This window comes from Tachypleus tridentatus, unplaced genomic scaffold (genome assembly GCF_004210375.1).
Source record: "Tachypleus tridentatus isolate NWPU-2018 unplaced genomic scaffold, ASM421037v1 Hic_cluster_1, whole genome shotgun sequence".
NCBI classification, from domain to species: domain Eukaryota; kingdom Metazoa; phylum Arthropoda; class Merostomata; order Xiphosura; family Limulidae; genus Tachypleus; species Tachypleus tridentatus.
This window is the reverse complement of record NW_027467777.1, coordinates 21,207,104-21,263,710: the sequence shown is the minus strand read 5'-3', so window position 1 is coordinate 21,263,710 and position 56,607 is coordinate 21,207,104. Positions and strand designations below refer to the sequence as shown.

Here is a 56,607-nt window from a genome sequence, read left to right as displayed (position 1 = left end):
GGCAGTTGTTTGAATATATAATTTTATTTTATTATATTTAATATAGGTATAAAGGCGTTCCTTTATATTGGTTTATTTTCAAACATCTAACACCGCCCTCTCACATTCCGACACTCAGTTACACAACACCTTCCAAACATGTGGTCAGCTTCTGGTCAGTTACCTCTTTCTTTCTTTGTGTACCTGACGATGACCGAAGAAGGTCGAAACGTTGTTCGCTCTTCTACGTAAAATATTTTCTCAACCCAAACGAGCCGTTTTTACATAGACATTTCTCAACAAGTGGGTTTCTCGACATCACTGATAATATATACGAAGTAGAACCATTTTCGTGAACTAATGAACTTTTATTTCTTACAAAAATAAATAATTATTTCCAATGTGACTAAAATAGAACGTTGCTCAAGAAAGATGATCCACATGGGTGTTGTTTGCCCAATCTGGAAATGTGTTGACGTGGAACATCACCACACCAAGAGTGTTGACCATTAGTAAGGTCACCAGGAGACATATGATTTTCGCAATTATTCCTGGTAAAATCTAGAAATAAGAGAAACATGACTTATATCAAGTTTAATCTTGTATATCAGGATGTAAATACGTCAGCAAAACTACGTGTGTGTTGTTTTCTCTTGTGTGTGAAGGAAAACTGTTCCACGATGTTTTTAATTCGACAAAGTATTAATAAAGAAGTTCTTACTTACAAGTTCGGTTACCAAGAAACAAAGTCTTGTGTATCTATTTGTGAAGTATAAATTGGCATTTTAGACTTAAGTAATACATTACTCATTACCAAACGGCTTGTTTGTAAAATACGTCAATAAACTTTCATTAACAAACGGCTTGTTTGTAAAATATGTTAATAAACTTTCATTACCAAACGGTTTGTCTGTAAAATATGTTAATAAACTTTCATTACCAAACGGTTTGTTTGTAAAATATGTTAATAAGCCAGACGGGTAATGGAATGTTTCTGATACTAGTAACAAACCAACCACCAAACTTTTAATTTAAAATGTTTCACTATCATAAATCTATTGGATACTAGTAACAAACCAACCACCAAACTTTTAATTTAAAATGTTTCACTATCATAAATCTATTGGATACTAGTAACAAACCAACCACCAAACTTTTAATTTAAAATGTTTCACTATCATAAATCTATTGTTATTGAACTCCTTGTTAAGTAGCTCATGTTCTTCAATATTCACTATACAGTCTCTCTTCTTGTGGTATTGTTCATCAATAGTAAAATATGAATCTAGTAACAAACCAACCACCAAACTTTTAATTTAAAATGTTTCACTATCATAAATCTATTGTTATTGAACTCCTTGTTAAGTAGCTAATGTTCTTCAATATTCACTATACAGTCTCTCTTCTTGTGGTATTGTTCATCAATAGTAAAATATGATGCTAGTAACAAACCAACCACCAAACTTTTAATTTAAAATGTTTCACTATCATAAATCTATTGTTATTGAACTCCTTGTTAAGTAGCTCATGTTCTTCAATATTCACTATTCAGTCTCTCTTCTTGTGGTATTGTTCATCAATAGTAAAATATGAATCTAATTTTGGCATTAATGTAAAAATTTGTTGTGAGTAGCTTCAGTAACTATCACGAGCGGTGTAGCTTTCTAGAATGTTATTTAATAACTTCTAGCAGTCAATTAAATGTTTGATTGCATTTGTTATTGTTCGTGGTTTTAACTGTGTGTTTACAGTTGTAGTAATTATTACCTGTTTTAACAAAAGCCGTATTACAAACTATATTCATACAATCAAGTGAACCTTTCAGTTTAATGGAGTTTGGGATAATATTGCTTATGGCTGAAATACGACACATAATAAATAATAGATCTAAATAAACAAAAAACATCTTGTTTAAAGATATTTTTGATATTCCCAAGTGTATAATAATAAAAATAAATGTTCGAAGACGGTAGCATGCATATGATATTACGAGGGACATAGAAAGTTTAGGTTTCAAGTGTTAATTTAGTTATAATATTGAGATAAGTAAACACATCCTGTTTTCTACCCGATCTCATAAACTATTCAAATCTAAAACTAAATTGTGTATCGACACTTATCACCTTCTTATGATTTGGAAAGACATAAAGTCTCCTGTGTTTCCTATTGTTTAATCCTTTATCTACTAATTCACAGCACAAAACTTGTTGAATCAAGTGTATCTTTCAATTGTTGTTGATAATTTCCATGACTGAGAAAAACGACTTAAAGGTCAGGAAACTGAGACCTCCTTACACTTGTGCGTGCCATTACTCAAAGGTTGAACACAAATTATAGCTGTTCGCACTTCTTACATTAGTATTAGTTTTATTTGCTGTTAGTCATGAACTGTTAACACATAACTCACCATATCTTTTATTTTCATTTTGCTCCTTCAAATACTAAGGCTGTTGGTCCTGAGGACACTGGAAACATGAAGGCAAAAGAACAGCTAATAGCGGCTGGAAGCATCACAGCTAGTGGATTTATGTGAACTTTGCTGGCCTAGAGAGAGACATAAAAACAACCATGGACCATAAACAACTAGAATCAAATATGCAAATGTAAAGAGAAGAGGCTAAAGTTATTACACAAGACTGTGTTGTAACAATGTTATCACCATGATGTGACACAAGACTGTGTTGTAACAATGTTATCACCATGACGTGACACAAGACTGTGTTGTAACAATGTTATCACCATGAAGTGACACAAGAATGTGTTGTAACAATGTTATCACCATGATGTGACACAAGACAGTATTGTAACAATGTTATAACCATGATGTGACACAAGACAGTGCTGTAACAATGTTATGATCATGATGTGACACAAGACAGTGCTGTAACAATGTCATCACCATGATGTGACACAAGACACTGTTGTAACAATGTTATCACCATGATGTGACACAAGACTGTGTTGTAACAATGTTATCACCATGATGTGACACAAGACAGTATTGTAACAATGTTATCACCATGATGTGACACAAGACAGTATTGTAACAATGTTATCACCATGATGTGACACAAGACTGTGTTGTAACAATGTTATCACCATGATGTGACACAAGACACTTGTAACAATGTTATCACCATGATGTGACACAAGACTGTGTTGTAACAATGTTATCACCATGATGTGACACAAGACAGTGTTGTAACAATGTTATCACCATGATGTGACACAAGACAGTGCTGTAACAATGTTATGATCATGATGTGATACAAGACACTGTTGTAACAATGTTATCACCATGATGTGACACAAGACAGTATTGTAACAATGTTATCACCATGATGTGACACAAGACAGTGCTGTAACAATGTTATGATCATGATGTGATACAAGACACTGTTGTAACAATGTTATCACCATGATGTGACACAAGACTGTGTTGTAGCAATGTTATCACCATGATGTGATACAAGACTGTGTTGTAACAATGTTATCACCGTGATGTGACACAAGACAGTATTGTAACAATGTTATCACCATGATGTGACACAAGACTGTGTTGTAACAATGTTATCACCATGATGTGACACAAGATTGTATTGTAACAATGATATCACCATGATGTGACACAAGACAGTATTGTAACAATGTTATCACCATGATGTGACACAAGACAGTGCTGTAACAATGTTATGATCATGATGTGACACAAGACAGTGTTGTAACAATGTCATCACCATGATATGACACAAGACACTGTTGTAACAATGTTATCACCATGATGTGACACAAGATTGTGTTGTAACAATGTTATCACCATGATGTGACACAAGACAGTGCTGTAACAATGTTATCACCATGATGTGACACAAGACAGTATTGTAACAATGTTATCACCATGATGTGACACAAGACTGTGTTGTAGCAATGTTATCACCATGATGTGATACAAGACTGTGTTGTAACAATGTTATCACCATGATGTGACACAAGACAGTATTGTAACAATGTTATCACCATGATGTGACACAAGACTGTGTTGTGACAATGTTATCACCATGATGTGACACAAGATTGTATTGTAACAATGATATCACCATGATGTGACACAAGACAGTATTGTAACAATGTTATCACCATGATGTGACACAAGACAGTGCTGTAACAATGTTATGATCATGATGTGACACAAGACATTGTTGTAACAATGTCATCACCATGATGTGACACAAGACACTGTTGTAACAATGTTATCACCATGATGTGACACAAGACTGTGTTGTAACAATGTTATCACCATGATGTGACACAAGACAGTATTGTAACAATGTTATCACCATGATGTGACACAAGACTGTGTTGTAACAATGTTATCACCATGATGTGACACAAGATTGTGTTGTAACAATGATATCACCATGATGTGACACAAGACAGTATTGTAACAATGTTATCACCATGATGTGACACAAGACAGTGTTGTAACAATGTTATGATCATGATGTGAAACAATGAATTATTACATATTTTGTCGTTACAATCACTGATGCAATAAAATATACCATTTATTCATGTAAGAAGTAAAACAAATACTTTCTAGAACTAAATATCAGTGTTACCACTCATTTATTTTACTTTCGTTTAAAGATAATGTCAAAGTTGTGTGATAGTTTATAGTCATTTACCTTGATATTTACGAAAGACAATTTTGGAAAGATTGTTATTGGAAAGATAAGTTATTTTACGTAACTGTGAACGTTTGAAAATCATGGTAACTGGTGTATTTTGAGACATGTTTAATTAACCTGCTAAGGTGGGTAAGTTGCAGTTTTTGAGTGTAAATAATTATTACACAAAACTTTGTTCCACTTATCAAAAACAGCAAATGGAACTTAGATGTTATAGAACTTACCAGATCGCCAATCACGGGAAGGATTATTGTCGCTGCGGCTGTGTTTCCTGCTATTTCAATAAACACCAACATGAAACAACTCAGAAACAAAACTACAACTATCTCGGGGAAATTTTCCAGGAAACCCAGCTGACCTCCGAGCCAAGTGGACAAGCCAGATTTCTGTCGGGGAGAGACATTCTATTATAATTAGTTATTTAGACAGTCTGCTAACTTTGAGAAGACTTGGTTCATATTAGACGTGCCCAAACGTAAACATGCATGCTTTATATAATCTATTCATATTAAAAAACAAAACCAATATAAACTATTCTGGCTTAGTTTGTATAGCTACAGTCTACGTATACGTGTTTCCTTTGTTAAATGATGGGTTTGGAAGTTTCATTACAACGTAATATTAGCCGCTGAGGTATTATACTACCTGAACGCCCTCTGCCAGGGAAAATCCTCCACCAATGAGAAGTAATACTCCCCATGGCATCTTTGCTTCGGCCGTCTTCCAGTCCAATAAAGGAATGCGAGCACTCTTGTGCCATGGATTGGCAGGAACAATGAACAACAAGGTTCCCACAAGAAGGGTTGACGTAGCATCGTCTATTTTACTAGGGGAAAAACGTTTCGCTTTATTACGGCAGCGCCTTTGAGAATACTTCAAACAACCTTTATAAACAGTACTTAATTTTTAGAAGAAAACAAAGAAAGAATGTACTCCCTCGTGTTGATGGGAGTGTGGGTGTGTAATATTTCGTGTTGTGGAAAATAACTGTTAGGGTGATGGGAGGTAATGCTGTTCATACGTCATTCAGACGTCCGTTTGTAAGGACTTCTTGACAACACTGTAGTGTTTTCATCTTTACCTTTAAAAATTAAAGATTCAAAACAGATCCAGCAGAAATTAAGCACTGGTTACATAAATATCGACAAAGTTAAACAGACTATAAAATATAATAAACTTGAAATACCACTATAAACCTGATTTGGTGAAAAATATAAAATTTCCGAAACGTAATATTACCACATTCTCAGTTATTACGTAATATTACCACATTCTCAGTTATTTGTTTATGGTTGAGTTGGTGTGAGCTGAGTGGTTAAGAATTTACTGAAACAAATAAGATACTAGATATGTACGTAAAGAATATCTAATGTAAATACATGTAATATAAGTAACAAATAAGATACTAGTTATGTACGTACAGAATATCTAATGTAAATACATGCAATATAAGTAACAAATAAGATACTAGTTATGTACGTACAGAATATCTAATGTAAATACATGCAATATAAGTAACAAATAAGATACTAGTTATGTACGTACAGAATATCTAATGTAAATACATGTAATATAAGTAACAAATAAGATACTAGTTATGTACGTACAGAATATCTAATGTAATACAAGTAACATATAAGATACTCACGTGTTTACTGGAATCAGAGTTTCCCAACCTTTCATAAATTCTGATTTCGAAACAACCAAAGTATAGCGAGAATAGTAAACAGAACAATGACTGAAATCTGGTGAAAACTGAAGGAAGTGGAAGTTGTGGTCAGTTACGTCACACTGAATAAAATACACAGCTTGAGGTATAAATACAAGTTAGTTACTTTACAATAAACAAAACACATGAGGAGACTTCAAATTATACATGTATTTATTATGTGACTGTGATACGTGTCCTTTAATTTTTACAGTCTATGTATTAGAAAAGACAGATTTATTAATACGTTATTCTTATTACTTACGTCCAACTTCCAAGTTCTTTGTACTTTAACCGAATAAAGTTCTTCACCTGAGACTGTTGCTCATGTGTGGAAGTTTGTGGTCTGGATATGAACAAACATAATGTTGTTAGTCAGTTATCTCATTAACCATGAAATACAACACACGAAGCACCATATACAACACTGTCTGAACAATTTCAGTTTTTTATTAACTGAGAGTAAAAGACTTTATCGTACATGTCATTAACGCAAGTGTTTTTTCACATCATAACTTGATACTTACATTTTCCGAAGTACGAAGAAAACAGTTAAAAACCAAATAATTCCTACACATAATATTATTCCCGGAGTGTTGAATACCATCCATGTTGTGAAGCTTACCCATAAAACTTGGGTATAAACTGTGGAAGAAACCATCTACATGTCACTAAAACGTGGCACGCATAACAATATGAATTGTAACTCTAATCACGCACAAATTCAACATCTTAAAGGTTATCCTACACATGTGTGAGCAGAACCTCATAAGTGAGAAATTTAACTGTACACATATGTAAATAGAACCTAGTAAGTGTGAAACGTTACTGTACGTAGATATAAACAGAACCTAGTAATTGTACATAGATGTAAACAGAACCTAGTAAGTGTGAAACGTTACTGTACATAGATATAAACAGAACCTAGTAATTGTACATAGATGTAAACAGAACCTAGTAAGTGTGAAACGTTACTGTACACAGATGTAAACAGAACCTAGTAATTGTTAAACTTAACTGTACATAGATGTAAACAGAACCTAGTATTGTACATAGATGTAAACAGAACCTAGTAAGTGTGAAACGTTACTGTACACAGATGTAAACAGAACCTAGTAAGTGTGAAACGTTACTGTACACAGATGTAAACAGAACCTAGTACTTGTACACAGATGTAAACAGAACCTAGTAATTGTACACAGATGTAAACAGAACCTAGTAATTGTACACAGATGTAAACAGAACCTTTATATTGAGAACGGTTAATGTTATATTTTGTCCCATATAAAGAACATGAGAGGTCTCCTTCACTTACTCTTCCAAAACAAATTTGAAAACTAAGTTTGGGGCGGTTGCTGGTAGTGTTCCGGCCCCTCCAACATTAGCTGCATAACACATTGTTAGCATCATTACATTTCTTAGCTTCCTCACGTTTTGTTCCTGCGGTGTCTGACATCTAAAGGAAGATAACATTTGTCATCATTTTTACACACATGAAAACGTTACTTTGTATATAGTTTTACTAGTTCTTGTGTTAGTTGCGAGGTGAATATGTCTTTTAGAATACAAATATATTACAATACATAGTAATAGATGATACACAATGAATTATAATAGAATACAAATATATTACAATACACAGTAATAGATGACACACAATGAATTATAATAGAATACAAATATATTACAATACACAGTAATAGATGATACACAATGAATTATAATAGAATACAAACATATTACAATACACAGTAATAGATGATACACAATGAATTATAATAGAATACAAATATATTACAATACACAGTAACAGATGATACACAATGAATTATAATAGAATACAAATATATTACAATACACAGTAACAGATGATACACAATGAATTATAATAGAATACAAATATATTACAATACACAGTAATAGATGATACACAATGAATTATAATAGAATACAAATATATTACAATACACAGTAACAGATGATACACAATGAATTATAATAGAATACAAATATATTACAATACACAGTAACAGATGATACACAATGAATTATAATAGAATACAAATATATTACAATACACAGTAATAGATGATACACAATGAATTATAATAGAATACAAATATATTACAATACACAGTAATAGATGATACACAATGAATTATAATAGAATACAAATATATTACAATACACAGTAATAGATGATACACAATGAGTTATAAGCGTGAAGGTGAAACACACTATATGTTTCGACATTATATTGGTCTGTCTTTGTTTTCCAGTTTATTATTATAACACATTAATTGTCTCCAATAATCAAATATTACTCTAAACATAAAAGTTCATATGAAGCCTATTCTATTATTCAATTCACCATTGCCTCTCAGTTTTCTGATTTCAGGGAATATCACCCTGACCCCCAGCGGCACGTCTGCGAAATTACAACGCTAGAAATGGAGTTTCAATACCCATTGTGGGCAGAGCACAGATAGCCCTTTGTATAACTTGGTGCTCAATTAAAAATAAATAAATAAACAATTTCATCCAAGAGTACATGATCAGTCTGAAAGGTTCTTTCGCACAGGACGCCATCACAACTCGATGCTGTACTGATTTTAACTGTCATCACAAATAAGTACTGTCCTGATTTCAACTCTTATCACAGGGCGTCATCACAAATCAGTACTGTCCTGATTTCAACTCTTATCACAGGGTGTCATCACAAATCGGTACTGTCCTGATTTCAACTCTTATCGCAGGGCGCCATCACAAATCGGTACTGTCCTGATTTAAACTGTCATCAGTAATCATAAAAAAGAGAAAGTTCTAGGGATAATGGCTCAACATGGCCAGGTGTGTCAAGGGGCGCTCGACTAGTAATCTGAGGGTCGCGTTTTTGAATCTCCGTCACACCATACATGCTCGCCCTTTGAGCTGTGAGGGCGTTATAATGTGATGGTCAATCCCACTATTAGTTGATAAAAGAGTAACTCAAGAGTTGGCGGTGGGTGGTAATGACTAGTTGTCTTCCCTCTCTCTAGTCTTACACTGCTAAATTAGAGAGGACGAGCACAGATAGCCCTCGTGTAGCTTTGCGCGAAATTCAAAAACAAAGTCCGAAAATTTTCTCACTAAATTTTTTCTGAGAATGAATTTTACAATACTGTATAAATACGAGGTCACAGACGTCAACTCGACAATCCTTGATTTATACCTACAGACTGCGTCTTTCTACACAGAAGTGTTATATAATTATACTATAGAAAAGTTTAGCTAACATAAGGAACATCGTCGATTTTTGTTTGTCAAGTAACCGGCGTCGTTAGAAATTCAAAGGTCACCGTCACAAATACTTGTATGAAAACGTGTGGACATTAAAAGCATGACCCAGTATTTTTAATGGCCTGAGCTGACCACAAATGTTCGATACTTACTCTATATGTAATACATTCAGTGCTTCAGTACTGTCTCCGAGTTCACTGCCTTCACGGTCTGGAGTTGGTGTGTCAAATCCTGAAAGGTGAACAAATGTCTGTCTCATTTGGTGAAAACGAGAAGTAATGTTTGTTTGTTTGTTTATATTCGAGTTCTTCAAACAATATGCTTCAGAACAGGTAAAACATGGTTCTTTTTTTGTCAATCTTCACAATTTTGACAAAAATTGTCTTCAAAACGACAGTTAAATTTGAAAACTGAAAAGGATAAATTAATGTAAAATTGATATTGGAATGTTAAAGGTAAGAACAGAATACACGTGTTAAAGGTAAGAACAGAATACAGTGTTAAAGGTAAGAACAGAATACAGTGTTAAAGGTAAGAACAGAATACAGTGTTAAAGGTAACGGTAAAAAGTGATAATTACATCCAGTTATACTAAAGGATGGTAAGAGAATATCATAGAGAAACAGAAGTAAGATGACAGAAGAAATGAAAGCAACAGCAGGAGTGAAGAAAGAAGATGGTAAGATAATATAATGATAGAAAGAAGAGTAGAGAAACTGAATGTTTGTAAAGTAAAAAATTTCAGCAAAAAGAAAGTAAAAATAATTTCAGTAAAATGAACACCATACATAAATATTGGAAAAGACCTGAATTAAACAAAAATATTCGTGCCTTAAGGCACTAGAATAGAAAGTGAAGGAAAGTATTTAAAATGTATGTTAAATCAGATGTATGAAATCACTGAGAGAAAACTTTGGAAGGCCTAAACTCATCCATAAGTCACTGAATGTTTGAAACTGTATATGTTCAACGTCTCACAAATGATTTGTTTAAGGTCATACCTGGGAGGTCAATGGAATTGTCCAGTTCTTTTAATACAGCGTCTACAATGGGGATCATCATAGCTACAGTAGGAGTTGGTCCAATCCACATGGACAACGTTGAACTAGTCATCATAAACCCCAACATCAACCTGAAATTTATTAATGTTATTAACATAGACCTACATATCAACCTAAAATTTATTAATGTTATTAACATAGACCTACATATCAACCTGAAATTTATTAATGTTATTAACATAGACCAATATATCAACCTGAAATTTATTAATATTATTAACATAGACCTACATATCAACCTGAAATTTATTAATGTTATTAACATAGACCTAAATCTCAACCTACAATTTATTAATGTTATTAACATAGACCTACATATCAACCTGAAATTTATTAATGTTATTAACATAGACCTACATATCAACCTGAAATTTATTAATGTTATTAACATAGACCTACATATCAACCTGAAATTTATTAATGTTATTAACATAGACCTAAATATCAAAATGAAATTTATTAATGTTATTAACATAGACCTACATATCAACCTGAAATTTATTAATGTTATTAACATAGACCTACATATCAACCTGAAATTTATTAATGTTATTAACATAGACCTACATATCAACCTGAAATTTATTACTGTTATTAACATAGACCTACATATCAACCTGAAATTTATTAAATGTTATTAACATAGACCTAAATATCAACCTGAAATTTATTAATGTTATTAACATAGACCTACATATCAACCTGAAATTTATTAATGTTATTAATATAGACCTACATATCAACCTGAAACTTATTAATGTTATTAACATAGATCTACATATCAACCTGAAATTTATTAATGTTATTATCATAGACCTAATTATTAACTTCAATTGTTTTAATATTATTAACATAAACCAAATTATCAATTACAATTGTTTTAATATTATTAACATAAACCTAATTATCAACTTCAAATTTATTAATGTTATTAACATAGACCTATATATCAACTTCAAATTTATTAACGTCAATCTAACCGTGATCAGCAGCAATACAAGTGATAAGTGAATACTTATGGGGTTAATCTAACAGTGAACAGCAATACAAGAAGTGATAACTGATTACGTATTAAGTTAATCTAAGTATAAACAGCGATATAAGAACTGATTACGTATTAGGTTAATCTTGGTGTGAACGCCAATTGACATTCTGATAACTGACCACCAAAGAGAGAAATCGAAATATAAACAGCGACTTAAAATAAAATATTTAATCTATTTGTCATTAAAACTAAAGTAATTTACGTAAAAGTTAGTCGCATATTTAGTTTGCTGTCATTCGCTAAAACTTGGAAATAAATCGACTTGTATTTTATTTTCAGATCATTTTTTATATCCAGTTTTACCAATATTAATTTTCATCATGAAGATAATCTCCACAGATAACTTTTCTTCCTGGAAATAGCTGCACCAAATATTAACGAAAATGTTTTTAGAATATGTAAAAATCACACATTTTGTATATTAATCATTACTGCTGTATAACATTTATAAAAGTGTGTCAGCATAACTCCAAACAGTAAACTTATGATTTCAAAATCTGTCATTCACTTAGACTTACGAGTGCAAATTTCTTCTCGAACGTAAAAGAAACATTACCAAACAAGACATTGAAATAGACACACAGTGGGCAGACACTAGATGGAGCCACATAATGTATTGGCATTGGTTTGTTTTTGAATTTCGCGCAAAATACTAGGGCTATCTGTACTAGTCGTCCCTAATTTAGTAGTGTAAAACTAGAGGGAAGGCAACTAGTCCACAGCCATCTCCTGGACTACTCTTTTACCAACGAATAGTGGGATTGACCGTAACATTATAACGCCCCCACGGCTGAAAGGGCGAGCATGTTTGGCACGATGGGGATGCGAACCTACGATCCTCGGATTACGAGCCAAGCGCCATAACCAACTACCTATGTCAGGCCATTCACATTGGCAACTATCAAGTTGTACACAATCTAGACACTAGAGGGAGTTACATAATGTTCTGTTGTTGATAACTATCAAGTTGTACACAATCTAGACACTAGAGGGAGTCACATAATATATTGACATTTATCAAGTTGTGCAGATACCTGTCAAACTGTTTTCGGTGTGGGGCTTGAATCTCATCACCAAACATAATTGATCTTTCAGCCGTAGAATTCTATTATGTGACAGTCAGTCAATTACACTATTCAATAAGATTAGAACAATATGACAAGCATGGGTTATTTACATCGAGCACCTTAGGCTAAAAGAAGTCTACTTGTTACCTACAAAAAATAACAGCAAAAAAGATGTCTCCTTAGCTCACAGAGCACGAACCCAGTAGTTTTGGTATAGCTCAGGGCAGAAAGCATGATACCAACAAGCTTCCTATTTCTTAGGACATAACCAGCCGCCTTCTTCTTGTTTAGTGCGTGCAACATCAGACCGGAGGCCTTCCTATTGGTTAGGCCAAAATACATGACACAAGCATTTTAGATAATACTTAAGAGAGAGAACATAAGACCAGTGGTCTTGTCTGTAAAACAGAGAATATTAAACCAGTGGTCTTATTTATAGGACAGATAATATGAAACCAGTGGTCTTATTTGAAGGACAGAGAATATGAAACCAGTGTCTTATTTATAGGACAGAAAACGTGAGACCAGAGGTCTTATTTATAGGACAGTGAACATGAAACCATTGGTATATTTACTACCTCAACACCAAAAACAAAAGATTATTACACATTAATTATCTCAGACGGAGTAACATACCATCTGGGTGTTGTTCCAACACTTAAGAGAACACGTAAAGCAATTCTTTGGTGGAGGTTGCAGTGTTCTACAGCTATAGCCACCAGGATTCCACCCAAACCAATCATTATCGCATCCTGTAAGAATAACAATAAAAAACAGGTAACTAAGATAAGAAACCAGCACAGAGACAAGTAAAACAGACTTAAAATCACTGTCTCTAATTCAGAACTGCGTATTAAACGTCTTTCAGTACAGAAAGCTTGTTATTATCCGTTTGTTTGTAGTTTAGCATAAACGTAGAGAATAGGACTATCTGTGCTCAGCCCACTACGGATATGGATCAAAACCCGGTTTCTAGCGTTCTAAGTCCACAGGCACACTGCTGTACTACTGGGAAGCTATTGCTATCAGAGAGAGGTTGCTATAAAAATTAGTATTATTTGGTACCGCTAGGAAAAAAAAATTTAGGAAATATTTAATAAAAGAAAGGTAAGCCTCCCTACGAGCATAGCGGTATGTCTACAAGGAAATATTTAATAAAAGAAAGGTAAGCCTCCCTACGAGCACAGCGGTATGTCTACTAGGAAATATTTAATAAAGAAAGGTAAGCCTCCCTACGAGCATAGCGGTATGTCTACAAGGAAATATTTAACAAAGAAAAGTAAGCCTCCCTACGAGCATAGCGGTATGTCTACAAGGAAATATTTAATAAAAGAAAGGTAAGCCTCCCTACGAGCATAGCGGTATGTCTACTAGGAAATATTTAATAAAGAAAGGTAAGCCTCCCTACGAGGATAGCGGTATGTCTACTACGAAATATTTAATAAAAGAAAGGTAAGCCTCTTTACGAGCACAGCGGTATGTCTACTAGGAAATATTTAATAAAGAAAGATAAGCCTCCCTACGAGCATAGCGGTATGTCTACTAGGAAATATTTAATAAAGAAAGGTAAGCCTCCCTACGAGCATAGCGGTATGTCTACAAGGAAATATTTAATAAAGAAAAGTAAGCCTCCCTACGAGCATAGCGGTATGTCTACAAGGAAATATTTAATAAAAGAAAGGTAAGCCTCCCTACGAGCATAGCGGTATGTCTACAAGGAAATATTTAATAAAGAAAAGTAAGCCTCCCTACGAGCATAGCGGTATGTCTACAAGGAAATATTTAATAAAAGAAAGGTAAGCCTCCCTACGAGCATAGCGGTATGTCTACTACGAAATATTTAATAAAGAAAGGTAAGCCTCCCTACGAGGATAGCGGTATGTCTACTACGAAATATTTAATAAAAGAAAGGTAAGCCTCTTTACGAGCACAGCGGTATGTCTACCAGGAAATATTTAATAAAGAAAGGTAAGCCTCCCTACGAGCATAGCGGTATGTCTACTAGGAAATATTTAATAAAGAAAGATAAGCCTCCCTACGAGCATAGCGGTATGTCTACCAGGAAATATTTAATAAAGAAAGATAAGCCTCCCTACGAGCATAGCGGTATGTCTACTAGGAAATATTTAATAAAGAAAGGTAAGCCTCCCTACGAGCATAGCGGTATGTCTACTAGGAAATATTTAATAAAGAAAGATAAGCCTCCCTACGAGCATAGCGGTATGTCTACTACGAAATATTTAATAAAGAAAGGTAAGCCTCCCTACGAGGATAGCGGTATGTCTACTACGAAATATTTAATAAAGAAAGGTAAGCCTCCCTACGAGGATAGCGGTATGTCTACTACGAAATATTTAATAAAGAAAGGTAAGCCTCCCTACGAGGATAGCGGTATGTCTACTACGAAATATTTAATAAAAGAAAGGTAAGCCTCTTTACGAGCACAGCGGTATGTCTACCAGGAAATATTTAATAAAGAAAGATAAGCCTCCCTACGAGCATAGCGGTATGTCTACTAGGAAATATTTAATAAAGAAAGGTAAGCCTCCCTACGAGCACAGCGGTATGTCTACTAGGAAATATTTAATAAAGAAAGGTAAGCCTCCCTACGAGCATAGCGGTATGTCTACTAGGAAATATTTAATAAAGAAAGATAAGCCTCCCTACGAGCATAGCGGTATGTCTACCAGGAAATATTTAATAAAGAAAGGTAAGCCTCCCTACGAGGATAGCGGTATGTCTACTACGAAATATTTAATAAAGAAAGGTAAGCCTCCCTACGAGGATAGCGGTATGTCTACTACGAAATATTTAATAAAAGAAAGGTAAGCCTCTTTACGAGCACAGCGGTATGTCTACCAGGAAATATTTAATAAAGAAAGATAAGCCTCCCTACGAGCATAGCGGTATGTCTACCAGGAAATATTTAATAAAGAAAGGTAAGCCTCCCTACGAGCACAGCGGTATGTCTACCAGGAAATATTTAATAAAGAAAGATAAGCCTCCCTACGAGCATAGCGGTATGTCTACTAGGAAATATTTAATAAAGAAAGGTAAGCCTCCCTACGAGCACAGCGGTATGTCTACTAGAAATATTTAATAAAGAAAGGTAAGCCTCCCTACGAGCATAGCGGTATGTCTACTAGGAAATATTTAATAAAGAAAGATAAGCCTCCCTACGAGCATAGCGGTATGTCTACCAGGAAATATTTAATAAAGAAAGATAAGCCTCCCTACGAGCATAGCGGTATGTCTACTAGGAAATATTTAATAAAGAAAGGTAAGCCTCCCTACGAGCATAGCGGTATGTCTACTAGGAAATATTTAATAAAGAAAGATAAGCCTCCCTACGAGCATAGCGGTATGTCTACTACGAAATATTTAATAAAGAAAGGTAAGCCTCCCTACGAGGATAGCGGTATGTCTACTACGAAATATTTAATAAAGAAAGGTAAGCCTCTTTACGAGCACAGCGGTATGTCTACTAGGAATATTTAATAAAGAAAGGTAAGCCTCCCTACGAGCATAGCGGTATGTCTACTAGGAAATATTTAATAAAGAAAGGTAAGCCTCCCTACGAGCATAGCGGTATGTCTACTAGGAAATATTTAATAAAGAAAGGTAAGCCTCTTTACGAGCACAGCGGTATGTCTACTAGGAAATATTTAATAAAGAAAGGTAAGCCTCCCTACGAGCATAGCGGTATGTCTACTAGGAAATATTTAATAAAAGAAAGGTAAGCCTCCCCAAGAGCATAGCGGTATGTCTACTAGGAAATATTTAATAAAAGAAAGGTAAGCCTCCCTACGAGCATAGCGGTATGTCTACTAGGAAATATTTAATAAAGAAAGGTAAGCCTACCTACGAACATAGCGGTATGTCTACGTACTTATAGCGCTTTTCTACAATATTGCCAGCCTTGTTTCCTTACTTTTTACTAGTTTGACATTTTTAAATTCCCAATTTTTTGTTATTTTATTTGCTTTGCTGTCTTTATATTCATCTCTGGGTAAAAGATTAGTTGATGTGCTAGCTAACTTAATAAATTGTAATCATAATGAAAGTAACAAGCAGGTAGCTGGTACAGTTCATTATGATTTACTGTTGCTACTGACTATTTGATCACATTAATTCAAGATATCAAATGTTAAGATGGATCTGAATATTGTCATTGAGTATACTGTTAAATATTTATTGTTTCTCTGTAACTAAATTATCTATATATAATGCATGGCAATTGGCCAATACATGTTTACACTAAGACACAATTCTCACTAAGGACGTATAAATATTTATCAGTAGAAAAAACAGCCTTTTCAAATAAAACATAGTCTGAAAAATAGGTTTTAAAAATCTTTTGTCTTTTAAAATAATTATTCTACGAATGTATATCATAAGATTTAACATGATATGTATTGAATTTATTTTACTACTTCATTTCATACATAATAGAAGTTTGCTTCCTAAAGACACCGATTGTACAGTGTACAAAGCATTGAGTATCTACATGTTACACTACTCTAAAGTACATCTATTATTGATTCTTGTTTCACCTTGTACTTAATATTTTTAAAAGGAACACCAACTGTCTGTAAGAAAGCTACCTTCAAGGGGTAATGATAACAACATTTCCATTGTGAAATATAGAAGATACAAAATCAGCTTGTCAATACCTCATGACCTTAGTTATTCTATAAAAGGTTTGGGTGCAGTATACCAAACAGTCTTCGTTGTATGATGACAAGAGAATAATAATAAGTGTAGTGAGACTGTTTTTATCAGATTTCTGTTACTTATAAGTGTAACATGTGTGGTTATCTTGTACAGTTTACATATGTGTACAGTCTTAGCAGTCGACAGTAAAGCCTTTAATATGTTGTCTGAACTCAATTTTTATTCATTTAGGTAATTTATGCCAGAACGTTCTATTAGGGTTTTGTGTAATTTCTTGAGATCTCTATTATGAACTGTTACTGTGGTTTATGATATAGAAACAAAGAGAGACTGCACTTTTTTCTATTGTTAACAGTAGTAAAAGAAGTATTTAAAGTGTAAGCTCAGTAGTAAAAGAAGTATTTAAAGTGTAAGCTCGGTAGTAAAAGAAGTATTTAAAGTGTAAGATCAGTAGTAAAAGAAGTATTTAAAGTGTAAGCTCAGTAGTAAAAGAAGTATTTAAAGTGTAAGCTCAGTAGTAAAAGAAGTATTTAAAGTGTAAGATCAGTAGTAAAAGAAGTATTTAAAGTGTAAGATCAGTAGTAAAAGAAGTATTTAAAGTGTAAGCTCAGTAGTAAAAGAAGTATTTAAAGTGTAAGCTCAGTAGTAAAAGAAGTATTTAAAGTGTAAGCTCAGTAGTAAAAGAAGTATTTAAAGTGTAAGCTCAATAGTAAAAGAAGTATTTAAAGTGTAAGATCAGTAGTAAAAGAAGTATTTAAAGTGTAAGATCAGTAGTAAAAGAAGTATTTAAAGTGTAAGATCAGTAGTAAAAGAAGTATTTAAAGTGTAAGCTCAGTAGTAAAAAAAGTATTTAAAGTGTAAGCTCAGTAGTAAAAGAAGTATTTAAAGTGTAAGCTCAGTAGTAAAAGAAGTATTTAAAGTGTAAGCTCAGTAGTAAAAGAAGTATTTAAAGTGTAAGCTCAGTAGTAAAAGAAGTATTTAAAGTGTAAGCTCAGTAGTAAAAGAAGTATTTAAAGTGTAAGCTCAATAGTAAAAGAAGTATTTAAAGTGTAAGATCAGTAGTAAAAGAAGTATTTAAAGTGTAAGCTCAGTAGTAAAAGAAGTATTTAAAATGTAAGCTCAGTAGTAAAAGAAATATTTAAAGTGTAAACTTACTCTCATATATGGATAACAGGTGGCAGTGGTATCCATGATGCCCATCAGTGGTAAGAACACAACAGGAAGTAGGCCTGTAACCGGAAGTGGAATTGCTTCAGTCATCCAATAAACAGCCATCAGTAACACAAGAAATCCACACTTTGATTCCTGAAATCCATATGATTTTATTAATTAATTACATGTTAAAAGGCGTTAAAAATACTTAGGTGACTCTTGGAAATGAAAAAAAAAAAACACTCGCACGTTAAGCACTTTGTATAAATTACGTTTGTTATAAATAAATGTTATTTAAAACTCCAATAATTATACTTCTTGGAACAGCGGTAAGTCTACTGATTTACAACGCTAAAATCATGAGTTAGATTCCTTTCGGTGAACACAATAGATAGTCCGATTCCGCTTTGTTATAGAGAAAAGATAGTTTTCAGAAATGAATGAATTTCAAAGACAAAATTCAACACATAAGTTATTGCCGTGTAAACATTACACACGATACAATACACCTGGCAAAAGCAAGTGAGGTTAGGCTTGTCTAAAATATGTGTTAAAGAAATAACGAACAATCTTTATTCACTAATTTTTATCATAAAAGGAAAGATAACATATTTGATAAAAAATATGAACATTTTATAAAACTGTCCGCTTAAAGAGGAAAATGAGTTACAAGAATCCAGCTTACTAAATTATTACATTATTACAACACATGCTTTTATCACTTTTCGCTTATGTTGTGTCTACAAAGTTTTGCTTCAATCCAGTATTCCTGGAGAAAAGTATGTTTTGGTATTATAACTACCCAGAAACAGAGCTTAAAATATTAAAGTATTTATATCGGTTTCTCATAACTGGATCATATCAAATACCTTTGTGAATTAACTGTCTCGTCTTAAATTTTCTGCTTTAGATTATATAAACTTGCGGATAATTAAGTAGGCCTAAAACTACTGTATTAGATTATATGAACGTGAATAATTTGAGTAAGCCTAAAATTCCCTTTGCAGATCATACAAACTTATGAACAATATTGCTAAGCCTAAAATTACTGGTTTAGATCATATATATATATATACATTATCAATAATCTAACTAACCCTAAAATTCCTATAGTGGGTTGTATCAAAAGGGTTGAGAGCAATATGATTAGGCTTAATATTCTGGTAGTTGACAACATCATATAGAATTTTGAATAACCTGAATAGCCCTAAAATTTTTGTCTGGGTCTGTGGGTTGAGTATCAATGAAATAGCGATTTTACCTGAGTACCAGCCGATAAGGGCAGCGGCAGCAGTATCAAGGGCGCACCTACTGTAATTATTATCTTATTCCAGTCGCTAAGTGCCCCAATTATTCGTTTTCTAACTTCCGAAGAATTCATTATTGGCGGTTCTTGTGAAAATTTGAAATGGATGAGTAGAAGACCTATTACAAAATAAAGATAATCTAAAGACGTCTTCGGTTTAGAAAACAGCTGAAGTTTTGACAATGGTCATAACAACATGTCAAGTGCCGATAAATAAAACAATAGACTTTTGTCGTACCATATTTATTGTTTAAACATAAGGTATATCCACACCTTGATTCCCAACAACAACAAAAAAAAGACCGATAAATCGAGCATCATGTGATTTGTGAATTCGTCAGTTATATGTACTAGCTTAGTAAGATTACGCGTTGTCTTGTATAAATACAAGCATACCCGTTGACTTTCAAGGATTAAAAGACTATTATGTAGGTGAATAATGTTTGGATTTATCAAAATATAACACCTGACTTCTTACTAATATTGGTTTGGAATTGCGGGAGGTAATCTAATGTCTCACTAACATTAACAGATGTTGCAGTGTACTGTACATCAACCTTTTTAAATGATGATTTAAACGCATCAGAAAATAAATAAAAAATAAATTAAAAACTTATACACAAACATTTCAAGAATTCTTAAAGACATCTAAACTAATATTCCCACAAACACAGAAACAAAAAATATTTTTAATATATAAGTGATAAATATTTTTGAATTCGTTGATTTGTTAATTATGTAACAGTTGAGACAAATTTTTATAGATAAACACCAGACATTGTGTTATACTAACGTTCAGTCTGATTCTGATATTAAGGTAGTTTTTTTTCACACTTTGGATATATACCTTATTTTCTGCCACATTTAATATTGTTAGCTTCTAATGTTAAGCCTCTTTTATAACACTATAGATTTATATATATTGTTAACTTTCAAACTTAATATCACTACCTAATGATGCTAAGTCTCCTATTTCTTAATAATAGATTCATATATTATTAACTGTCAAACTTAAAATTGTTAGCATCTGATGCTAAACCTCTTTTTTTTAACATTATAGATTTACATCTTATTTTTCGTCACATTTATAATTCTGTCAAAACTTTTTAAATTATTCCGTTAACTTGTATATGGTTATATTCATGTGGAGACTCATCATGAATTATTATATTTCTTATAAGAAACCCTTAATCCTTTTACTAGTAGTTTTAATGCACTTAATCGCGATAACATTTAAAAGAGCCAAATATCAAAACATAAAGGGAATGTAAAAAAACAGATGTTCAAAATATGAAACACTTTTTAAAAACATTATAGAGACTTCCGCTAAGTTCCTGAAGCTTAATTTCGAAATCTTGTATTGTAAACAAACAGAGTTTGACAAAAGATATTAATGTACAGAAACTGACGTACATTCATGATTAATGAAAGGTTATTTTAGGACATGAAGAGCTGCTTCCCTTATATGTAACTGTAAAAAAAGTAGATAAAAGTTGACAAAAAACAACACAACAAAGCATTCATGCCAAATTTGATGAAAATCCATCAATAGGGGGCGAAGTTATGGTAAAAAAACACACACTAAAACACCTATAAAACCAGAATATGCAAAACTAAAAAAAAAATTGTAATTATCCCTGTATGAATCTAATGACCCTCCATATCAAATTTACTGAAGATCCAACCATACCCTGCGAAGTATTTATATGGAGATACAACTGACATTATATTTATATAAACAAGTGGTTACATGGACATACAACATTCAGTGCTATTATATTTGTATTAATTAACTTGAACGAGTGAACCAAAGACAAACAGACACAAAGATTTTGATTGTTTGCCTTAACTTACGACGACCTTCACATTCTACTCTCTCTACGTTTTGATTTTAACTTTCAGTACGTTTAAGATACAAAAAATATCATGTGTATTTTATCGTTTGTTTTACGTCACTCTTACCATATCGTTACATTGCAACAATAAAACACTCAATTCTACAAATGTACTTTTCGATAACCAGAGCGTAAAACGCTCTTATGTTTTTCTTCTTGATCAGTTATAATCAAGTTGATAAGGTTTACTGTTATTTTCATTGTTGTTTGTTTCCTATTCAATTATTTAAAAAGATTCTTACGAATGTGAATAGTTGACAATATGACATAAGATACATAAGAGTTTAAGTTTCCTTTTACTCTAATCTTAGAACCAAAGACTTCTTTCATCTTAAAACATCATTGCTCTGTAACATCTCTGTTAAACATTTAAACTATCACAGTCTAAAGTACCACACTATTAAATCAACCACATCACGCAATAATTCTCTCTCTACGTTTCGGTAACGTGAGTGATCCTTTAAATTAACATAGCCAAACTAATCAATTTATCTCAGGGCGAAGCTGACACATCCATGTTAGTTAAATAACACTGCACAACAAAGTATTTGCTTCTTGAACACTGTTGGGCGTTCCTTATAGATTTTTGGCTGCTGATCACGAAAATCACATCCAAATTTGCCCATCACGTACCGTTTCATCGAAATCTTCAGTTTTGTTACAATGGAAAAACGATATCAGGGCAACTGGAATCCGTCAATGCTTGCTGACTACTGTTGAACACTGCAACGTGATACACCAGACATTGAATACAAACGAAAATCAGGAGCAAAACACTTTTAATTATGTTGAACTTAATAGTGTATTAGAAACATAAACGCAATTAAATACGTTATTGCCGGTAAACAGTTAACTGTCTATTTCTCAGTGTTCCTACGTGATGAAGCAAAACCAAAACTATATTTGTGCATACCCACCAAGTACCTGTCACAATCAACAAAATCTTTTCAGGAAGCAAACTTTTCAAAAAATTGTTGTGCAGTGTAACCAAACGTACAACAAAGTGGTCTCACGCATTATATCACGTGATTTAACACAAAAACAAAGTTGGCTCACATCTATCAAGTCAGTTACTCTAACACAGAAACAAAGTTGACTTACATCTATCAAGTCAGTTACTCTAACACAGAAACAAAGTTGACTTACATCTATCAAGTCAGTTACTCTAACACAGAAACAAAGTTGACTTACATCTATCAAGTCAGTTACTCTAACACAGAAACAAAGTTGACTTACATCTATCAAGTCAGTTACTCTAACACAGAAACAAAGTTGACTTACATCTATCAAGTCAGTTACTCTAACACAGAAACAAAGTTGGCTTACATCTGTCAAGTCAGTTACTCTAACACAGAAACAAAGTTGACTTACATCTATCAAGTCAGTTACTCTAACATAGAAACAAAGTTGACTTACATCTATCAAGTCAGTTACTCTAACATAGAAACAAAGTTGACTTACATCTATCAAGTCAGTTACTCTAACACAGAAACAAAGTTTGCTTACACATCAAAATACCTACTCTAAACGGGTACTCTACAAATTAGACAAACGTTACCACAACCCTTTCAAGATTCTTTATCAGTGAACATTAATTCATGATTACCTGAGGCTATATGTATTACTACAATAATTGTAATGGAGATAGTAAAGGTGCCAACATGAGGTAAATGCCTTACATAAATAATTACGACATATACAGGGACGGTACTACTATGTTTTCATTACCAGAATATAATACACTAAAACCAAACCCGGGTCTTTCACAATCTCCTTTAAAGTCACTTTTTGTAAGATTAATTTATAATCTAAGAAACACCTTAATACATTCACATGGACTTCAGACAAACTTTCATAGTACATTCTCAGTTTTTCATTAACAGACTTTAGACAAACATTCATAACACATTAACAATTTTTCATTAATGGACTTCAGACAAATTTTTATAATACATTCACAGTTTTTGATTAACAAACTTTAGACAAACATTCATAATACACTTACAATTTTTCATTAATTGACTTTAGACAAACGCATTCACAATTTTTTATTAATGGACTTTAGACAAACATTCATAACACATTTATAATTTTTTCATTAAATAACTTTAAACAAACTTGATAACACATTCACAAATTTTCATTAAGGGACTTTAGACAAATATTTATTAAACACTTACAGTTTTTAAATAATAGACTTTAGACAAACTTTAATAACACATTCACAGTTTTCACTAATGGATTTTAGGCAAACACCCTCACAATTTTTTATTAATGGCCCTTAAACAAACATTCATAACACATTCACCATTTCTGATCAATGGACTTTAGACAAACTTTCATAACACATTCACCATTTTTAATTAATGGGATTTAGGCATACGTTCATAACACATTCACAGTTTTTCATTGATAGACCTTAGAAAAACATTCATAACACATTCACAATTTTTCATTAATGGACTTTAGACAAATTTTCATAATACGTTCACAGTTTTTGATCAATAGACTTTAGACAAACATTCATAAAACACTCTCAATTTTTCATTAACGGAATTTAGGGAAACACAATCAAATTTTTTATTAATAGCCTATAGACAAACTTTCATAACAAATTCATAATTTTTCATTAATGGACTATTGGCAATCGCATTCACAAATTTTCATTAATGGACTTTAGACAAACATTCATAACACATACACAACTTTTCATTAATAGACTATATGCAAACATTCACAACACATTCACAATTTTTTTTAACAGACTTTAGACAAACATTCAAAACACATTCATAATTTTACATTAAATGACTTTAAACAAACTTGTTAACACATTCACAAATTCTCATTAAGAGACTTTAGACAAAAATTCATAAAACACTCACAATTTTGCAATAATAAACTTTAAACAAACTGTCATAACACACGCATAATTTTTCATTAATGTATTTTAGACAAACTATCATAACACATTCACAATTTTTCATTAATATACATTAGTCAAACGTTCATAACACATTCACAATTTTTCATTAATGGACTTTGAGTAAACCTTTTCATAAATGATTCAAAATACATGATTAACAAATTATAGTCCAGATGAATTTTATCATAACTTCTAAATTCCTTATTAACGAACGTTATTTTAGGTAACTTGTAATTATATATATTTTTATAACGTTATTTTAGTTAACTTGTAATTACATATTTTGTTAATCATATTTTATAGAAGTAATTTCTGTCATAAGTCCATAGCTGGACTCCGTTATCACAGACGTTATATCTAAGAATCTAATTTTGATTTTTGTAGAAACTTCAGTGAAGCAGAAACCCTATAACCCGAGTTATTCGAAAGGTGGACCTTTCTTCTTCAGGTGCAAACTGGGAGTGGTGTTGTGATGTATATAGAGGGTGTTTAATGACATCATGGGATTTTCCTGGAATTGTTTACTTCTCTGTGTACTTAACCTGAAGTTAACCTGAGAAGATCGAAACGTTGTTCTTCCTTTATCAGTAAAAGTGTTAATACCCATACTAGCTGTCCTTTATCAGTAAAAGTGTTGATACCCATACTAGCTGTCCTTTATCAGTAAAAGTGTTAATACCCATACTAGCTGTCCTTTATCAGTAAAAGTGTTGATACCCATACTAGCTGTCCTTTATCAGTAAAAGTGTTAATGCCCATACTAGCTGTCCTTTATCAGTAAAAGTGTTAATACCCATACTAGCTGTCCTTTATCAGTAAAAGTGTTAATACCCATACTAGCTGTCCTTTATCAGTAAAAGTGTTAATACCCATACTAGCTGTCCTTTATCAGTAAAACTGTTAATACCCATACTAGCTGTCCTTTATCAGTAAAAGTGTTAATACCCATACTAGCTGTCCTTTATCAGTAAAAGTGTTGATACCCATACTAGCTGTCCTTTATCAGTAAAAGTGTTGATACCCATACTAGCTGTCCTTTATCAGTAAAAGTGTTAATACCCATACTAGCTGTCCTTTATCAGTAAAAGTGTTGATACCCATACTAGCTGTCCTGAGATACGTTTTTATTTCAAGTGGACTTCTGGTCATCTGTACTGTTGTGAGCGTCTCATTTCGGGCGCAATGTAGCCGATAGCGAGAGTGTCTATCAAAATGTGTTAGTGATATTTTAATTTTGAAATGGTTATATCTACGTATATTTTTAAACAAATATTATTAGGTGTTTAAGTTAAATAAAGATAACACATGAAGAGTGATTGAAAAAGATATGTTATGTTAACCAATTTAAAAAATCATATTTAATATTTCATGAAGAAATAAGTGAAGAATGAGGTGAAACTGATGACCGGAGCTCTTTGATTCCTGGATCTAGATTCATTCTGAAAAGGCCCCGGCATGGCCAGTTGGTTAAGGCACTCCACTCGTAATTCGTAGAAGATTTATGATTGTTAAAATGTTCCCTCATAGTTGTTTGTGTATGTCCTGTTAATAGAAGATTTATGATTGTTAAAATGTTCTCTTAGAATTGTTCGTGTATGTCCTGTTAATAGAAGGTTTATGTTTGTTAAAATGTTCTCTTGGAGTTATTTAAGTAGTCCTATTAATAGAAGTTTATAATTGTTAAAACATTCTCTTAGAGTTGTTTAAGTAGTCCTGTTAATAGAAGATTTACGATTGTTAAAACATTATCTTAGAATTGTTTGTGAATGTCCTATATACTGATGATTGCACTTTTTACACTATATAAGATAGTGTTTTTGTTTCACAAGTGATTTCTTTAGATATTTTAAATTTTATTTTATTGTGCTTGCCAGAAGTGGTTTCTATGGACATGCAGGTTTGACAGCTGGCTTTACTGCCTGAACGAGTCAGTGATTTCTATGGACTTGCAGGTTTGACAGCTGGCTTTACTGCCTGAATGAGTCAGTGGTTTCTATGAACTTGCAGGTTTGACAGCTGGCTTTACTGCCTGAACGAGTCAGTGGTTTCTATGGACTTGCAGGTTTGACAGCTGGCTTTACTGCCTGAACGAGTCAGTGGTTTCTAGGGATATGCAGGTTTGACAGCTGGCTTTACTGCCTGAATGAGTCAGTGGTTTCTATGAACTTGCAGGTTTGACAGCTGGCTTTACTGCCTGAACGAGTCAGTGGTTTCTATGAACTTGCAGGTTTGACAGCTGGCTTTACTGCCTGAATGAGTCAGTGGTTTCTATAGACTTGCAGGTTTGACAGCTGGCTTTACTGTCTGAACGAATCAGTGGTTTCTATGGACTTGCAGGTTTGACAGCTGGGTTTACTGCCTGAACGTCAACCACTTAGGAATGGGGTGTAATTTGTGAGAACAAGGATATCTTTTAGAGTTCTGCTTTTCCGGAAGGAGACAACGGGAACTTCAGGAAATACCTGTTTGAGACGACTGTCGAGTTGTCAAAGATGAAAATGTTTTTTTTTCAGAATTCGTTAAACGTTTCTGAGTTTTATAGTAACAGGTAATAAGAAGACGAATTCTATTTGAAAGTTTAGTTTTACCCTGACTTAGAATGTTTTTCCGCTTCTCAATTTCCTTGTCGATTTCGGTATCTTCACACCCTCTCTGTAACATGGTTTGTTTTTAGATCTCCAGCTGTAATTTGTTTTATCTGAGTATGTTTTCTTTATTCTAAGAGCTAGACTGTATGTAATGATCTCTTGTCCATTAACTCTCACTGGCATTAAAACAGGATTCAATACTAAAGCAGACAGAGAAATGAAAGAAAGATATTGGACTGCCAAACTAAACACTATTCAACTTTTCGGAATTGTTTGTTTGCTTTCGAATTTTGCGCAATGCTACTGGAGGGGTTCGCCGTTCCTAATTTAGCAGTGCAAGACTAGAGGTAAGGCAGCTAGTCATGATCATCCACCGCCAACTGTGGGGCTACGTTTTTAACAACGAAGAGTGGGTTTGATCGTAAAATTATAAAGCCCCCATGGCTGAAAAGGTGAGCCTGTTTGGTATGACGGGGATTCGAACCCGCGTCCCTCGGATTATGAGTCGGACGTCTTAACCCACCTGGCCATGCCGAACCCTTATTAGAAGGATATACATATCACTTCGTTATCTGCTTAAAAACTTTAACCAAAGATACATAGACCAAAAAAACTTGTTCCACCCTTGATATTAATTTCAGTATTATTAGTATCTGCTTCTCGCGAGTTTGATAGATTACTAAACAGACGTGTTTGTTCTTTACATAAATTATAGTCATTATCCTTATAGTATAGCCCCTTTAACATACACATCAGATTAACGTATTGCTAAATATTACGAAAACAGATAAAATCACAGTATTAATAACAAAGAATCAGTGAATACCACAGATAAAGATAACCTTAGCTTACAGTTAACGTATCACAACAGCTGATAAAGTGTTGATGCTTTTAAACAATAACTTACTTTGTTCTCCATAACAAACTAAAATTACAGCTTTTTTGTTTCTTCCTGACACTAGGTTAACACTAACACTGTAATCTTTTTTACAAGGGTCTTTAATTAACTTTGTTAATCACGTTTAGTAAAGACATGCACTATTAGAAGAAAGAGATGAAACTGGTAGATACAATATAATTGTACTTTACCATTAAATCACTGTAAATTATTACTGTCATACACTGAAAGTTTGCTTTACTGTTAATTTCCTGTGAAGTATACCTTATTATACCATATTATCATTATTTTATGTAAAACTAATAGCTGGTTTTAAGGGTCCCAGTATGGTATTTACTGTAGTAAAGCTATTGTAAAGTTGGTTTTAAGGGTTTCTGTATAGTATGCGCTGTGGTAAAACTATTGTAAAGTTCCTTATAAAGGTCTGAGGTCTGTTGTTAGTTTACGACGTGCTGTCTGTACTGATTCTATCAATTCCTAGTTTTAGCGTTACAGTTTTTTAGATTTATCGATTAGATTTAATTGCAGGTAAGACATTTTTACAAATAAAATATCTAATTTATCAACAAAAAGATTATTAATTGTATGTCGAACAAATATAAATATCAGTAACGCACTTTGGAAGGGTTTGTGTTTACAACTTTCACTCAAAGCCACACAAGGACCACCTGCGCATAACTGTCCATTATTTTGAAATCATAGACTAGTTAACGGTACACACCGCCAGCACGAGAGCTGTCCTTGTCTGTTGTGGATTGTCCATTATTCTATTAGATCAGCTAACGAGCTAATCACTACTTTGTACAAATTTTCGGATCCTCATTCCAAGCACTCTTAAGTTCTGGGCCACGCCCGTTCAATGTAGAGTTACTTTTGTCATGATATAGAAAACTTGAAACAGGTTATTACAAGGTTAACACAAGAAGGGCATTTTTTTATAAATTTGTTTAAGTATCCCAACTGGTCCTGCTCGCGTCAAATCACATCTCGTTCGAGGTCTACATTAAGATTCTATGAAAGACACACTTCTAACAAGAATGATGTGGAAAATATTAGCACTGCTTCTTTACGTGGACTTCACAGATCGTAAGACGACAGATAAAATCACATTATATCTATTGAAATCTAATATTCTACAGTAATTCTTATACTCATTTCTTTTATCTCTGATTTTTGTAGAATGTGGAGTGAACAGATACGCTGATGACCCGTTTTCCCTCAGAATCTACGGAGGACATAATGCAAAGAAGGGCATGTGGCCTTGGCAGGTCAGACTCTTTTTGTGTCAGTAAACTAACCGTGAAAACGTCTTTATTTTTACAAACGACAACCAAATAGCAGTCCATTTTTGTCCCTATAGCAGTCCATTTTTGTCCCTAAACAATTATTTCTTCATCATACCCTTTCTCAGGACTGCACGAGCAGTATTTATTTTCATTTATTATTTCCTCTGTATTCAACATTATTATTACTATAGTAGGTTAAATGTTCTCCTGGTAAATACCTGACAAACCTTGTTTCTCACATCAGATTTCCCTACGGTTGAATCACCCTCAGTTCGGCCCCCTGGGACACTGGTGTGGTGGTATTTTGATAGACAGACAATGGATCCTTACTGCAGCCCACTGTGTCATCAAGTATGTGTTTACCTTCTACAACCTCGCTCAAATCTATACTTATTCGTTTGTTACCTTTTTGATGTTTTCTGTTAATAGCTAAGTCAGTGTTTGTATTAGCCCGTCCATCTCTCTCACTGTATTATTCTGTCTCTTTTCTCCCTTTATTCTTACTTATCTGTCTATCTCACTGATTATTCAGTCGTACTTCTTACTATTTGGTGTATGATTATTTTAATGTATTGTTTGTTTGTGTTTTTTAATTTCGCGCAAAGCTACTCGAGGGCTATCTGCGCTATCGTCCCTAATTTAGCAGTGTAAGACTAGAGGGAAGGCAGCTAGTCATCACCACCCACCGCCAACTATTGGGCTACTCTTTTACCAACGAATAGTGGGATTGACCGTCACATTATAACGTCCCCACGCCTGAAAGGGGCGAGCATGTTTGGAGTTATGGAGATTCGAACTGGCGACCATCAGATTACGAGTCGGTGCCTTAACCCACCCGGCAATGCCGGATCATATTTTAATGTATATCTAAACATATTACTGTGTATGATTTTACTGTTAATTTATGACAGAAATACAAGTTATGTTTCGTATCATTTAAATTCGTGTTTAGAGATAAGAAATAATTTAAGTCATGAGTATTTTAAAACAACGATTATTGAATACACAATTCTAACAATAAGACAAAGTACAATAAACTGCCAGTAATTTAATGTACAGGATTAAAGTCACTAAAAAACAAAAATTAACACCCACTCTATATCACTGAATTACCCTCAAAAGTGTAGAGTAATGTAAAACGTAACCCTTATTTATACAATTACCAGAAAACAAGTTTGCATATCAAATATGCCCCCACCGCTACTACAACGGTATGTCTACGGATTTGCAACGCTAAAATCAGGGGCTCGATTCCCCTCGGTGGGCTCAGCAGATAGCCCAAAGTGGTTTTGTTATAAGAAAACACACACGCATATCAAATAATTTCTGGCCATCTACTGAAAACATTTCAAACAAGTACGTAATCTGAATTTAATAATTTAAATTTACATTTTATATATAATTATTTCAATAGATTCATGTATAATCACACTAGATTTCCCCACTATGATAAATAACAGTTTTTTTTTCCACGGAATTCTATGTTTAGTTTCACTCGTGTGTTATGCTAAAGTTAAAATAGTAATATTATGGGTTTTAACGCAAGTATCAACAAATGTTTCATGAACACAGGAATAAGTCAGTTAACTATAACTGGGATAAAATAATTTCTTATCACTAATCTCGTAATGAATACCCTTCTCACTGTATTACTGTAACGTCGTTAAAACAGCTAAAACGTAACTGAAAAAACACAACGATTCTGTACGTCACCATGCACCTAATGACATCTTAAGAGCACCTGGTGATGACACGTCAAAATTCATCTGAGAACAATACCTTAAGGTGTCACTTGATGACAATAAATGGACATGTATCTCTAAACAAGACCTTAAGGTGTCACCTGATGACAGTAAATTGACATGTATCTAAAGACAACACCTTAAGGTGTCACCTGATGACAATAAATTGACATGTATCTCACAACAACACCTTAAGGTGCACCTGATGACAATAAATTGACATGTATCTCACAACAACACCTTAAGGTGTCACCTGATGACAATAAATTGACATGTATCTCAAAACAACACCTTAAGGTGTCACCTGATGACAATAAATCGACATGTATCTCAAAACAACACCTTAAGGTGTCACCTGATAACAATAAATTGACATGTATCTCACAACAACACCTTAAGGTGTCACCTGATGACAATAAATTGACATGTATCTCACAACAACACCTTAAGTTGTCACCTGATGACAATAAATCGACATGTATCTCACAACAACACTTTAAGGTGTCACCTGAAGACAATAAATCGACATGTATCTCACAAAAACACCTTAATGTGTCACCTGATGACAATAAATCGACATGGATCTCAAGACAACACCTTAAGGTGTAACCTGATGACAATAAATCGACATGTATCTCACAACAACACCTTAAGGTGTCACCTGATGACAATAAATCGACATGTCTCTCAAGACAACACCTTAAGGTGTCGCCTCATGACAATAAATTGACATGTATCTCACAACAACACCTTAAGTTGTCACCTGATGACAATAAATCGACATGTATCTCACAACAACACTTTAAGGTGTCACCTGAAGACAATAAATCGACATGTATCTCACAACAACACCTTAATGTGTCACCTGATGACAATAAATCGACATGTATCTCAAGACAACACCTTAAGGTGTAACCTGATGACAATAAATCGACATGTATCTCACAACAACACCTTAAGGTGTCACCTGATGAAAATAAATCGACATGTCTCTCAAGACAACACCTTAAGGTGTCACCTGATGATAATAAATTGACATGTATCTCAAGACAAGACATTAATGTGTCACCTGATGACAATAAATTGACATGTATCTCAAGACAACATTTTAAGGTGTTACCTGAAGATAATAAATCGACATGTATCTCACAACAACACCTTAAGGTGCACCTGATGACAATAAATTGACATGTATCTCACAACAACACCTTAAGGTGTCACCTGATGACAATAAATTGACATGTATCTCAAAACAACACCTTAAGGTGTCACCTGATGACAATAAATCGACATGTATCTCAAAAACAACACCTTAAGGTGTCACCTGATAACAATAAATTGACATGTATCTCACAACAACACCTTAAGGTGTCACCTGATGACAATAAATTGACATGTATCTCACAACAACACCTTAAGTTGTCACCTGATGACAATAAATCGACATGTATCTCACAACAACACTTTAAGGTGTCACCTGAAGACAATAAATCGACATGTATCTCAAAACAACACCTTAAGGTGTCACCTGAAGACAATAAATCGACATGTATCTCACAACAACACCTTAATGTGTCACCTGATGACAATAAATCGACATGGATCTCAAGACAACACCTTAAGGTGTAACCTGATGACAATAAATCGACATGTATCTCACAACAACACCTTAAGGTGTCACCTGATGAAAATAAATCGACATGTCTCTCAAGACAACACCTTAAGGTGTCGCCTCATGACAATAAATTGACATGTATCTCAAGACAACACCTTAAGGTGTCCCCTGATGACAATAAATTGACATGTATCTCAAGACAACACCTTAAGGTGTCACCTGATGACAGTAACTTGACATGTATCTCAAGACAACACCTTAAGGTGTCACCTGATGACAGTAAATTGACATGTATCTCAAGACAACATCTTAAAGTGTCACCTGATGACAATAAATCGACATGTATCTCAAGACAACACCTTAAGGTGTCACGTGATGATAATAAATCGACATGTATCTCCCAACAACACGTTAAGGTGTCATCTGATGATAATAAATTGACATGTATCTCAAGACAAGACATTAATGTGTCACCTGATGACAAAAAATTGACATGTATCTCAAGACAACATTTTAAGGTGTTACCTGAAGATAATAAATCGACATGTATCTCAAGACAACACCTTAAGGTGTCACCTGATGAAAATAAATCGACATGTCTCTCAAGACAACACCTTAAGGTGTCACCTGATGACAGTAAATTGACGTGTATCTCAAGACAACACCTTAAGGTGTCATTTGATGACAATAAATCGACATGTATCTCACAACAACACCTTAAAGTGTCACCTGATGACAATAAATCGACATGTATCTCAAGACAACACCTTAAGGTGTCGCCTGATGACAATAAATTGACATGTATCTCAAGACAACACCTTAAGGTGTCACCTGATGACAATAAATCGACATATATCTCACAACAACACCTTAAGGTGTCACCTGATGACAATAAATCGACATGTATCTCACAACAACACCTTAAGGTGTCGCCTGATGACAATAAATCGACATGAATCTAAGAACAACACCTTAAGGTGTCACCTGATGACAATAAATGGACATGTATCTCTAAACAAGACCTTAAGGTGTCACCTGATGACAGTAAATTGACATGTATCTAAAGACAACACCTTAAGGTATCACCTGATGACAATAAATTGACATGTATCTCACAACAACACCTTAAGGTGTCACCTGATGACAATAAATTGACATGTATCTCATGACAACACCTTAAGGTGCCACCTGATGATAATAAATCGACATGTATCTCACAACAACGCCTTAAAGTGTCACCTGATGACAATAAATTGACAGGTATCTCACAACAACACCTTAGGGTGTCACCTGATGACAATAAATCGACATGTATTTCACAACAACACCTTAATGTGTCACCTGATGACAATAAATCGACATGGATCTCAAGACAACACCATAAGGTGTAACTTGATGACAATAAATCGACATGTATCTCACAACAACACCTTAAGGTGTCACCTGATGACAGTAAATTGACATGTATCTAAAGACAACACCTTAAGGTGTCACCTGATGACAGTATATCGACATGTATCTCACAACAACACCTTAAGGTGTCACCTAATGACAGTAAATCGACATGTATCTCACAACAACACCTTAAGGTGTCACTTGATGAAAATAAATCGACATGTATCTCAAGACAACACCTTAAGGTGTCGCCTTAAGACAATAAATTGACATGTATCTCAAGACAACACCTTAAGGTGTTGCCCCTGATGATAATAAATCGACATGTATCTCATGACAACACCTTAAGGGGTCACCTGATGACAGTAACTTTACATGTATCTCAAGACAACACCTTAAGGTGTCACCTGATGACAATAAATTGACATGTATCTCAAGACAACACCTTAAGGTGTCACCTGATGACAATAAATTGACATGTATCTCAAGACAACACCTTAAGGTGTCACCTGATGAAAATAAATCGACATGTATCTCACAACAACACCTTAAGGTGTCACCTAATGACAGTAAATCGACATGTATCTCACAACAACACCTTAAGGTGTCACTTGATGACAATAAATCGACATGTATCTCAAGACAACACCTTAAGGTGTCGCCTGATGACAATAAATTGACATGTATCTCAAGACAACACCTTAAGGTGTCCCCTGATGACAATAAATTGACATGTATCTCAAGACAACACCTTAAGGTGTCACCTGATGACAATAAATTGACATGTATCTCAAGACAACACCTTAAGGTATCACCTGATGAAAATAAATCGACATGTATATCACAACAACACCTTAAGGTGTCACCTGAAGACAGTAATTCGACATGTATCTCATGACAACACCTTAAGGTGTCACCTGATGACAATAAATCGACATGTATCTCAAGACAACACCTTAAGGTATCACCTGATGAAAATAAATCGACATGTATCTCACAACAACACCTTAAGGTGTGACCTGAAGACAGTAATTCGACATGTATCTCACAACAACACCTTAAGGTGTACCTGATGACAGTAAATCGACATGTATATCACAACAACACCTTAAGGTGTCACTTGATGAAAATAAATCGACATATATCTCAAGACAACACCTTAAGGTGTCGCCTGATGACAATAAATTGACATGTATCTCAAGACAACACCTTAAGGTGTCACCTGATGATAATAAATCGACATGTATCTCATGACAACACCTTAAGGTGTCACCTGATGACAGTAACTTTACATGTATCTCAAGACAACACCTTAAGGTGTCACCTGATGACAATAAATTAACATGTATCTCAAGACAACACCTTAAGGTATCACCTGATGAAAATAAATCGACATGTATCTCACAACAACACCTTAAGGTGTCACCTGAAGACAGTAATTCGACATGTATCTCATGACAACACCTTAAGGTGTTACCTGATGATAATAAATTGACATGTGTCTCACAACAACACCTTAAGGTGTCACCTGATGACAGTAAATCGACATGTATCTCATGACAACACCTTAAGGTATCACCTGATGAAAATAAATCCATAAGTATCTCACAACAACACCTTCTTTACCCAGTAAGAAAATTAAACCTTCTTGGTGTACTTGATTTCCATATCAGTTTTATATAACGAACTCTCTACTTTCCCTAATCTAATCCACTAACAAATTTCTTTGGACAGTCCATTGTTTTCCTTACCCCAGGCGATCTTCTGGAAAGTGATGGTGGGAGAACACCACCAAAAACTGCAGGAAGGCACTGAAGGCACCTACAATGTATCACACGTTTTCCCTTACAATAAATACCGGAACTATGATGAAGACATAGCTATGATGAGATTATCCGAACCAGTGAAACTAAGTGAATATGTGAAACCAATTTGTCTGCCACAACAACACGAAGAGTTTGAAGGTGCTGAATGTGTAGCAACAGGGTGGGGAAAGGTAGAATATGGTATGTAGTTAATACTAAAGGTTAAAGTAGAATATGGTATGTAGTTAATACTAAAGGTTAAAGTAGAATATGGTATGTAGTTATTAATACAAGTGGTGGTTAAGGTAGAATATAGTATGAAGTTAATACTAAAAGTTAAAGTAGAATATGGTATGTTGTTAATAATACAAGTGGTGGCTAAGATAGAATATGGAATGTTGTTAATAATACAAGTGGTTGTTAAGGTAGAATATGGTATGTTGTTATTAATAGAAGTGGTGGTTAAGGTAGAATATGGTATGCTGTTAATACTAAAAATTAAAGTAGAATACGGTATGTTGTTAATAATACAAGTGGTGGTTAGGGTAGAATATGGTATGTTGTTAATAATACAAGTGGTGGTTAAGATAGAATATGGAATGTTGTTATTAATACAAGCGGTGGTTAAAGTAGAATATGGTATGTTGTTATTAATAGAAGTGGTGGTTAAGGTAGAATATGGTATGTAGTTAATACTAGAAGTTAAAGTAAAATATGGCATGTAGTTAATACTAAAAGTTAAAGTAGAATATGGCATGTAGTTAATACTAAAAGTTAAAGTAGAATACGGTATGTTGTTATTAATACAAATGGTGGTTAAGGTAGAATACGGTATATTATTAATACTAAAAGTTAAAGTAGAATACGGTATGTTGTTATTAATACAAGTTAAAGTAGAATATGGTATGTAGTTAATACTAAAAGTTAATGTAGAATACGGTATGTTGTTAATAATACAAGTGGTGGTTAAGGTAGAATATGGTATGTAGTTAATACTAAAAGATAAAGTAGAATATGGTATGTTGTTAATAATACAAGTGGTTGTTAAGGTAGAAAATGGTATGTTGTTAATAATACAAGTGGTGGTTAAAGTAGAATATGGAATGTTGTTAATAATACAAGTGGTTGTTAAGGTAGAAAATGGTATGTTGTTAATAATACAAGTGGTGTTTAAGATAGAATATGGTATGTTGTTAATAATACAAGTGGTGGTTAAAGTAGAATATGGTGTGTTGTTAATAATAAAAGTGGTGGTTAAAGTAGAATATGGAATGTTGTTAATAATACAAGTGGTGGTTAAAGTAGAATATGGAATGTTGTTAATAATACAAGTGGTTGTTAAGGTAGAATATGGTATGTTGTTAATACTAAAGGTTAAAGTAGAATATAGTATGTTGTTAATACTAAAGGTTAAAGTTGAGTATGGTATGTTGTTAATACTAAAGGTTAAATAGAATATGGTATGTTATTTATACTAAAGGTTAAATAGAATATAGTATGTTGTTAATACTAATGGTTGAAGTAGAATATAGTATGTTGTTAATAATACAAGTGGTTGTTAAGGTAGAATATGGTATGTTGTTAATACTAAAAATTAAAGTAGAATACGGTATGTTGTTATTAATACAAATGGTGGTTAAGGTAGAATATGGTATGTTGTTAATACTAAAGGTTAAATAGAATATGGTATGTTGTTAATACTAAAGGTTAAATAGAATATGGTATGTTGTTAATACTAAAGGTTAAATATAATATGGTATGTTGTTAATACTAAAGGTTAAAGTAGAATATGGTATGTTGTTAATACTAAAGGTTAAAGTAAAATATGGTATGTTGTTAATACTAAAGGTTAAATAGAATATGGTATGTTGTTAATACTAAAGGTGAAAGTAGAATGTGGTATGTTGTTAATACTAAAGGTTAAAGTAGAATATGGTACATTGTTAATACTAAAAGTTAAATAGAATATGGTATGTTGTTAATACTAAAGGTTAAATATAATATGGTATGTTGTTAATACTAAAGGTTAAAGTAGAATATGGTATGTTGTTAAGACTAAAGGGTAAATAGAATGTAGTATGTTGTTAATACTAAAGGTTAAAGTAGAATGTGGTATGTTGTTAATACTAAAGGTGAAATAGAATATGGTATGTTGTTAATATTAAAGGTTAAATAGAATATGGTATTTTGTTAATACTAAAGGTTAAAGTAGAATATGGTATGTTGTTAATATTAAAGGTTAAATTAGAATATGGTATGTTGTTGATACTAAAAGTTAAATAGAATATGGTATGTTGTTAATACTAAAGGTTAAAGTAGAATATGGTATGTCGTTAATACTAAAGGTTAAAGTAGAATATGGTATGTCGTTAATACTAAAGGTTAAAGTAGAATATGGTATGTTGTTAATAATACAAGTGGTGGTTAATTTGTTTTAAAAGGATATAATTCTGTGGTGTGAGTGTACAGTTTTAATATCTTGTAAATGCATATTTTATTCTAAAAGGATATAATTCTGTGGTGTGAGTGTACAGTTTTAATATCTTGTAAATGCATATTTTATTCTAAAAGGATATAATTCTGTGGTGTGAGTGTACAGTTTTAATATCTTGTAAATGCATATTTTATTCTAAAAGGATATAATTCTGTGGTGTGAGTGTACAGTTTTAATATCTTGTAAATGTATATTTTATTCTAAAGGATATAATTCTGTGGTGTGAGTGTACAGTTTTAATATCTTGTAAATGTATATTTTATTCTAAAAGGATATAATTCTGTGGTGTGAGTGTACAGTTTTAATATCTTGTAAATGTATATTTTATTCTAAAATGATATAATTCTGTGGTGTGAGTGTACAGTTTTAATATCTTATAAATGTATATTTTATTCTAAAATGATATAATTCTGTGGTGTGAGTGTACAGTTTTAATATCTTGTAAATGTATATTTTATTCTAAAAGGATATAATTCTGTGGTATGAGTGTACAGTTTTAATATCTTGTAAGTGTGTATTTTATTTTAAAAGGATATAATTCTGTGGTGTGAGTGTACAGTTTTAATATCTTGTAAATGTATATTTTATTCTAAAAGGATATAATTCTGTGGTGTGAGTGTACAGTTTTAATATATTGTAAATGTATATTTTATTCTAAAAGGATATAATTCTGTGGTGTGAGTGTACAGTTTTAATATCTTGTAAATGTATATTTTATTCTAAAAGGATATAATTCTGTGGTGTGAGTGTACAGTTTTAATATCTTGTAAATGTATATTTTATTCTAAAATGATATAATTCTGTGGTGTGAGTGTACAGTTTTAATATCTTGTAAATGTATATTTTATTCTAAAATGATATAATTCTGTGGTGTGAGTGTACAGTTTTAATATCTTATAAATGTATATTTTATTCTAAAATGATATAATTCTGTGGTGTGAGTGTACAGTTTTAATATCTTGTAAATGTATATTTTATTCTAAAAGGATATAATTCTGTGGTATGAGTGTACAGTTTTAATATCTTGTAAGTGTGTATTTTATTTTAAAAGGATATAATTCTGTGGTGTGAGTGTACAGTTTTAATATCTTGTAAATGTATATTTTATTCTAAAAGGATATAATTCTGTGGTGTGAGTGTACAGTTTTAATATCTTGTAAATGTATATTTTATTCTAAAAGGATATAATTCTGTGGTGTGAGTGTACAGTTTTAATATATTGTAAATGTATATTTTATTCTAAAAGGATATAATTCTGTGGTGTGAGTGTACAGTTTTAATATCTTGTAAATGTATATTTTATTCTAAAAGGATATAATTCTGTGGTGTGAGTGTACAGTTTTAATATCTTGTAAATGTATATTTTATTCTAAAATGATATAATTCTGTGGTGTGAGTGTACAGTTTTAATATCTTGTAAATGTATATTTTATTCTAAAATGATATAATTCTGTGGTGTGAGTGTACAGTTTTAATATCTTATAAATGTATATTTTATTCTAAAATGATATAATTCTGTGGTGTGAGTGTACAGTTTTAATATCTTGTAAATGTATATTTTATTCTAAAAGGATATAATTCTGTGGTATGAGTGTACAGTTTTAATATCTTGTAAGTGTGTATTTTATTTTAAAAGGATATAATTCTGTGGTGTGAGTGTACAGTTTTAATATCTTGTAAATGTATATTTTATTCTAAAAGGATATAATTCTGTGGTGTGAGTGTACAGTTTTAATATATTGTAAATGTATATTTTATTCTAAAAGGATATAATTCTGTGGTGTGAGTGTACAGTTTTAATATCTTGTAAATGTATATTTTATTCTAAAAGGATATAATTCTGTGGTGTGAGTGTACAGTTTTAATATCTTGTAAATGTATATTTTATTCTAAAAGGATATAATTCTGTGGTGTGAGTGTACAGTTTTAATATCTTGTAAATGTGTATTTTATTCTAAAAGGATATAATTCTGTGGTGTGAGTGTACAGTTTTAATATCTTGTAAATGTATATTTTATTCTAAAAGGATATAATTCTGTGGTGTGAGTGTACAGTTTTAATATCTTGTAAATGTATATTTTATTCTAAAAGGATATAATTCTGTGGTGTGAGTGTACAGTTTTAATATCTTGTAAATGTATATTTTATTCTAAAATGATATAATTCTGTGGTGTGAGTGTACAGTTTTAATATTTCACATTTACATATTTGTCATTATTTAGTTTCTCTTCGTTTTTTTTACATATTTCTTCATTATTTCGATCATCCATAGACATAAAGCCAGTAAATATTCTTAGAGAAGTGGGCGTGGAAATCTTTGACAATTCTGTCTGTTACAAAGCTTACTACGAGGATTTTGATATTCCAATCCATCGCTGGCATGTGTGTGCGGGGACTTTGGAAGGAGGCAGGGGGACATGTTTTGTAAGTGTGAATTCATGGTTTCTTTCCTGAAGTATTAAAACATTGTAGGAATTTTTAAATACACAATTACGTTTCCATACTTGTGGTTTCGTTTTAGTGAAGCGAGTGTGTTATAGTATTTCTTTGTTACTAGAGGACAGAAAAAGTTGAGGTATTCCTAGGACGTCTTGCTTGTTTGGGTACAGTATTTCTATAGTATACTTGATTGTTTGGTAATTCCAAGTTTTGTAATTTTGAAAACTTTAGTGTTTAATATTCACTGAATCTCTCTTTTTAATATTTATTTCTCTCAAAACTTACTCAAATATTTCATTTGAGTGAAATTAACTGATCACTACAGCCTAAATTTGATGTAAATGAGACGTTTATCAACATTTTTTCTGTTGTATTATGTTTTATTTGTATATTCGAATTAAGCACAAAGCTACACTATGGAATATCTATGCTCTGCTTACCACTTCGGTTTTTAGAGGCGTTTCGCTGTGCCACTGGAATACTTTGTTGTATTAACTACTCATAGAGTCTCCAAAGTATATTTCTATGGCTGGTGTTGTCTTTAGTACCTTTCTTCTGCTAATCTACCATTGTTATATTTGGGACGCCTCACGCAATTAGCCTTCTAGTAGCGTTTTGCAAAATCCTGCAAATAAACAAACCAAGAAACATCGAAACTGTGTCACGTAAGTATATTGTTCTGTGTTACTGAAAAATATTATTGAGTCTTTCATTGTTTGTTTTGAATTTCGCGCAAAGTTTCAGCAGGGCTATCTGCATCAGCCTTCTTTAATTTATTAGTAAAAGCTAGACCACTTACCACCAAATCTTGGGCTAATCTTCTTTTTGGTTTTTCAAAGAATAGTGGGATCGACCGTCACATTTTAACGTTACCACGACTGAAAGGACGAATTTGTTTAGTTCGAACCCACACCTCGAATTACACTTGGCGAAGCCAGGTGTCAGAAGAGTGTGACATTAAAATGGGAGTAACAAACAAACTACGGTAATAATTAATTAATAATTAATTGTTTTTAAAACAAACAAACAATACTGTAGTTCGTATTAATAATTCATTTCCAAGTTTTGATTATGATAATAAGTTAATAATTTATTGGGTTTAAAAAAATAACGTTATCTTTAAAGACAAAACAGAGTTAGTTGTCTTCAGGTGAACCAATCCAATTGTTGATTGAGTTCGTTATCCTGAGAATTCCGTGATTTGTTTTAGCGTAAATCTAACTCTGAATTTTACCATTATAAGTCCGGAAACTTAGCGTTGACCTATGTAGAAAGTTCTGATTTATATCAGCTCTAAGTTACGCAGGGAGCTACCTATGCTCTATTCGAACCCTGGATTTTAGCACCGTAAACCTGGAAACTTTTCCCTGAATCATCGAGGAAGTTGATTGTTTGGGCTATTTGTGGTATGCCTACCATGGGAATCGAAACCCGATTTCTAGCGTTACAAGTTCGCGGACTTAACGCTGTGTCACTTGCAAGTGATACTGAGTTTGTTTTGATGGATTTTGTTTATCGGCTCTTTGAACTGTTTTAACATCCTCTAAATGTATGAGGAAAAGGAGTAATGTATCATCTGACATTCATGGTGGCCAAGCGTGTTAAGGCTTGAGAGTCGTGGGTTTGCATCCCCGTCGGGACAAACATGCTCGCCCTTTCAGATGTGGGGGCGTTATATTGTTACGGTCAATCCCACTATTCGTTGGTAAAAGAGTACCCCAAGAGTTGACGGTGGGTGGTGATGACTAGCTGCCTTCCCTCTAGTCTTACACTGCTAAGTTAGGGACAGCTAACACAGATAGCCCTCGAGTAGCTTTGTGCGAAATTCAAAAACAAACAGACACTCATGGAGAATATTTCATAAATTTTATTTTATTTTATTTTTTTCAAAGCAGTGCTGAAACAAGTAATATTAAAATTACGGATTATATGTAAATATTGTTTTTGTTTGCATAAGGATTGCGAGGAAGTCCAAAGACTTATTACAACGGAGACTTGAGAAAACTTAAGTCTAAACGTTGAGGTCATTTGAAGTACATCATGACCTGTTAAAGGGCAGTACAAAGAATAATAAACGTCTAAATGACTACTAACTTGAAAATAACACGTGAGATAGACTGAACAGACTGAAATTAAACGTTTCTTTGACTGAATATGTGTGTAATTAATTATGTTTCTTTTCTGACAGGGTGATTCTGGAGGTCCGCTGCAGTGTAAGAGAGGAAACAAATGGTACTTAGCTGGGATAACATCTTTCGGGAGTGGCTGCGGTTATCCAGGATTCCCAGATGTTTATACTCGGGTTTCTTACTATATTAACTGGATTAAAGTCAATATGGCAACTCATACATGATTTGATATGTGCCTCATGTTAACTTTAATATTGATGGATATCACCTTTGGTGTCAGAGAACCTCCCAACAAATTAACTTTCATTATACTAACCAAGAACCTTCCATCAACCTAAGTGAGAACCTCCTATAGTACTAGCCTACACTTTCTATATACTATTTGTGAACCTTTCTTCCACCAGACCAAGTGAGAAACTCCAATATGAATAACTGAGAACATCTTCTCAGAATAGTTGAGAAACTTCCACCAAATTAACTAAAAACAACCTATCAAGCTAACTATAAACCATCTATTAGAATATTTTAGTCTATTGCATTAACGGAAAACCTTCTATCAGACTAACTAAAATCCTTCTATCAAGCTGAGAATATCCCTTCATAATAATTGAAAATTGTCCATCAGACTATATTCATGACAAACTGCTAATGCTGACAAGTTTAAGTTCAATTTAGGCTTAGCTTCTTCAAGCTCCAGTTTCTTCTATTCTGAATTTTTCACCGCTAGAGCTACGCATGATGATTAAAGTCGTTTTGGTCAGAAGCCCCAAGTATCTATAAATTAATTAATTAACATAATTAATTAGATGAAGAATTTGGGGAACTATTGATGAAAACAGTTTTATCGTCATACATAGTTCCAACAGCAAACAAGATGTTGGAATAGAAGAAACCCTGAAGATTAAAAAGAGACATTAATTAAGTAATAAATTTGTGATTTATATTTTCAACTTTATTGTAATTTGTATTAATTAGGTGTTTTTATTCATGATTTTCAATTATAATGAAGTTCAGAAAGTAATATTTACCCTCTTAGTAATTGTGTGAAGGATGTATAAAAGTAGTTTCACATACAGGTTATCTTCCTTTTTTCTTTACGGTTATAGGTTCTAATTTATATATTCTGAACTGATTATGTAAGAGATTGTTCTATAAAGTTGCAGCGTTAGGTTAAAGTGGGTTTAAATATTTTGGTTATACAGGAGTTTGTTTTATAATGTTACGAACGTTAGGCCTAACTGGGTGAAGGTGCTTTTGGCGTCCTTTATATTTTATTATATTATAATATATTTTTGACGAAATTTAATGTAATGGATTGCTTGCATCGAACTGTCTATTTTGAATATATTTGCATAAGCTGAGTGAACTTGTTTATAATATATACTGCATAACTTAAAGAATAGTTTAAGTCGTTTCTTGTTTTTTACACGTCCAAACTATTACCAAGGCCACATAACTCGCCCTATCCTTCAACAAAGTTGTCTGCCGTCGATGACACACGGTATCTGATTTATTAACATTCAATACCATATCCGTTTTTCTTGAATATATCAAACAGGAAAACACTCAATTACATAGCAAATGTTAAGCGACAAAATTAAATAAATTGTTGACTCTTTTGAAACGATTTTATGAACTTACATTTATTGAAAACTTTCATGAAGCTACGTCATGTTTAGGTAAAAAAATAAACTTATGCGAGTTACTAAACGTGTTCGTTTGGTTATTTTATCATCTGTAAGATTAATACAGTTAGTAAGCTGCGATAAAGAAAAAAAGCAGATATTAAACAATGTATTCCTCCTGGTGGATAATTAAGATACTATAGACCAAAATTTAGTCGATTTAAAATCTTCCAAAATAAAAATTACGAGGAACACAAAACAATCTGAAATCAAACTGCAGGCACCAGATCCCCTGGTGGCTAGCTAAAATATAAAAAAATATTGACAAAATAAAAGACGTACAAAAAAACAATTTAAAGGAAGTGCAGTGGGTGACAATATTTAGAATGAAGTAAGTTTGTTTGTTTTTCAGATCACACGACGTTTCGGAATATTTGTGTTTTCATTTTTATGTTTCAATCTCAAAAATGTCATCATAAGGTTTTCTTTAGAATATCAACCTGATTGGCTAGTTCTCAAGGCCAAGGCAATTTGAAAATCCTGTTTACGTGGCGTCAATGTAAGGCCTATATGTTTCATCACGTTCATTAACCATAACCCTTTATTTTTTGAAGAACAATAGTGAACTGTTCGAAAGCGCTTGAATTTTGGTTCTATTTTAAAAATAAAAGACATTAGCTTGATCTATGTCGCTAATCGTATATTTAGCTTAATGTCAACCACGCTTCATCAGCTGTGTCCAGTACCGACGAGCCTTTTCGTTAAGTGTCAAACTCATCAGACCAGCTGGATTACAGCTGATACAAGAGTTGACATTTGACCCAGGACGCACATTACGTATCCACGAGCTTTCTTTAGTGTTTATAAAACTGTTACGTGACAGTCACACCCAACGACTTCAGCATATCCGAAAGTGTGGCCAACGAGATAAGAATCCACTGTAAAGAACACTTAAAGAAAACCTGTAGAAATACAAAGTGCGCCTTTAAAAAGAACTTGTGGAAACACAGGTGCGTTTTCTAAAGCAAACGTAAGGAAACATACGGTGATCGCCCGAAAGAAAACTTCTAGAAAAACACGTACGCCCTCTACAGAAATCTTATGCAAACACATGGTGCGCTCTGAGTTGAATGTAAACAAAACAGCGTCATCTTTGTTTCAGATACAATAGTGGTTGAGGTAATATTTATAGAGTAAAACCTGTCTAAACCGGAAACTGTAATAGGGCGGAAACCTGTACAAGACGGAAGTACCAAACGTTTGCAGCATTATCTTAAGATTTCTCTTATAAAAGGCCCCCTATATGGCGGAACCTACCTCATCTGTCAACAAGTGTGTGTTTTTTGGGTGTTTTCTTATAGCAAAGCCACATCGGGCTATCTGCTCAGCCCACCGAGGGGCTATCAACAAGTAGGTTTGTTTAGAATTGCTACACAATCGGATATCTGTGCTCTGCCAACCACGGATATCGAAACCCGTTTTTTTTGTGTGTAAGTCCGCAGACACACCACTGGGCCACTGGGGGGCTGTCAACAAGTAGGATTAGAAACTGAGTAAGGCGGAAAAATGTTTTTGATTAAAAATTAATTTCTTATTTAATTAATAAATTCTTGTATAATTAAAAAATTCTTTAAATATTAAAAAAATTCTTGTTTAATTAATAATTTGTTTAAACTTTCAAATGTTCATTTAGTCTTTCTACCTCCATGTACAACATCAGTTCTACATCCACTAGATAATGGTATTATACAGTGTATAAAATTGAAATACAGAACACTGATGCTTCAACATATTATTGTAAACATGGACAACTGTAAGAGAGCATCTGAAATGACCATGAAAATTGACGTGTTAGATGTAATTGCATTTTTAAGTCATTCAATAAAACGCGTAAAAGATGAATGTGTAACAAAGTGCTTTCAAAATTGTTGATTTATTCTTGATAATGGCGGATATTGTGGAGAAATTGTTTGTTATGACGATTCTAGTGAAATACAAACTGTGATTGATACAGATGATTCTGTGAATGTGGAAAGTTTTGTGAACGTTAAAAGGGATTTTAACAGAAACTGATGAAACTGATTTAAAATCTGTAGTAGAATCTCAAGATGGTCACAGTGCGAGAGATTCAGAAGATGAACAAGATGGAAAAGATAGTGAGGAAATAGAAATTCCTACTTCATAACCAGTGTTAAGTTATATTAACAGAATCAAATTGTATGAAAAAATGAAGAGGGAAAATGAACTTCATGAAAAGGCCGTAGAATTGGCATTCTCTTTTAACCTCATGAGAAAGTCCATTAGAAAATGAAACAGTTAAAATTGTACATTTTCTTCAAATAAATTTGATTAATATTTTATGTACTTATGAATATTTTGAATGTCTTATTTTTGTTCTTATTCTAATAAATATAGCATAAACAGTATAATACCTTTATTCACCAACGTCTTACTTCCCTTGAGTCAAGCAAGTATAACGTTCCGCTCAAAAATTATATATAATTAAGGAAATGCATGTCTACGCCGGAAATTTTACTCGGTCCAGGTCGATTCCACCTCAAACAGGTTTTACTGTATTTACATTGCAATACAGTGACATCTAGCGAAAGTGTAGGAAACAATAAAACGGTATGTGTTTCTGTATCTCAAAAGGGCAGATATGGGTCTTAATACTTTTATTGATAAGGATAGAACAATGTTTCGATCTTCCTAGGCCATCTTCATGTTAAGAAAATTAATACCCACACCAACCGTTCTGAGATACATTTTTAATTTCAGTGGGTTTCTCGTCATCAAGGTATGTGTTTATGTTGAAGTTAAGCCTAAATTCACGATCAAATTTTTTGAGGTTAATAAATTGAAGACTCTCGTTCATGAGGATGCCATCCTTATGCAAGTTAAAATTCGTGACATAAATCAAGTCATTACCAGCCAATAAAGAATTATTTACATTATTATCGGTATTATTTCTTTCTACTAAGAGCTCAATTACTACATAAACCAGTAGCGAAAAAAATTGATAATAGTTATTATATAACTACAGCGCGAATATAAATATTTATTAACAATTTATTAATATAAATATTTATTAATATTAATGTGCTTTCACTCTTCTGTTATGGTTGACGAAAAAAAATATAATGATAGTAAAACTTAATAATTTCCGGGCGTATAATGAAAATATTGATTTAAGATATCTATCCTCCATTTGTATGTCCGCTTGGATACAACTCTTATATGTTACTTAATCGTTCAAGTTAATAAACATTTGAGTTTTTTTTTTCCGTGTGTAAAATAGCTGTCAACAACGGACATACCAAATGGTTAGATATCAGTGACGATGTGGTAAACACGTTCAAACACTCTCCACACCAAATGGTTAGATATCAGTGACGATGTGGTAAACACGTTCAAACACTCACCACACCAAATGGTTAGATATCAGTAACAATGGGGTAAACACGTTCACACACTCTCCACACCAAATGGTTAGATATCAGTGACGATGTGGTAAACACGTTCAAACACTCTCCACACCAAATGATTAGATATCAGTGACGATGTGGTAAACACGTTCACACACTCTCCACACCAAATGGTAAGTTATCAGTAACAATGTCGTAAACACGTTCACACACTCTCCACACCAAATGGTTAGATATCAGTGACGATGTGGTAAACACGTTCACACACTCTCCACACCAAATGGTTAGATATCAGTAACAATGTGGTAAACACGTTCACACACTCTCCACACCAAATGGTTAGATATCTGTAACAATGGGGTAAACACGTTCACACACTCTCCACACCAAATGGTTAGTTATCAGTGATGATGTGGTAAACACACACTCTCCACACCAAATGGCTAGTTATCAGTGATGATGTGGTAAACACACACTCTCCACACCAAATGGCTAGTTTGGTTAGATATCAGTAACAATGTGGTAAACACGTTCACACACTCTCCACACCAAATGGTTAGATATCAATGATGATGTGGTAAACATGTTCACATACTCTCCACACCAAATGGTTAGATATCTGTAACAATGGGGTAAACACGTTCACACACTCTCCACACCAAATGGTTAGTTATCAGTAACAATGTCGTAAACACGTTCACACACTCTCCACACCAAATGGTTAGATATCAGTGACGATGTGGTAAACACGTTCACACACTCTCCACACCAAATGGTTAGATATCAGTGACGATGTGGTAAACACGTTCACACACTCTCCACACCAAATGGTTAGATATCAGTAACAATGTGGTAAACACGTTCACACACTCTCCACACCAAATGGTTAGATATCTGTAACAATGGGGTAAACACGTTCACACACTCTCCACACCAAATGGTTAGTTATCAGTGATGATGTGGTAAACACACACTCTCCACACCAAATGGTTAGATATCAATGATGATGTGGTAAACATGTTCACATACTCTCCACACCAAATGGTTAGATATCTGTAACAATGGGGTAAACACGTTCACACACTCTCCACACCAAATGGTTAGATATCAATGATGATGTGGTAAACATGTTCACATACTCTCCACACCAAATGGTTAGATATCAGTAACAATGGGGTAAACACGTTCACACACTATCCACACCAAATGGTTAGATATCAGTGACGATGTGGTAAACACGTTCACACACTCTCCACACCAAATGGTTAGATATCAGTCACGATGTGGTAAACACGTTCACACACTCTCCACACCAAATGGTTAGTTATCAGTGATGATGTGGTAAATACGTTCACACACTCGCCACACCAAATGGTTAGATATAAGTAACAATGGGGTAAACACGTTCACACACCCTCCACACCAAATGGTTAGATATCAGTGACGATGTGGTAAACACGTTCACACACTCTCCACACCAAATGGTTAGTTATCAGTGATGATGTGGTAAACACGTTCACACACTCTCCACACCAAATGGTTAGATATCAGTAACAATGTGGTAAACACGTTCACACACTCTCCACACCAAATGGTTAGATATCAGTGACGATGTGGTAAACACGTTCACACACTCTCCACACCAAATGGTTAAATATCAGTAACAATGTGGTAAACACGTTCACACACTCTCCACACCAAATGGTTAGATATCAGTGACGATGTGGTAAACACGTTCACACACTCTCCACACCAAATGGTTAAATATCAGTGATGATGTGGTAAACACGTTCACACACTCTCCACACCAAATGGTTAGATATCAGTAACGATGTGGTAAACACGTTCACACACTCTCCACACCAAATGGTTAGATATCAGTGACGATGTGGTAAACACGTTCACACACTCTTTATACCAAATGGTTAGTTATCAGTGATGATGTGGTAAACACGTTCACACACTCTCCACACCAAATGGTTAGATATCAGTAACAATGTGGTAAACACGTTCACACACTCTTTATACCAAATGGTTAAATATCAGTGATGATGTGGTAAACACGTTCACACACTCTCCACACCAAATGGTTAGATATCAGTCACGATGTGGTAAACACGTTCACACACTCTCCACACCAAATGGTTAGATATCAGTGACGATGTGGTAAACACGTTCACACACTCTTTATACCAAATGGTTAGTTATCAGTGATGATGTGGTAAACACGTTCACACACTCTCCACACCAAATGGTTAGATATCAGTAACAATGTGGTAAACACGTTCACACACTCTTTATACCAAATGGTTAGTTATCTGTAACAATGGGGTAAACACGTTCACACACTCTCCACACCAAATGGTTAGATATCAGTGACGATGTGGTAAACACGTTCACACACTCTCCACACCAAATGGTTAGTTATCAGTGATGATGTGGTAAACACGTCACACACTGTCCACACCAAATGGTTAGTTATCAGTGACGATGTGGTAAACACGTTCACACACTCTCCACACCAAATGGTTAGATATCTGTAACAATGGGGTAAACACGTTCACACACTCTCCACACCAAATGGTTAGATATCAGTGATGATGTGGTAAACATGTTCACACACTCTTTATACCAAATGGTTAGATATCAGTGACGATGTGGTAAACATGTTCACACACTCTTTATACCAAATGATTAGATATCAGTGACGATGTGGTAAACACGTTCACACACTCTCCACACCAAATGGTTAGTTATCAGTAACAATGTCGTAAACACGTTCACACACTCTCCACACCAAATGGTTAGATATCAGTGACGATGTGGTAAACACGTTCACACACTCTCCACACCAAATGGTTAGATATCAGTGACGATGTGGTAAACACGTTCACACACTCTCCACACCAAATGGTTAGATATCAGTAACAATGTGGTAAACACGTTCACACACTCTCCACACCAAATGGTTAGATATCTGTAACAATGGGGTAAACACGTTCACACACTCTCCACACCAAATGGTTAGTTATCAGTGATGATGTGGTAAACATGTTCACACACTCTTTATACCAAATGGTTAGATATCAGTGACGATGTGGTAAACATGTTCACACACTCTTTATACCAAATGATTAGATATCAGTGACGATGTGGTAAACACGTTCACACACTCTCCACACCAAATGGTTAGTTATCAGTAACAATGTCGTAAACACGTTCACACACTCTCCACACCAAATGGTTAGATATCAGTGACGATGTGGTAAACACGTTCACACACTCTCCACACCAAATGGTTAGATATCAGTGACGATGTGGTAAACACGTTCACACACTCTCCACACCAAATGGTTAGATATCAGTAACAATGTGGTAAACACGTTCACACACTCTCCACACCAAATGGTTAGATATCTGTAACAATGGGGTAAACACGTTCACACACTCTCCACACCAAATGGTTAGTTATCAGTGATGATGTGATAAACACACACTCTCCACACCAAATGGCTAGTTATCAGTGATGATGTGGTAAACACACACTCTCCACACCAAATGGCTAGTTTGGTTAGATATCAGTAACAATGTGGTAAACACGTTCACACACTCTCCACACCAAATGGTTAGATATCAATGATGATGTGGTAAACATGTTCACATACTCTCCACACCAAATGGTTAGATATCTGTAACAATGGGGTAAACACGTTCACACTCTCCACGCCAAATGGTTAGATATCAGTGACGATGTGGTAAACACGTTCACACACTCTCCACACCAAATGGTTAGATATCAGTAACAATGGGGTAAACACGTTCACACACTATCCACACCAAATGGTTAGATATCAGTGACGATGTGGTAAACACGTTCACACTCTCTCCACACCAAATGGTTAGATATCAGTGACGATGTGGTAAACACGTTCACACACTCTCCACACCAAATGGTTAGATATCAGTCACGATGTGGTAAACACGTTCACACACTCTCCACACCAAATGGTTAGTTATCAGTGATGATGTGGTAAATACGTTCACACACTCACCACACCAAATGGTTAGATATAAGTAACAATGGGGTAAACACGTTCACACACCTCCACACCAAATGGTTAGATATCAGTGACGATGTGGTAAACACGTTCACACACTCTCCACACCAAATGGTTAGTTATCAGTGATGATGTGGTAAACACGTTCACACACTCTCCACACCAAATGGTTAGATATCAGTAACAATGTGGTAAACACGTTCACACACTCTCCACACCAAATGGTTAGATATCAGTGACGATGTGGTAAACACGTTCACACACTCTCCACACCAAATGGTTAAATATCAGTGATGATGTGGTAAACACGTTCACACACTCTCCACACCAAATGGTTAGATATCAGTAACGATGTGGTAAACACGTTCACACACTCTCCACACCAAATGGTTAGATATCAGTGACGATGTGGTAAACACGTTCACACACTCTCCACACCAAATGGTTAAATATCAGTGATGATGTGGTAAACACGTTCACACACTCTCCACACCAAATGGTTAGATATCAGTAACGATGTGGTAAACACGTTCACACACTCTCCACACCAAATGGTTAGATATCAGTGACGATGTGGTAAACACGTTCACACACCCTCCACACCAAATAATTAGATATCAGTGATGATGTGGTAAACACGTTCACACACTCTCCACACCAAATGGTTAGTTATCACTGATGATGTGGTAAACACGTCACACACTGTCCACACCAAATGGTTAGTTACCAGTGACAATGTGGTAAACATGTTCACACACTCTTTATACCAAATGGTTAGTTATCTGTAACAATGGGGTAAACACGTTCACACACTCTCCACACCAAATGGTTAGATATCAGTGACGATGTGGTAAACATGTTCACACACTCTTTATACCAAATGGTTAGTTATCTGTAACAATGGGGTAAACACGTTCACACACTCTCCACACCAAATGGTTAGATATCAGTAATGATGTGGTAAACATGTTCACACACTCTTTATACCAAATGGTTAGATATCAGTGACGATGTGGTAAACACGTTCAAACACTCTCCACACCAAATGATTAGATATCAGTGACGATGTGGTAAACACGTTCACACACTCTCCACACCAAATGGTTAGTTATCAGTAACAATGTCGTAAACACGTTCACACACTCTCCACACCAAATGGTTAGATATCAGTGACGATGTGGTAAACACGTTCACACACTCTCCACACCAAATGGTTAGATATCAGTGACGATGTGGTAAACACGTTCACACACTCTCCACACCAAATGGTTAGATATCAGTAACAATGTGGTAAACACGTTCACACACTCTCCACACCAAATGGTTAGATATCTGTAACAATGGGGTAAACACGTTCACACACTCTCCACACCAAATGGTTAGTTATCAGTGATGATGTGGTAAACACACACTCTCCACACCAAATGGTTAGATATCAATGATGATGTGGTAAACATGTTCACATACTCTCCACACCAAATGGTTAGATATCTGTAACAATGGGGTAAACACGTTCACACACTCTCCACACCAAATGGTTAGATATCAATGATGATGTGGTAAACATGTTCACATACTCTCCACACCAAATGGTTAGATATCAGTAACAATGGGGTAAACAAGTTCACACACTATCCACACCAAATGGTTAGATATCAGTGACGATGTGGTAAACACGTTCACACACTCTCCACACCAAATGGTTAGATATCAGTCACGATGTGGTAAACACGTTCACACACTCTCCACACCAAATGGTTAGTTATCAGTGATGATGTGGTAAATACGTTCACACACTCGCCACACCAAATGGTTAGATATAAGTAACAATGGGGTAAACACGTTCACACACCCTCCACACCAAATGGTTAGATATCAGTGACGATGTGGTAAACACGTTCACACACTCTCCACACCAAATGGTTAGTTATCAGTGATGATGTGGTAAACACGTTCACACACTCTCCACACCAAATGGTTAGATATCAGTAACAATGTGGTAAACACGTTCACACACTCTCCACACCAAATGGTTAGATATCAGTGACGATGTGGTAAACACGTTCACACACTCTCCACACCAAATGGTTAAATATCAGTAACAATGTGGTAAACACGTTCACACACTCTCCACACCAAATGGTTAGATCTCAGTGACGATGTGGTAAACACGTTCACACACTCTCCACACCAAATGGTTAAATATCAGTGATGATGTGGTAAACACGTTCACACACTCTCCACACCAAATGGTTAGATATCAGTAACGATGTGGTAAACACGTTCACACACTCTCCACACCAAATGGTTAGATATCAGTGACGATGTGGTAAACACGTTCACACACTCTTTATACCAAATGGTTAGTTATCAGTGATGATGTGGTAAACACGTTCACACACTCTCCACACCAAATGGTTAGATATCAGTAACAATGTGGTAAACACGTTCACACACTCTTTATACCAAATGGTTAGATATCAGTGACGATGTGGTAAACACGTGCACACACTCTCCACACCAAATGGTTAAATATCAGTAACAATGTGGTAAACACGTTCACACACTCTCCACACCAAATGGTTAGATATCAGTGACGATGTGGTAAACACGTTCACACACTCTCCACACCAAATGGTTAAATATCAGTGATGATGTGGTAAACACGTTCACACACTCTCCACACCAAATGGTTAGATATCAGTAACGATGTGGTAAACACGTTCACACACTCTCCACACCAAATGGTTAGATATCAGTGACGATGTGGTAAACACGTTCACACACTCTTTATACCAAATGGTTAGTTATCAGTGACGATGTGGTAAACATGTTCACACACTCTTTATACCAAATGGTTAGTTATCTGTAACAATGGGGTAAACACGTTCACACACTCTCCACACCAAATGGTTAGATATCAGTGACGATGTGGTAAACACGTTCACACACTCTCCACACCAAATGGTTAGTTATCAGTGATGATGTGGTAAACACGTCACACACTGTCCACACCAAATGGTTAGTTATCAGTGACGATGTGGTAAACACGTTCACACACTCTCCACACCAAATGGTTAGATATCTGTAACAATGGGGTAAACACGTTCACACACTCTCCACACCAAATGGTTAGATATCAGTGACGATGTGGTAAACATGTTCACACACTCTTTATACCAAATGGTTAGTTATCTGTAACAATGGGGTAAACACGTTCACACACTCTCCACACCAAATGGTTAGATATCAGTGATGATGTGGTAAACATGTTCACACACTCTTTATACCAAATGGTTAGATATCAGTGACGATGTGGTAAACATGTTCACACACTCTTTATACCAAATGATTAGATATCAGTGACGATGTGGTAAACACGTTCACACACTCTCCACACCAAATGGTTAGTTATCAGTAACAATGTCGTAAACACGTTCACACACTCTCCACACCAAATGGTTAGATATCAGTGACGATGTGGTAAACACGTTCACACACTCTCCACACCAAATGGTTAGATATCAGTGACGATGTGGTAAACACGTTCACACACTCTCCACACCAAATGGTTAAATATCAGTAACAATGTGGTAAACACGTTCACACACTCTCCACACCAAATGGTTAGATATCTGTAACAATGGGGTAAACACGTTCACACACTCTCCACACCAAATGGTTAGTTATCAGTGATGATGTGATAAACACACACTCTCCACACCAAATGGCTAGTTATCAGTGATGATGTGGTAAACACACACTCTCCACACCAAATGGCTAGTTTGGTTAGATATCAGTAACAATGTGGTAAACACGTTCACACACTCTCCACACCAAATGGTTAGATATCAATGATGATGTGGTAAACATGTTCACATACTCTCCACACCAAATGGTTAGATATCTGTAACAATGGGGTAAACACGTTCACACACTCTCCACGCCAAATGGTTAGATATCAGTGACGATGTGGTAAACACGTTCACACACTCTCCACACCAAATGGTTAGATATCAGTAACAATGGGGTAAACACGTTCACACACTATCCACACCAAATGGTTAGATATCAGTGACGATGTGGTAAACACGTTCACACTCTCTCCACACCAAATGGTTAGATATCAGTGACGATGTGGTAAACACGTTCACACACTCTCCACACCAAATGGTTAGATATCAGTCACGATGTGGTAAACACGTTCACACACTCTCCACACCAAATGGTTAGTTATCAGTGATGATGTGGTAAATACGTTCACACACTCACCACACCAAATGGTTAGATATAAGTAACAATGGGGTAAACACGTTCACACACCCTCC

General features: G+C 34.2%; 2 protein-coding genes across 2 annotated transcripts; one reads left to right on the top strand and one right to left on the bottom strand.

Annotated features, from left to right (window-relative positions):
* Window positions 1-7,686: 7,686 nt before the first annotated feature.
* LOC143241704 (solute carrier family 13 member 2-like) lies at window positions 7,687-20,034 on the bottom strand. The gene is made up of 6 exons (XM_076484934.1): window positions 19,915-20,034; window positions 18,657-18,806; window positions 13,464-13,579; window positions 10,656-10,786; window positions 9,807-9,885; window positions 7,687-7,831 (listed from the first exon to the last, which is right to left on the bottom strand). Exons 1-6 carry the CDS (start codon window positions 20,032-20,034, stop codon window positions 7,687-7,689), a joined length of 741 nt encoding a protein of 246 aa, XP_076341049.1.
* Window positions 20,035-29,210: 9,176 nt separating this feature from the next.
* On the top strand, window positions 29,211-43,883 carry LOC143241809 (testisin-like). The gene is made up of 6 exons (XM_076485068.1): window positions 29,211-29,352; window positions 29,446-29,534; window positions 29,797-29,903; window positions 36,039-36,310; window positions 40,876-41,027; window positions 43,231-43,883. Exons 1-6 carry the CDS (start codon window positions 29,280-29,282, stop codon window positions 43,393-43,395), a joined length of 858 nt encoding a protein of 285 aa, XP_076341183.1. The 5' UTR covers window positions 29,211-29,279; the 3' UTR covers window positions 43,396-43,883.
* The last annotated feature ends 12,724 nt before the right edge of the window (window positions 43,884-56,607 follow it).

What these genes read in the sequence shown, in the direction of transcription:
- LOC143241704 (XM_076484934.1), bottom strand. Translation starts at nt 20,034, where the DNA reads ATGAATTCTTCGGAAGTTAGAAAACGAATAATTGGGGCACTTAGCGAC. An exon ending in CCTTATCGGCTGGTACTCAG is followed by an intron (nt 18,807 to 19,914) that starts GTAAAATCGCTA and finishes TATGGATTTCAG; the next exon opens with GAATCAAAGTGTGGATTTCT. An exon ending in GTTGGAACAACACCCAGATG is followed by an intron (nt 10,787 to 13,463) that starts GTATGTTACTCC and finishes AATAAATTTCAG; the next exon opens with GTTGATGTTGGGGTTTATGA.
- LOC143241809 (XM_076485068.1), top strand. Translation starts at nt 29,280, where the DNA reads ATGAAAGACACACTTCTAACAAGAATGATGTGGAAAATATTAGCACTG. An exon ending in GCAGCCCACTGTGTCATCAA is followed by an intron (nt 29,904 to 36,038) that starts GTATGTGTTTAC and finishes TTCTTTGGACAG; the next exon opens with TCCATTGTTTTCCTTACCCC. An exon ending in GTGGGGAAAGGTAGAATATG is followed by an intron (nt 36,311 to 40,875) that starts GTATGTAGTTAA and finishes GATCATCCATAG; the next exon opens with ACATAAAGCCAGTAAATATT.